Here is a 72,089-nt window from a genome sequence, read left to right on the forward strand (position 1 = left end):
TTTTAAACCAAATTCCCTTGCATTGTTAACATAAGGAAATGGAATTGCATCACCTGTAAAGAGTCTGGTATGCCTAAGTCTGCTGCTGGCAGATGCTATAGCACTAAGAATTGTCTTCAGCACTTAGAGCCTGACCCAAAGCACCTTGAAGTTTATGAAAGGTTATCCATTGATTTGAGTGGCTTTGGGATCAGTCTAAGTAAATTCAATGGAAACCGTTTCTGTTCAGTTGTAAATAAGATTCAATAACCAAAAGGCAACATGTTAAAATAACATACACACACATTAAACTTCATTTGTTAACATCAACAGTGAAATCTCTGTCGTTGTCCAGTCTAAAACTGGAAATTGGTTTGCGTTCGACACAGGGCTCCAAAGTTCCACCAGTGCGTGTTAACTTTCATTGGTTTCATGGTTCCCACCCAAAAACTCAGGAATGCAGATTTCATTAGAAAAACTTTGGGCCCAATCCTGCCAACATTTACACATGAGTAATTTTAGTCATTTGTGTAGTTCCATTTAATTCAACAAGAGTAAAATTATTTGCATGCTGGTTTCCAGGATTATTATTATTATTATTTGTATAATTGCCTGGCTATAGTGCCACACACCAGTGGCCAGATCCTCAGTGGTGTAATCGGTGTAGCCCCAATGGATAGGCGTATTTCAATTTATAACAGCTGAAGTTCTGGCCCAACATTGTTAACTATTTCACCACTGATCAATTGAGAAGAAGCACCTAGCTAATTTGGGATTGTGGCCAGAAGTTTGAGATTGTAGGTGAATCTTGAGTACAGTACTACCACATTTCCTCCACAATCTGAGCCTCTTGAGATCTATTGCGTTATGGGTGGGACACAAATTGTCATTAATTCATGCCCATTGTGCCTTTTACTCTGCACTGTGTTGTGAGATCCATGCAGAATACATCAGCTGTTTTTTTTTCTCCTTTCAGTTTTCTGGTTTATGTGGGTTTGTATCATGAATTTGATGTGATTCAAATATAGTAATTTACAATTAACATAATTCTTGGAAACATTGCTTGTCCTCATTCAATTAAATGCCTCATTCCAGGCTGCATTGTGAGAGCCCTGATATATTTGGAAACACAAAGAATCAGTTTTTTCCTGCAGGGGCATTGCACTACAATAAAAAAAGAGCTGTCAAAGCAGAAAAGGACTCTCATTTTTACCAATTTGTGTCATAAAAGTGTATGGCATTAGTCCATCAAGCCTGGCCTCTTATTTCTTTTATTTTCAGAAAGTGGCATTGGATTGATAGAAAAAGCCTCTAATAAACTTTTCTCCACTGTTCTTGATGCTGTAGCTAAACAGAAATAAGATTTAAACTTCTCACTACTGAAGAACAGTTTTCAGTACTCCAGCTTTTACTGATATTGATAACGAGGACTGTGACTCTGTTTAAAACACAAGAAAGAGGAGGGGAAGGGGACATAAAATAATTAACGACAAGATCGCATTAATATAACTTAGCAATAGCACCACTATTTGACAAATTATTGACAATTTTGCTTTTCTTTGGTGAATCACTTTACTCTTTCTGTGTGTGTGTGTGTGTGTGTGTGTGTGTGTTTGTTTTTATTCAGTGGGTGTTAATCAGCTCTACTAAACAATAAGGTTAGTTAAGATGCTGTTCCTGATCTAATTTTATTTTAATAAGCACTTGGAAAAATGCTGATAGAAAATATATTATTACATATACAATGACAAAAACTTTTAACTTACCCCTCCTTTTCACTAAGGTCTTGTCTATACTAGGATTTTACAGATTCATAATGCCCAGTGAGTGCAGCTCACTTGATGAAAGTTGTAGTGTTGATAAGGGTCAGACTCAGACAGCTTACCACTGGTGGAGGTACACTCACAGGTTCAAAAGTCCTAACGTAGACAAGGCCTGATTATGTATATAAAATAGATACAGCTATCAGCTGGTTTGTTAGGGCAGTGGTTCTCAACCAGGAATACATGTATGCCTCGGGGTATGCAGCGGTCTTCCAGAGGGACATCAGCTCATCTAGATATTTGCCTAGTTTTACAACAAGCTACATAAAAAGCACTAGCGAAGTCAGTACAACTAAAATTTCAAACAGACAATGACTCATTTATACTGCTCTATATACTGTACACTGAAATGTAGGTACAATATTTACATTCCAACTGATTTTTTTATAATTATACGGTAAAATGAAAAAGTTAGCTATTTTTCAGTAGTAGTGTGTTGTGGCACTTTTGTATTATTATGTCTGATTTTGTAAGCAAGTAGTTTTTAAGTGAGGTGTAACTTGGAGTATGCAAGATAAATCAGACTCCTGAAAGGGGTACAGTAGTCTAGAAAGGTTGAGAGCCACTGTTTTGGGGATTTCACAGAGTCATCAACACTAAGGAAACCAGTTGCTTTGGTATCAGTCCATGGAGATTCTTTTTCCTTCATGTAGCAGGCTTGAGGAGTTAGTGAGAGCCGGTGCAGCTGCTGGAAGAAGGAACAGACTTGCATGCTGAGAGCTGCTAATGCTAAGTGAAGGAAGCACTCCACAAACTACTCTGGGAGAAAGTACTATCTCTTCTCCACATGGAAGCCTGGTAGCCTGCAGTCCCCTTCAGTCCCTGCTTGCTTTTAGGGTTGCCAACCCTCCTGGATTGGCCGGGAGCCTACCAGAATTGTCATCCATTTCCTGGTGACTATTGAAAGCAATCCGGGAGATTTTAATAGGCTAAAAAAAGTCCGGTTGGCGGTGCAGCAGGGCTAAAGCAGGGTCCATACCTACCCTGGCTCTGCACGGCTCCCAGAAGCGGCTGGCATGTCCACCTCCTAGGCGTAGGGGCATCCAGGGGGTTTCTGCGCACTGCCCCGAGCACTGACTCCCCAGCACCCATTGGCTGGGAACTGTGGCCAATTGGAGCTGTGGGGGTGGTGTCTGCAGGCAGGGCCAGCTTGCAGAGCCACCTGGCTGCCCCTGAGCCTAGAAGCCGGAGGGACATGCGGGTCACTTCCAGGAGCTGCCCAAGGTAAGCGCTGCCTGGCCGGAGCCCACACTCCTTACTCTCTTGAAGCCCCCTCCTGCACCTCAAACCTCTCATCCCTGGCCCCACCCCAGAGCCCGCACCCACCCAGAGCCCTCATCCCCTCCCACACACCAGCTCCCTGCTCCAGCCCAGTGAGTGAGTAGGGGGAAGCAAGTGACAGAGGGAGCGGGGGGGTGGAGTGAGCAAGGGGTGGGCCTCGGAGAAGGGGCAAGACAGGGAGCGGGGCAAAGATGTTTGGTTTTGTGCAATTAGAAAGTTGGCAACCTTACTTGCTTTACTGATCTTCAGTCCCTCAAATATCCATGTTGTTTTCCTTCCAACACACAGTCAGCAGTCAGACCCTGGCAGATGCCCTTGTGTCCTCAAGCTAGGCATCTTTGTTACCACTAATCCAATGCATGTTATTCCCTTATAGGAAGAATGGGTTCCTGATTAAGTTTTATCCTTCCAGAAAGGAGAAATCTGTACACTATCAGATGTTATTGTTGATTTATCAAAATGGTTTATCAGTTTTAGGAGAGCCAGTTTAGACATCATAAGGTAGGTCAACATAGACCTAAGAGACATGCCAATTTAGCATGTCTGTAAGAGGATTAGTTAGTTGTGATTTACAATATCAAAAGATAAAAGTTCCCAAATGGAGTCATATTTATTCTGACTCACTTGAAAAATTCCCTGGTTCTAGTTATACCAGGAAAAACAGAAGCCAGACTGCTGACCAAATATTCATGGATTAGAAACTTAATTCAAAATAGATATTTTTTGTTTCCTGATTTTGAGTTCATCCACAAAGTCCTTATACTGTTGACTACATTTTTCAAATCTGAAGGCAGGAGTTTGACATTGTGCTTCCGAAACACTGCATTTTGTGATGATTTCTAGAGAATGGAACCAATCGCCAGAGAACCTTTCACTGTGGAGTTGTCTAGCTTTTCCATGTGTTCTTCATGCAAGAGGCCCTGTAGCTAGCTTTCTGAGGATTGCATGGAAGTCTGTCAGAAACTGTGGGACCAAATGACTCTATATTTTGTATGGCCAGTGGGGTTGGATTCTTAAGAAGCTTCTTTTCTGATCAGTGCGTCAGTACCTTTGCTAGCACTTGCTGGAGTAATGGAATGGAGAAAATGTATGCAGAAATGAAGAGTAATCATAGTGGATAATGAATCCATCACTATCCACTGCTGCCTTCGCTGAAACTACTCTGGGTTAAAAATCAGTTTTAGTACACTGAAGTATCTAGCTTCAGATAATCCACTCTGAGAAAATATATAGGGATTAGCTTTGGAAGGCTTCTTCTAATAGGTCTGTCCTTTTTAAGTCATTGGCTATCACATTATCTGTCTGTGAAATGCACTGAATGGTTATACAACTTCCTAAATTAACATAACTTCCAATTTTTTTACAGCCACAGTGTAGAGCCTTTTTTACTTGTTTTCTTCCCAGTTTGGACAGGTAATACACTTCTGTACTGTTACCTGACACTACTCTTATTAGGTGCCCTGACCCATTAATAACCTGCTGAATGCTTTCTAAATCAAAAGCAGCTGTAATATATTTATGCTTAACAGAACAACTGATAAGTTTCATAAAGCACTTATATTACAGTGCTCAAAATAGGCTCCTGTGACTGTTTTTGAGGCATCTTTCTAGCATTTCTGGGGTGAGAAAGTCTAGAAGGAGTAAGAGTCTGTTGGCATTAGGTCCCCTCCTCACCACAAGAGTTCCAGCCAGAAAATAACAGGGAAATTCTTGCTTCCCAGTTGGTTAAAGATTTTTTTCCATATAACAGACATCTCTGGATGTTTCTGGAATACTGATTAACCCTTGGATGGGCGAAGATATCCATGTAGCCTTGCTAAATTCCTTTACATGACAGAAGGAAGAGTCATCACCTCTTGACATACAGTTGTTATAGTTTCTCTCTTGGGCCAGGAAATGTCACAGGTCAGAGATGTGCATTTAGGTTGAATCACAGAAGGCTAAATTGAAGGTTTGATTTGGAATGGATTTCCACATACCAAAAAATGTGAGGTCCTCAACAGATGCTTTGTGGCTGAGATATGAATAATTTGGATGATGCTTCATTCAAGATATTTTTTAAGAAGATTAGCATTTTTTTTTATTTCCAGAGGCCTTGGGACATGAATGAAAGGTCACATAATTATATAAATCAGTGGTTCTCAAACTAGAGGCGCCGCTTGTTCAGGAAAAGCCCCTGGCGGGCCGGGCTGATTTGTTTACCTGCCACATCACAAGTTCGGCCGACTGCAACTCCCACTGGCTGCGGTTCGCTGCTCCAGCCAATGGGGCTGTGGGAAGTGTTGCAGGCCGAGGGATATTCTGGCCGCCTTTCTTGCAGCCCCCATTGGCCTGGAGTGGCAAACCGCGGCCAGTAGGAGCCACAATCGGCTGAACCTGTGGACGCGCAGGTAAACAAACCGGCCTGGCCCACCAGGGGTTTTCCCTGAAAAAGCGGCACCTCTAGTTTGAGAACCACTGATATAAATCCCCTTAGGACAATGTAGAGGCCAAATCCCATAGCCCTCCATTCCTTCTTTGGAGAACCTTAGCAATTTTTGTATAATTTGGTGCATGGTAATACTGAAAAAGTTTTTCTTACATCTATTATTGTCTACAGTCACTTTTAAGTTCACACAGAAGACCTGGACCCTCAGAAGAAAGTTACTATGTTTGATGTGTAGAACTTTAGGGTTAATTATCTTAGAATTGGGACCCTAAAATACAGATCTTATCCAGCTTGTGGAATGTTTCCCTTTTGCACCAGTTCTGAGGCCTGCAACTAAACTTTCCTTGAGAGTAGAAGGTTCTTCAGCTATCAGATAAAGAATAACAAGATCCAGTAGGAGAAAGTTAAAAGTAGAAAAATTCAAACTGAAAATAAGGTGCAAATTATTAACAGTGAGGGTAATTAACCACTGGAATAATTACCATGGTATGTGGTAGATTCTCCATCACTTGGAGTGTTTAAATCAGGACTGGCTATCTATCTGAAATGACAAATTAATGAGCTCCATAAAGGAATTAATGAATGAGGTTCTATGGCCTGTGTTTTGCAAGAGGTCAGACTACATAATACTAATGGTCCTGTCTGGCTTTAAAATCTATGATCGTTTCCTCTGGAGCCAAAGAATCATCCCTGCCTCAGTTTATTTGTGAAAGAGGGATCCCCAGATTGGCAATTCAATTCAGTTTCACCCTACCTTGAGCACAGAGTGATGGATTTAATTGTTGGATGGTCATGTTGAAGAAGCTTGTGTGTCTACAGAGAACTTTATCCACCACAGCAATTTGAAGTATCCAATCTGCCTTGGCCCTAGAAATGCCGCAATTGGGTTGATCTATCAGTAGGACTGACAATCTTGCAAATGTTGTAAAAAATAATAATCCTCCCTGGACTGGGGATTAAATGGGGATATCATTTTTATCTCTTTTCTTCTAGAAGTGTAAGCAACCCATCCACCTCAGAAGGGACCCCATTTGCCTTCCACCATCTATTTGCCAGTGTGCATCGAATTTCAAGTGGCTTCTCTGCCCTTCAGTTTCTTTTTACAATGCTTTGGGTTGTAAAAGGTGGTGGCAGAAGCCTGAAGACTTCACTCACTAAATTCCCCTTCATATTGCACAGAAGAACAGTGTTTCAACTGAAGGGAAAAAATGTTCTTCAAAGGGGAATTTTGACCATTCAAAGACTGCACTGAAAATTTTCCTCCTGTATTCATGAACTGGTGGCATGAGAGATTAAAGCACTCACTCTTCGATCAGTTGCATGATGGGGGACATAGATTCTGGTAGCAGAACTGAGAATTACCTAGCACATGACAGGGAGAAGGCCAGGAAAAATAGCCTTCTAGCTTATGATATTTAAAGTTGACTAGCTTTCCTCTGGCCTTTAAACTAGATGAAGAAATGGACCATCCTGAAAGCAGACAGCCCCCTATGTTTGTGGATATGTGTCTTGTGTTGTAGTGTGCACCCTATGTGGGCCTGAATGGGTTAATGTGGGTCTGGGCCAACTATGTTTTCTGACTGCATCTGGATCAAGAACCAGGCTTAAATTATCATGAAGCCAGATGGGTAGGAGCAGGCTTTTTAGAATATAGATAGGAAATTTGGAGCAGAAGAGCGGCTGCAAAAACTAAAAACTCAACTCCATGATGGAATGAGGTGTGCAAAATAATAGCTAAAGAAAGGAACAAAGTGAAAGAAATAAGTAAGTGAAAAATACAATGAATAATGGACATCTAGTAAAGTATAAAAGAAGTAAGGCTATAGCACAAATAATTATTTAAAAAATCAAGAAAGAGAGTTGGAGAAAGTACTGTGGGAGGCTAAATAAGATACAAAAACATCAGAAATACATGGCCACATTGAAAGAATTTATGAAATTTACAATCAGAGTAGTTACCTCTCAGGTCTCATTGGGACTGACAAAATAGTTAGAAGTTCTGATAACAAGAAAGCAGAAGTTGAAGTAAAAATTTTCTGAGGAGTGGGTAACGATGAAAACCAAAGTGTAGGTTTTCATCAGATTAAAAGATAATTAATTGAAGAGAAGTAAGAACTATGTGGTTGGGGAAAACATGAAGATACTATACAGAACAAAAGGTTTTATATGTGAAAAAGCTATTGATATAGGCAAAAATATGTCCCCGGGTAAAGATAATATATGCAATATAATGTTTAAATATCTTCCTGAAAGCAGTTTGAGGATTCTCTTGGAATTGTATACCATGTGATCTGTTTGGGGGATCATGTGCTGACTGTGTGGGTGCTGAGCCTAACAGCGTGCTAAGCAAGGCTGAGAGCTGAGAGCTTCTTAACAAGGCTTTGATCCTTAAGCCTTTTAGCGTCCATCAATCCTTAACCAAGGTGCAGGGCTACTTAGGAAGACCAGGACTTTAAAAAGCCCACTCCTAAGTGACCAGAGGAGCTAACAAAAAGGGGAGTTTTGCAAGTGAGTTTACAAGGGGAGTGTGTGTGTGTGTGTGTGTGGTGAGGCTACATACACTTAACATTCCTTAACTTTCTTTAAACTTAAAGCCAAAACCACCCCCCCCCCCCGATAAAAACAAAACAACAAAGGAACAAGCTGAAGGAGTAAAAAAAGAATGCAGGTAGAAGACCAGCAACAGAGTGGGGGCTACCCAGCTTATTGCACCCAATGCAGCATGTAGGATTACCTATGAGGTGCATGGAGCTCCTGGCCCTCAGAGATCATGTACAGGCTTTGGAGACCAGTGTGGCTGAACTGGAGAAGCTAAATATGAGAGAGACGTACATAGATGAGACTTTCCGGGACACAGTAGAACGGTCCCACCCCTGGTCTGACAGCCTCTCTGCTGTTGAGAAGGATGAAAGTCTCTGGGAAGGAGAACATCCAAATGGAGCAGAAGGAAATGATCCCATAGTTGGGACCCTTCTTCCAGAGGATGTTGTGGTATCCTCCTGCAGTGAGGATACCTCTCCAGGGGAGGGAACTCCAGTTATTAGGAAGAGACAGGTATTAGTAATGGGGGATTCAATCAATATAAACAGAGATAGCTGGGTTTGTGATGAGCGGGAGAACCACATGGTGACTTGCCAGCCTGGTGCGAAGGTTGCTGATCTCTCGAGACATGTAGATAGACTTATGTGTAGTGCTGGGGAGGAGCCAGTGGTCATGGTACATTTAGTTACCAATGGACATAGGGAAGGATAGGAGAGAGATCCTGGAGGCCAAATTTAGACTGCTAGGTAAGAGATTGAAGTTCAGGTCCTCTATGGTAGCATTCTCTGAGATGCTTCCAATTCCACGTGCAGGACCAGTTAAACATGCAGAACTGCATGGTCTCAATGCATGGATGAGACGATGGTGTAGGGAGAAGGGGTTTCGATTTATTAGGAACTGGGGAAACTTTTGGGAAAGGGGGAGGAGGAATGGGCTTCACCTAAACCAAAATAGAACCAGATTGTTTGCACTTAAAATTAAAAAGGTCATAGAGCAGTTTTTAAACTAAGAGTGGGGGAAAGCCGACAGGTGCAGAGGAGCACGTGGTTCAGACACCCCTTAGGATCTATAAATGGGGATTCCCTATGTCCTAATAAGGAGGAGAGGATGGAAGATGATAAAATGCAGGTAGGATCTGATGAGAAACAGTCAAATGAAAAAAAGTCTCATTCAATTATATCATGTAATGGCAGACAGCTAATAAGTGAAAAGTTTTTAAAGTGCTTATATACCAATGCTACAAGTCTAAATAATAAGATGGGTGAACTAGAGTGTCTCATATTAAATGAGGATATTATATAATAGGTGTGATGGGTTTACTCCCCTTCTGGGATGCCACCTGATGTACTGGGATTTCACCAAACCCGCCTGCTCCACTAGCCTGGGCTCCCTCTCCCTGTTTTCCTGAATCAGTCTCTCGGGCCTCTGGCAGCACACACACAAAGATAGGGCCACTCCCAGCTGCAGACACAGACTGAAGTCAGCTCTGTGTGAGAGGATTCACCCAGCACTCACGTGCACACCCCCTTTGGGGAATAAACCCCAAATAAGAATGTCTTGCTCTGTATAGATAGATCTGCACAGTGCAAGCTCATAAAAATTCACCCTCTCCCTCAATGTGAAGAGAGATATGCACAACTTCTTGCCCCTTCCCTCCCCCCAGTTAGAAATTGCACAAACCGGGTTTAATAATAAACAAAACAAAGCACACATACTAAGCTTAAGATCTTAGAGACTGGTTTCAAGAATGACAGGTTTCAGAGTAGCAGCCGTGTTAGTCTGTATTCGCAAAAAGAAAAGGAGTACTTGTGGCACCTTAGAAACTAACAAATTTATTAGAGTATAAGCTTTCGAGAGCTACAGCTCACTTAGCTCACGAAAGCTTATGCTCTAATAAATTTGTTAGTCTCTAAGGTGCCACAAGTACTCCTTTTCTTTTTGGTTTCAAGAAGTAATTTCTCACCCTAAATGTTATTTTAGGCAAGTTGCAGAGTTTCTGTACCTTAGAGTTCCTGTTATTTCGTCTTACAGACTGGACCCCGTCTCAGTCTGGACTCCCCTCTGCCTTTCCCCTCAGGTTAGTTGCTTTGTCCCTTCAGATACTTTCAGCAGTCTTTCTTCTTGGGTAGGCAATGTAGGAGAATTCAGATTAACCCCCGCCCCCACCTCAAAAGGGATTTACCTACCATGGGAAACCTTTGTTTGATCTCCAGTATCCAAGGTAGTATTTTGTATTAGGTGATCTTATCACCTGACTTAGTAATGTCACAGCTACCTCTAAGGATGCCTCTCAGGAAGGAGAGAGATTAGTACCTTCACAGTCTTATTGTTTCTTCCAAGGCTGTGATGACTGGGTTGCCTGGTGTGTGTCTCCCAAATACCCTTACAGTTGTAATTGTTTCATAGTCAATATTCCTAACGTTAGATACAGAAATGATACATGCATATAAATTGGATAATCACACACAGTAAATCATAGCCTTTCCAATGATATCTTACATGAGCCATCTTGCATAACGTATATCTTAGTTGTGACATATTCATATCATAACCATATTTCTATGAAGAATATGGGGTGTAACATCACAATAGGCATCAAAGAAACTTGGTGGAATGAGGATAATCAATGGGACATGGTAATACCAAGGTACAAAATATATGAGAAGGACAGAACAGGTCATGCTGGTGGGGGAATGGCATTATATATGAAAGAAAGCAAAGAATCAAATGAAGTAGAAATCTTAAATGAATCAAACTGTACCGTAGAACCTCTATGGATAGTAATGCCATGTTCAAATAATAAGAATATAGCAGAAGTGATATATTACTGACCACCTGACCAGGATGGTGATAGTGACTGTGAAATGTTCAGGGAGATTAGAGAGGCTATTAAAATAAAATACTCAGTAATAATGGGAGATTTCAACTATCCCCATATTTACTTGGTACATGTCACCTCAGGATGGGATGAAGAGATAAAGTTTGTTCACACCTAAAATGACTGTTTCTTGGAGCAGCTAGTTCTGGAACCCACAAGAGGAGAGGCAATTCTTGATTTAGTCCGAAGTGGAGCTCAGGATCGGGTACAAGAGGTGAATATAGATGGACCGCTTGGTAAAAGTAACCACAATATAATTAAATTTAACATCCCTGTGGCGGGGAAAAAAAACCACAGAGGCCCAACACTGTAGCATTTAATTTCAGAAAGGGGAACTACACAAAAATGAGGAGGTTAGTTAAACAGAAATTAAAAGGTACAGCACTACAAGCAAGCTGCATGGAAACTTTTTAAAGACATCATAATAGAGGCTCAATTTAAATGTGTTTCCCAAATTAAAAAAACACAGTAAGAGAACCAAAAAAGCCACTGTGGCTAAACAACAAAGTAAAAGAAGCAGTGAAAGGCCAAAAGACATCCTTTAAAAAGTGGAAGTTAAATCCTAATGAGAAAAATAGAAAGGAGAATAAACTCTGGCAAATGAAGTGTAAAAACATAATTAGGAAGGTCAAAAAAGAATTTGAAGAACAACTAGCCAAAAACTCAAAAAGTAATTGCAAAAATTGTTTAGGTACATCTGAAGCAGGAAGTCTGCTAAATAACCAGTGGGGCTACTGGATGATCGAGATGCTAAAGGAATACTCAAGGATGATAAAGCCATTGCAGAGAAACAAAATGCATTTTTGCAATCGGTCTTCACAGTTGAGGATGTGAGGGAGATTCCCAAACCTGAGCCCTTCTTTTTAGGTGACAAATATGAGGAACTGTCTGAGATTGTGTTGTCATTAGAGGAAGTTTTGGAACAAATTGATAAACTAAATAGTAATAAGTCACTAGGACCAGTGATATTCACCCAAGAGTTTTGAAGGAACTCAAATGTGAAATTGCAGAACTACTAACTGTAGTTTGTAACCTATAATTTAAATCAGCTTCTGTACCAAATGACTGGAGGATAGCTAATGTGATGCCAATTTTTAAAAAGGGCTCCAGAGGTGATCCCAGCAATTACAGGCCAGTAAGCTTTACGTCAGTACCAGGCAAACTGGTTGAAACTATTGTAAAGAACAAAATTACCAGATACATAGATGAACATAACTTGTTGGGGAAGAGTCAACATGTTTTTTGTAAAGGGAAATGATGCCTCAACAATCTACTAGAATTCTTTGAGGGGATCAACAAGCATGTGGACAAGAGGGATCCAGTGAATATAGTGTATTTAGATTTTCAGAAAACATTTGACAAGGTCCCTAACTAGAGGCTCTTAAGCAAAGTAGTCTGTCATGGGATAACAGCTAATGTCCTCTTATGGATTGGTAACTGATTAAAAGATAGGAAATAAAGGGTAGGAATAAATGGTCAGTATTCAGAATGGAGAGAGCTAAATACTGATGTCCACCAGGGGTCTGTACTGGGCCCAGTCCTATTAAACATATTCATAAATGAACCAGGGGTAAACAGTGAGGTGGCAAAATTTGCAGATGATACAAAACTACTCGAAATAGTTAAATCCCAGGCAGACTGCGAAGAGCTACAAAAGGATCTCTCAAAACTGGGTGAGTGGGCAACAAAATGGCAGATAAAATTTAATGTTGATAAATGCAAAGTAATGCACATTGGAAAACATAATCCCAACTATACATATAAAATGATGGGGATCTAAATTAACTTTTACCACTCAAGATAGAGATCTTGGAGTCATTGTGGATAGTTCTCTGAAAACATCCACTCTGTGCAGTGGCAGTCAAGAAAGCTGAGAGAATATTGGGAATCATTAAGAAAGGGATAGATAATAAGATATAAAATATCATATTGCCTCTCTATCCATGTTAGGCCCACATCTTGACTATTATAGGGTTCAGAAAAGAACTAGATAAGTTCATGGAGGATAGGTCCATCAATTGCGGGATGTGCAGGGATGGTGTCCCTAGCCTCTGTTTGCCAGAAGCTGGGAATGGGCGACAGGGAATGGATGACTTGATGGTTACCTGTTCTGTTCATTCCCTCTGGGGCACCTGGCATTGGTCACTGTTGGAAGCAGGATACTTTGGTCTGACCCAGTATGGCCATTCTTATGTTCTTACATAAAATACTATATGGGAAAAAAGAGTGATATTGCTATGGCGGAAACATGTGGTAGTAATTCCAATACAAAAACCAGGAAAACTATTCACAAAAATGCCCTCTTGGTCTGCCTGGATAACATTATGGAGAAAATGGGGAATGAATGATTGCTTTCCTATCTGGAAAACAGTGGCATTACAGATAAGTTTCAGAGTAGCAGCCGTGTTAGTCTGTATTCACAAAAAGAAGATACTCTCCTTACAGTGTGTATGATAAAACCCATTGTTTCATGTTCTCTGTGTGTGTATATAAATCTCCCCACTGTATTTTCCACCAAATGCATCCGATGAAGTGAGCTGTAGCTCACGAAAGCTTATGCTCAAATAAATTGGTTAGTCTATAAGGTGCCACAAGTACTCCTTTTCTTATTACAGATAAGGTACACGGTAGTTTTAAGGAGAGGGTAAGATGCACCATCAACTATATTGTTAAACTGGAAACTGAAATACAAAAAAAATGAGAAACAAGGATGGGAGTGGATGAGTCATGACTCTAACTAAAAACTATTTCCCCATGCTAATTTCCCCCTACTGTTACTCACACCTTCTTGTCAACTGTTTGAAATGGGCCATCCTAATTATCACTACAAAAGTTTTTTTTCTCCTGTTGATAATAGTCCATCTTAATCGATTGGTCTTGTTAGAGCTGGTATGGCAACCCCCATTTTTTCATGTTCTCTGTATATATATATCTTCCTACTGTATTTTCCACTGCATACATCTGATGAAGTCAGCTTTAGCCCACAGAAGCTTATGCTCAAATAAATTTGTTAGTCTCTAAGGTGCCACAAGTACTCCCTCTTCTTTCTAAAGATTTCATGATAGTTGTATTTCTAGATATTGAAAAAACATATGATATGCTATAGAGAGAAGGCTTATTACACAAAGTAGGCACAATAGGGATAAGGAGAACAATATATGGATGAATTAGAGAATTTTTGAGTAAATGGACCACACAGGTCAGAAAGTTGGGAAAGTTATGTCCAATATATAATATTAAAAATGGTACACCACAGGAAAGTGTTGCAAGACTGATATTACTTAGTATTATGATAAATGATCATCCAAAACAAATAAATGTTCTAGTAGGTGTTTCTCTATGTGCAAATAATTGTGCTCTATGGGTTAAGAGCAGGAACATCGAGGTGGCTATAAAGAGAATCAACAAAGCACTATGAGAGACTTCTGACTGGAGAAATACATGGGATTTCAAGTTCTGAGTTGCTGAAACCAAAGTACTGATCTTCACAAAAAGGAAAGCTACAAAGGAATTTAAACCCTCTCTATGGAGAACAAATAGATATAGTTAAAAGGTTGAAATTCCTAGGGGTAACATTTGATACTACATTACTTTGGAAAGATCATACAGACTATGTTAAAGATAAATGCCAAGAAAGGATCAACTCGCTTAAAAGTATGTCTGAGGCTAATGGGGGAGGGGCAGTTGGATAAAAAAAACCACTCCTGATGTTATACAGAGCATTAATCATACCAGTTATTGAATATGGATGCTAAGCTTTTGGGTCTGCATCAAAATCAAAACATAAAAAATATGATTTAATACAAGTAGAAGCACTGCAAGTTGCATGTGGTGCATTTATTACAACACTCAGATGCGTGCCACAGATAGCTGTTAGTGAAATGACAGTGACTCTACGAACAAAACTACTGGACCTAACTTTCTGGGCCACATTTAGTGTGAATTGCGATGATGAAAGTACCAAATAAATTGATGGTGATTGTTGGGAATTCAGTAGGCAGACTAAAGCACACAGTATTAGAACTCCACATACCATTTGAGTTAAAATGTGGATGGAGGAGTTGAAAGACAAGGAAAAGCTAAACGAAGTTAAAACTTTTAGTTATGAGAAAATTAGTTATGGAAGGAAAGCTATGTGCCCAAATATAGCTTTAGATTTATTTTATAAGCGTATGTAAGTAAAAAGCAGACAATTGCTATAAAAGACAAAGTGTGACAGTATATAGACGAAAGGTGGAATTGTTTTTGTCAAATATGTACAGATGGGTCCAAAAAACAAAAAATAGACATAGAAATGGTATATTGCATATCAAAATTAGGAATTAATGAATTAAAAAAAATCTGATTTTGTGGCAGTCATGACAGCTGAACTAATAGCAATAATGCTAGCATTAAACTAGATCTGGGATGTATGCCTAGAAGCGGCAGTCATTTTGTTTTATTCAATATGAGGTCTTATGCGTGTTTCTGTGTGTAAAAGCAATTTAATCAATGAAATTATATTTCTCATAACAGAGTTAGTACAAATGGGGATGCATGTAGCATTAGCTTGAAACTCAACACATACCAGGATAACAAGGAACTAAATGGAGGACAAAGCAACTAAAAGCACTGTAAGAAATGGAAGGATTGACACAGAAATACCCTTGAGTAAATAGGAATTCAAAAGCTTAGTAGAGAACAATTTTTTAAAAGGAATGACAAAAAAATTGGATCATAACAAGTGAGGAAGAAGATTTTTTTGAATTGTGGCCTATAGTTGAGGATAACAACATACTTCAGGGCCTGGGTAGGAAAAATGAAGTGATTTTGTTTAGAATACTAACTAGCTATTGTGGTTTAATTGAAAATCTTTTTAGAATCAGTAAATACAAAGATGGATTATGTGCATACTGTAAGGTAGAAGAAACAATTGATCCCCTTTTATGGGTATGAAAGGGCTTTGATAAAGAAGGGGAAATGTTTTTTGATTAATTTAAATGGCTTAAGATGACAAATGTTGCATTATGTTATTCAGTTAAAATATCTGGGAAATGGAGTAGTATTAGAAGGCGTTGTTACGTTACTTGAAAGACATAGGACAGAATGAGAGAATATAAACCATCAGGTATTTAAGAATTATAGATGCTGTCAGCTATAGATTATCAGTCAAGTCTGCTTCACCATGAAAAAAAAAGAGGGTCTGCAGAGAGAGAATCTGCAGTCACTCCCTAGGAATAGTGAGGAGGAAGCCCAAGGGGAAGAATAGGGATCCTAGCCTGATTAGAGAAGAGTAGCAAACATCTGCGGAGTCATTAAGCGGCCATTTGGGTGGAGCAGACCTTAGTGAGCACTCTGAACGAAGGGCAGAATTTGGACTGCCAGCAGGAGAGAACCCTGGGAGACGTTCTGGGGAGGAACAGAGCAAAGGGAACGTAAGAGGAAAAAGCAGCAAGGATTGGGATTGCACAGACCTTGGCTGCTGGTTATAGGGACCCTCAGCTGGAACCTGGTGGAGTGGCAGGGCTGGATTCCCCTACTAGTTACTAGCAAGGTAGCATGAGTCCAGAGAAGGGGACAATGATATTTGGAAATATAGGCACCGACTCCATGGGTACTCTGGGGCTGGAGCACCTATGGGAAAAAATAGTGGGTGCTCAGCACCTGCCGGTGGCCCACCAATCTGCTCCTCCCTGTCTCCCCCAGCGCCTCCTGTCTGCCAGTGATCAGCTGTTCAGCAACATCCAGGAGATGCTGGAGGAAGGAGGGGGAAGAGCGAGGGCAGGAAGAGGAGGAGGGAGGGGCTGGATGCGCTTGGGGGGGGATGGAATGGGGTGGAAAGAGGCAGAGTGGGACAGGAAGAGGTGAGGTTAGGGTCAGGCCTTGGGGGAAGGGATGGAGTGGGGGCGGGGCCTGGGGAGGAGCGGAGGTCGAGCACCTCCAAAGGACACCAGAAAGTCAGAGTCTTTGTTTGGAAAGACCTAAGGCAAGGATGTGAGGACAAGGGACCAAAGACCCTTTTGTAAGGACATTAGACTCTTTTATGTTGGGCTTTTTGTTAACCCCAGTAGGGGTAGGCTAAATTGTGACCTGGTTGAGTTACAGGAAAAGAGATCACTCTAGCAACTGAGCAACCATCGGCAGGGGTGCCAAATTGAAAGACACCAGCGATGTCACACCTGGCCACAAGGAGGACTTCCTGCATTGAGTAAACCCCTTCACTGGTTTTGTCAGATGCTGTGGGTCTCACACGCAGGCCTGCCAAGTGAGAGCTTTAGTCCCTGCACCACTACACCAGAAGGTCAGATGAGGGAACTGCAGCTGATACCCCATCACCAGAGGCTGCATCCATTGACAAAGCTGGGTCAGGTAACTAGCAGCAGACTGCTGATTGGAAACCTCTGAGCATAAAGAAATGACATCAGAAAGGAGCAAGATGAATAAAATATGTACAGAATTCTACAATAACCTCTATTCCTCATATGTCAATGTCCAATGTACACCGTCAAGGCAGCAGCTTACAGAAGAAGTTCCGGATGTTATGTGGGAAGAAACTGAATATGTAGTTCATAACATGAAGAGAGGGAAGAGTCTGGGACTGGATGATGTTTGGCCAGAATATCTCAAAGCAGAGGAAGATACTCTTTTCAAAGCATTGGTGCAATGGTTCACCATCTATATCAATAGCAAGCATGTTCCAGATACATGGAAGAAATCGAAAAGAATACTATTGATGAAGAAAGGCAATCCAGAAGAACAGAGCAACTACCATCTGATCACACTCCTCTCACAAGTGTATAAAGTGCATCATACTCAGTCAGATTAAGAAGGATTTTGATATGCACGAAAGCAGAGTACAAGCTGGTTTCTGCTCAGGGTATTTGACAGTTGATCACATCCACTCTGTTCTGCAGCTCATCAAAAATGCAAGGAATACAAAGCACCATTGTGTATTGCATTTGTCAACTGTAAAAGGCATTTGACTTGGTAGAGATTAACACTGTACTCAACGTGCTCAATAAAATCGGAATATACCTGAGGTACATCGACCTGCTGGAAGAAATTAACTGCAATTGCTTGACAGAGATAACATTACTCAATGTCCCCTGCATTATTACTATATGCAGAGGAGTCAGACAAGGCAACACAATCTCACCAAAGCTGTTTGCAGCATTACTGAAGTCACTGCTCAAGAAATTGAACTGGGAAGAAGGAATCAGAATTGATGGAGAACAGTTAACGTATCTTCTCTTTGCTGACGACTGTGTAATACTGGCAAAGGACACAGCAGAACTGGAGAACAAATTGCAGCAATTGGAAACACTTTTGCATGATATCAGGTTGGAAGTGAACACGTGAAGACAAAGTGGATGCAGAATAAGCATGTGTAGAAGGAATCATCACTGTAAATGGGAAAGAAATCAAGGAGGTTGACAAATATATTTACCTGTGTCAGCAGCTGAGCAGAGACAACTCATTCGAAGGGCAATGCAGTAGGAGGCAAAAGGCGGGGTGGGCAAGTTTCAACAAAATAATAATGTCTGGATGATGGACTGCCCATGAAGAAAAGGAAAGAACTGTTTAACTCCACTATTCTGCCAGCAATGATATATGCAACAGAAAGCCGGTCAACAATGAAAGCGGAGGAAGAAAAATTCGCTGTCACCAGAGAGCAATTAAAATGTGAATGTGTAAGATATCGCTCCGTGATCATATATCAAATGAGGAGATCAGAAGGTATACAGAGGAGAACGATGTAGTGCACTCAATGTACGACGCAAAGTGAAGATGTGCAGGTCATGTAGTCCTCAAGCAAGACAATAGGTGGACAACCTGCCTCAGTGACTGGATCTCCAGAAACCACAAGCAACCATTGGGCAGACCAAAAACATGCTGGGCCTATCCCATGACAAAACTCTTTGGCCAGAAATGGAAAGAATGTGCTCACAACAAAATAGAACGGTGTGGCGTAGACTTCCGTTCGTGGAGGGACGGACAAGCACAAGCGGACAAAGGTGACAGAGATAATAAAGCTTTCTGTTCCAGTCCTGCCCCTTGTCTGACCAACTAGTTGCTAGATCTGCTGCTGACCAGATGCCCTAAGACCAAGTTCCTGCCTCTTGCCTCGTTCCTGCTCCTTGCTCCTGTTACTGTGCCTTGTTCCTGGTTTCTGCTTCCTTGCCCTAAATCCAATGACTAACTCCAGTTTGATGCTTGGCATGACTTCTGTTTCCAATTCCAGCTTAATCCTTGATGTGGCTACCAACACTGACCCTGGCACAGACCTTGGCAGGCTCCTGCCTCTGATTGATCCTTTGCATGACTTTTGATTCTGACTCTGACTCTGGCTTTGACCTTTGGTATGACTTCCATCTGTGACCCTGACACCCCCCCCCTTGCTCTGACTAGTAGGTCAGACTGCCCTGCCAGGTCTCTTTATCATGGTGGGAACAGATGGATAATTCCTGGAAGGAGTTTCCGTCAAATAACCAAGTGGCTGTGAAACTAGCAGGCTGAGACAGAATCAGGTATGAACATAAAAAAGTTCTTTAAGAAAATTCTTCAAGAAAATCTGAAAATGACAAGTCACTGAGGGTATTGACCGAGGCCACATTGCAGGGAGCAGGCGCTCCTCCATGACGCCACATAAGCAACCGTTGAACAATTTGTGACTGTAAAGTTAGCACTTTACAGGGGATCTCAGCCTTCAATGTGAGAGACAGGTAGCCCTTAATTCATGTCCTCTTAAAAGTGTAAGTGGTTACTTATTAGAAAAAATGTTTCACTATTTCATTAAGTATATAGTCTCTTATTGGCCTTTATATGTTGCTCCAGAAGCAAAATAACTTATGATTGAATTTCTAAATGACATGCTTAAATTTCAGATATAAATGGATATTATTTTTCCTGTAGGCAAAGAATGGGGACAGACCCTGATCTAGTGCAAGTTGGTGAAGATCCATTTTATACCAGCTGAGGATCTGATCTATGATGTATATCTGAATAATGTTGCTTGTCTAAGAACTGGCATATTAACACACTGTTTTTTGTACTTGATATTATTACCCTGAGACTGTTTTCCGCAATGGTAAGGGACATCCACAAAAAAATGCAGAATATAAGCTGGATTTGTGGTGTATGGACTATGATTAGGGTTTCCAGAAAAATAGGATTCTCGACTGTGGCAGAATTGCATGTCTCAAACTTCAAATATTAATTATCAGCAAGACAGGCTTCAGACAAAGTTAAAGTTTACTGATGACTGGAGACAGACATTTTGGCAGTCTCAGCCACCAGTCTGCATTTCCTGAGCATAATAACTCAAATAATGGAATAATCATATTTACTGGCAATGGAAATTAAAATGATCTTTTTTTTGGATGATGCAGATTTTCATATTATACAAAACCTTTCCTGTAAAGAAATTATTTTGGATGAGTGTACTTCCTCAAGGTACCAGCACAGTCCATTCAGTCTAATCACTTGAACACCTATTTTAATATGGAACAAGGTTATTAACAAATGAGAGCGGGGGGGGGAAGAGAAGAAACATATACATATGTAAAATGTGAGAGTTTAACTTTTTAAAGAGAGCATATATGTAAAATGTATAAAATATTACTTCATTTGTCATCTCTCCTCCTATTTTAGCTGCATGTTTTGAGAATATTTATAGGGAGCAAAATACCTCATACTAGTCAGGACATCCCTTAGTTGTTGAAATGGACATCAGTGCCTTTTCACAGATGACGTCTCAGGGTTTGATCAACTCCATTTAAATGACCTGTGTTGAACTGATTGAAACCTTAAGGGGTCTCAAACATATTAAAGACTGAAGCCCTTGGCACCAGTACCAAACAAGCAATTTTATATTTTACCTATCTCAGAAGACATGCTTGGCCATCTTACACTTAAACAGCTATTCCTTGATATTACTTCTGTTCATGCAACTATCCTGATTTTAGTGCAGTGGCGGGCAACCTAAGGCCCACGGGCTGCATGTCGCCCACCAGGGTAATCTGATTGCGGGCCACAAGACATTTTGCTGATGTTGACCATCTGCAGGCACGGCCCCCCACAATTCTCAGTGGCCGCAGTTCGCTGTTCCTGGACACTGGGAGCTGCGGGAAGCAGCGACCAGCACGTCCCTGTGGCCTACAATCAAATTACCCTGCTGGGCTGCATGCGGCCCATGGGTTGCAGGTTGCCCACTACTGTTTTAGTGGAATGGATGTTTGTAAATAAAGGCTACATCTAGCTTAGGGGTCAGATAATCTTTAATGTGAGTCCTATCAATCAGGGTATGCTGAGGCTTCTCCTGGAAGATTTTGCATCTCATATTTATAGTCTTGGTCTTCCTGCTACCCAGAGAAGATGGGACAGCATGCTAAGACTCCTACATTTTATATCACACTGTAAAACTACAAGCAAACCCACATTTTAATATGCATAGAATTTAATTTTTCATTCTTTTTGCTAAATATACTTTACAAAGAAAAAAAATAGTCCTGGCTTGTGAGAAGCATGTGGGTGAATCAACCTTTCTTTCACTGAGGCCATGTCTACGCTACTGGCTAAACTGACACTGCTATGATCAATGCAGGGATGTCGATTCAATGAAGACACACTAAGTCGATGGGAGAGTGTTCTCTGTCAACATAGCATGGTGCAGATACCGCTGTAAGTTGATCTAAGTTTCGTTGACTTCAGTTACGTACTTTACATAATTAAACTAGCGTAACTTAGATTGATTTACAGCTTTAGTGTAGACCAGCCCTGAGTCAAATCCTAATCTTCCCCCAACATGGGGTGGAGTCCAGAAAGTGGGCCTTGGTTTGGTTGAACTTTAAGTTAGCAGAGCACAGTTGGAATCCTCATGAGAAGCTCCCTGTGGTCACCCACATCCTTCCCCTGAAAGCATAGTCTGAGATTCCATTCCCAACTCACATATCTGGCAGTGACATTGTCCTGTGCTGTAATTTCCTCCTGATGTCCCTGAAGGGAATTAGTGTGTTTTTATCTGACTGACAGCTGGGCACACAGCAAGCAGGCTCTTCCCATCAAGTGCTAGAGCTGGCTCACAGCTCCGAAATAGATTTGGTAGCTTGCAATGGAGGCCATTAGCTTCAAGAACCCACACATATGTCCTGACTTGCACAGAGTAATGGAAAATCTGCAGCAGAGCTCCCCACAACCACTCCTTCCCACAAGCACTGATTGCAAGAAGCTCAGACTGAGCATCTCTGTCTTCAGGCTATTCTCTCACCTTCTGCAGGCAGCATCACATCAGTGCTGTAGTATTCTCTGTGACCACTACATAGGAAAAAGAAAAGGTCCATGATCCACAGCAAGTCAGTGGCAAGAGTGAACATCTCATTTGCATGAGTTCCCTATCTCTTCTAGGCCTTTGCAGTTCTCACAGAAATAAGGCTGACTGTCTTAAAGATTGGTTAGTCAAACATGGAGCTCCTTCATGAAATAGGGGGCCTGCACTGCCCTAAGGATTTAGGCTGGTTTTGGAATTACACACCTGCATGCAAGGGCTTTTCAAGCAGATGTATTGGTTTGTCATGAATGATCTTGTTGAGGATTGTTTTGGTTATCCTAGAGGTCTGTTACCTGGGAACGGATGACACAAACAGTTGACAAGTAAGCAAATGACAATGTTCCAAATTATATAGTAGTTATAAACAAATGATGATCCACTAAGTAAATGTATACTTTCAACCCTGAAAGCAAAAGATTACTGAGCTGATGTACTGTGACCCTAAATACTGTTGCACTTTCCCTGAAATCTGAAAGTTTGAAGGACTTTATATTCTCCACTGTCTGGAAATTGGGGACTAAGCACCAGGGAGAGCTTCCTTAAAGAAGTATTAGGTCCTGCAAAAGGAAAGTGACAATATTCTTCAGTTTTAAGGGGAATTAATAATATGCCAAGAAACCTGAACTTCCTCTTTGATGACAGCTTCACTGATGCTGAGAAAAGTAGCAGTTGAGGGAGGTCATCATCAAGGACAGAAAACCATCCATGAACATTAACCTAGAGACCTAGTATTTAATACAGTAGTTTGTGGGGAGCCTTTAGAGTGAGCAGAGAAGCAGAGTGATGTGGTCTTGGTGGCTGGTGTTGATGATGATGAAGGCTGCTGCAATCTAAACTAGCTGAATCTTCCCTAATGTTGCTGTGTTCATACCTAAGTATTTGCCCAGAATCCAACCTGGAGGTCATAAAGGAATGGATCACTCTGGCTGAGTCCATGTTTTGTAACAGAGATTACAGATTTCTGGCTATTCATAGATAGAATAAACCATTCTTGTAGGTGTCTTAATAAGGATTGGAGAATCCAGGTTTGGATGTTCAGTTTAGAATGTTTGAATGCTTATCCAAACTTCTCTGAACCATTGAATTTTATCTTCACCCTCACTCTCTCCTCCCTAACTTCTCCTTTTTTCCAATAGCCCCACCAGGTCTGTCTCCTTTCCTGCACCCTAATATTCCCTCTCTCTCACCTCCTTGCCATTGAAAAATAGTGACGTAACTATGTTGGGAATCTCACAAGTCTTCAGTAGCTCTGCAAGAGTGTGCTCACTGCTCATTCATTCTCTTATTGAGCTAAGAGTTCCTGCAGCCAGAAGCTCAAATTGCATTATAATCTGGGATGTGAGGGAGCTCATCGAAATTGTACCATGACATGAGATTAAGGAAATTTATTGAAATTTGAAAAGAAAAATGTTGGGTTTATTTCAGTGAAAAGGATGAGATTTGGGCTTGGACACTTGGTTTAATTTCAAGACAATTTTCAATATCTGTTTATAAGGTATATGAAGCAAATGTGTATTTCTCCTCTTAAATTTGGGTTTTCTCTAATTCTTCCTTTAAAAAAATTTCAACAACTCAATGAATAGTCAGACTGGTTAAATACACTAATAATGCAGATCCAGAGAGTCAAATAATTAAGATCACTGTGGTCAGCAAAATATCCCCCTTGGTTCACTTTCAATTTTCTTATCTTAAGATATTTATAGCCTCTTATGCTTCTAAGAAGTTGTGAGAAAATGTCAGTTTTCACTTTTACAAAATGTGGCAAAACTGAGAATGTTCCTGGAACTATCATTAAAAATTCTCTCTTGTTTCCAAAAAAATGAGTAAAATTCCTTATGATCTTCACCCCGTTATAATAGACTACTTAAGGAGAAATTAAGCAAAACTTTTATCGTTGTCCTTTTCATTGGTTGGTTTTGTGGTGCTGTGCTGTCATCTGAACTTATCTTTGTTGAAATCAGCAGACATCCACTAAATGAAAAGTTATGTGGTTTTGGCTTTTTTGAAAAAAAAACAACCTACAAAAGATAAATAATGCTGGTTTTCCTTGTATGCACAAATACTTTCCACTTTAATTCTAATTAATTTAGTTAAAGGCCCCTTTACTGTTCTTCACAGTTTCTGTTCCACCATCAGAAATCCTCATCTCTTTAATAAAAAGGATTCTTGTCTCTTTGACACCATTCTCATAATTGCCAGTGAGATTTTCTTTTTGAAGAAAGTTCCCATTTGACTGCTTCTTTCCAGTTTCTAATAGCATCCAAGTTAGTGGTGCACCCGAACACTTCAGAAGAACTCAGCGTTGATGTTTGGCCTCCAAAAAGTCGTCTTTGCTTGCTTATTTATTTGTCTATATTCCCATCACCATAATATCTGGGCTCACATTGTCCCAGAAATTAAAGACAGAAATCCCGCTGTTCTGTTTCAGACAACTTCAGCTCCTTTTTTCAGAATTTTTGGGTTAGCTGTTAACTCTTGCTGATCACCCATTTTCAGAACTATGTCAGTAAATGAATGGATTCAAATCTCCAGAGCAGAAAAAAACCTTCTGTTTCACAAGATTTTTTGTTTTGTTTTGTTTTCTTGTTAAGTTGTAAAAAGTTTGTGTGTATGCTGTGGAAATTTTATTTCATATGCTACATGTATGTGGTCTGGAAGGCATGTTATGTATTTTGTGAAAACTAGGTTCCCATTTTATGGAAATGTTTTTGTGTGATCATGTTCTAGAATTAGTCATATGTGCATGTTATTATTCTGTCTTATTTTTCAAATTTGTGGCACTTCTTGGTCATCATGATTTGCTGAAAGTTTGCTGAAATCCTGACACTGCTGAAGAGAGTACATGAGAAGCTACATGAGGTTAGTTGGTTCCTAGGTAGAGTGCTGCTTGGGGGACTCTAGAGCTTTCTGAATTCTCATGACCTGGTGACTTCTGGCCACTCATGAACCACAACTTCTCTTGGGAATTCAGTGATATATGCAGTAGAAGTGCTCTAGAGCTAGCTTGGTAATTCTGAATTCTCATGACCCACTGAACCTTGATCATTCATGCACCATGACCACCCCTGGGAAATTGATAGATTGCTACCCTCACACAATATTGGGTCCAGAGGATCTCTCTTAGTGCTATTTAGCATTACAATACACTCAGTGTTCAGGTATATGCCATTTGCCATTCAAAACAGAATTCTGCAAAATTTATCCCATACAGTATGTTGATTATATAACAACTTATTGGATAAGGTAAAGAGATTTTTCAGATCCGATCACGTGGCTAACAGATGATGAGACTCTAAAGTAGCATTGACCAAAAAATTAGGACAATCTCATGGAAATACTAAAGACAAAAGATATGTGATTCCCAAAATATATGTGATTTGAAAATAGAATGAAAAAGGTGAGGGTCCAGACCTGAATTAACAATCCAAATAAACAATGGCAGAAGAAGGTGAATTTTTATTTGGCCATGGTGAAAAAATGTGTTTATATCTGGAAAAGAGCAATACCGATACAACCATCACCCAGACCAATTTTCACTATTGAAGCAGATAATAAAAAATATGATAGATGGCCTGACAAAAAACATGAGGAAAGGGAAGGGTTTTTTATCAGTTCTACACTGAGTTTACTGATGATAAATATTAGGATTGAGGCAAGTTGCAGTGTTACACTTTCAGTAATCTTTTGTAATAAGTATTAATGCTTTGGGAGTCTGTAAATTTAAGGAGTACTTGTGGCATCTTAGAGACTAACAAATTTATTACAGCATAAGCTTTCGTGAGCTACAGCTCACTTCATCGGATGCATTTGGTGGATTTTTCCACCAAATGCATCCGATGAAGTGAGCTGTAGCTCACAAAAGCTTATGCTCTAATAAATGTTAGTCTCTAAGGTGCCACAAGTCCTCCTTTTCTTTTTGCGAATACAGACTAACACGGCTGCTACTATGAAACCTTTAAATTTAAGAAACTAAAGAAATAACAATGCCTATTTTCACACAAATCCTGTGAAGGAGAAGATTTCCACTGGCTGTATTGAAACCATTTTAAGATCTATACTTTTAAGCAACTATTTATACTGACTGCAAATTGTTTAGAGTTGGCAAATTGGTTGGAGTTCAATCATCTCCATTTCACTGCTTATTTTTACTTCTGTAGTAACTATTGGCCACAAAGTCTTCACAGTGAAACTCTAGTAAGACAAAGGGGCCTTGTTTTGGATCTATTGACCCTGAGATGTAGGCATGAGCCTAATTATTTTCCAACCCTTGCTCCTTTGTTGTAAAACAGTGTTTGATATTACCAATAGTTTATTTATTTAATCTAGTTATTGTGGAATGTGTACGTTTAAACTGCCCTTAATATCCCAAGTGGCTATCCCTTATCCAATCTAACATAATTAGGAATAGGATATTTTCATGTTGCATGATAATCATTCCACTCTGTTTGGCAGTTGAACTTTGAAAGAATTTTGAAAGAAAATTCCTTGTATTATAAAGAGTAGCAAAACTAAAAAAAGGTTGAACTCTTCAGTGATATGGGTCAGCTGATTTATGCTTCTAGGGCTCTAAAATTGCAGTGTAGATGTTCAGGCTTGGCCTGGAGCCCAGGCTTTGACACCACCCCCATTGTGGGTTCTGAGAATCCAGGCTCCAGTCTGAGTTCAAACGTCTACACTGCAGTTTTATAGCCCCGCTCAAGTATTTTACAGACTGAGCCCTGCAAGCCTGAATCAGCTGTCCTGGACCAGCCACGGCTGTGCCATGGGTCTTTTCTTGCACTGTAGACATACCTTCAGTGCATAGTCTGAAAAAGATCCCCAATTAAGAGAGACCTTCTTTTTTGGAATATTGACAAGATTATTGTACATGCATTGCTGTCACTGATGGAAAGAATTCTGAACCTTTGAAAGAAGAAAAATATTTTATGGAATATTTCATGGTAGAAAATAAGGCATACGAACTTTTAAACTTGTTATTCTGCCTTAAGTGTTTTCCATAGAATATTTTTCATCCAGTTTCAAAGATTCAGCGTTCTTTCTGGTAGTGACAGCAATGTATACATAGTAATCTCATCAACATTGCAAGAAACGAGGTCTCGGTTGATTTCTGGAGCCTTAAGAAGATAATAAACACAAATATATGAAACTGGAATACCAGAAAATTAAAGACATTCATCCATAACCTAGGGCCTAATGCTGATATTGTTACTTTTGGGACCTCAGGGTGCTCAGAAGGAAGGACTTAATTCTGGATATTTTAAGTCAATGGGGTTTGCCATTGACTGCTATTGGGAGCAGGAATGGATCCTGATAATGTTGCCAGAAATATTTATTAATATTATATTACAGTAGTATTATATTTTCCTGTCTCCTTTTGTCACACAACACATCATTAAATAGTGTATTTATCCATGAAGCTCAAGGTTCATACAACATCTCACTAAACACAGCTATTTAAACTGCATGTTTTGTAAAACCAGATTTTTTTGTCTATAAAGTATCTTGTATAGTACCTCACGATCTTTGTGCGACATTGGAAAGGTGGGAAATATATACTGTTGTCTAGTTCCATCCAATTTTGAATACCTTTCTGGAAATGTCATTGACCACAGGAACATTAATTTTGGCACTTCCTAACATGTGAGTGCTTGACTTTGGAACCTTAGTAATTTTCTTTTAATGTAGGTGTCTGTGTTTGTGGTATATGTGTGTAATTATACATATGTGGACAAGATCCACAGCTGGTGAAAATTGGCATACCCCCATTAACTTCAATGGAGCTACGACTATTACACCAATTGAGGATGAACTAAGGTTATGTGTACACTTCAAAAGAAATTGTGTTCTTAACTCAGTTTAGCTATCCCCACATTACTTCACTTAGGTTAAAATAGCAGTGAAAACTGGCATCTCGGCTTTTAACTTGGGTTATCAGCTCCAGTAAAGTTTAGGGAGCCGGAGGTTGAACTTCAGCTGCTAACCACAGTTAAAAGCTGAGTTGCCATGTCTTCACTACCATTTTAACCCAAGTTAGTTAATGCAGAGTTAAAAAGAGAAGAGGAGGCAAAAGCTCAAATTACAATATATATATATTATATATATATATATATGTATATATATATATATCTGGCTGGTATTAACAAGATAAAACATAAACATGTATACAAAACTGAACTGCCCCACCATATATCAAGATGGTTAATATTGATTTTCCACTGAATGCAAGGTATTTTCCACTGAATGCATCCCATGAAGTGAGCTGTAGCTCATGAAAGCTTATGCTCAAATAAATTTGTTAGTCTCTAAGGTGCCACAAGTACTCCTCTTTTTTTTTTGTGAATACAGACTAACACGGCTGCTACTCTGAAACCTGAATATTGATTTTGATTGTAGACATGCCTTTCAAGGGCATGGCCAAGTTTAGCCTCATCAGCAGTCAGAATATATATGTGTATATACACATATATATTCTGAATGCTGATGAGGCTAAACTTGGCCATGCCCTTGAAAGGCATGTCTACAATCAAAATCAATATTAACCATCTTGATATATGGTGGGGCAGTTCAGTTTTGTATACCTGTTTTATCTTGTTAATATCTGCCAGAATTCAAGTATTTTGAACCATTTGTCATTCTTTTATGCAATCAATTGAAAATGTTTTTAAAATGTGGTGCTGTTGCCCTAAGTTATTATTGGAGTGGGGGCATGGATCAATGTCCACATCACACTCCCCATCAGTATCCGGCCCAAGCTGGGAAAGCTAATGATCTAACCCATGGACCAAATTTGGATCTTGGTCACGTGCCAAATGAGCCATGTTGCACATACATTAAGAAGAAGATTACTGGAGGAAGAACTCTTCAGATGTTAGCTAAAATGCATAGTAAATAAAGTTCAGTGTCTGTAATTTTCTAATTATACTCCCTGTACTAATATGATGAGAAATGTTTAACCCAATAAAATGCAAGTTCCTTAAGTAACTGTTTAAACAATGTGTTAACAATCCATAGCTACCCAGTGGAAGAACTATATTAGGAATCAGACTTTGTGTTTCAGGCCTAATAAAGTTTCAAAGAATAACCACATTATTAAAGTGATGAGATGTTTAGCCTTTAAAAACTGATTTTATAGCCTTCTCCATCAGATAATCTAAGGGAGTGTTTTTGGATTAGATTCTGGAGGGAGGTTTTTGCAAAAAGAGTTGTGATGGTAGGCAAAGGTTTTGTAAAAAATAAAAAAGGTAATGGGGAAGTATATAAGAGAGAATTGAACATACAAGAGATTGCCTCAGAAATATGAGAATATAGATTATTTTAGATGTGTTGGGACTGTGTTATAATTCAAGTAAGATGAAAGTATGAAATTTATAAAGATTTGGAAATAGATAGCAATCTTTTTTCAATTTTGACAGATTCTTGGGGTACACGTAGTGTATTGCTGCATTTATCAGTAACTATTTGGCAGCTCTCACCATAAAACAAATTTGTTAGACGTTATGCCACATAGTCTCTGGATCCTTATATAGATTTCTGAACAAGATGTATGAATTATATTTCATATGCAACTTTTCAGAGTGAAGCCCAAAACATGCTACTCTATAGCTACAAATAGCTTTGATACCAGGCATTTTCACTAGCTTATGAAGCTACAGTAAAGATGACCTAGTTAAAGTTGTAGGACATTTCTCTTCAAAGCCCTGGTTTAGCTGCCTATGACTTTTCCAAATCCTTGGCTTGAAATTTCTCATGGCGACACTTAGCCCAAAGGGGAATATTATGCAATGTTTAAAGTAAATCAAAAAAAGCTGTTTGAGTTAGATAGTTTATAAAAAGTTATGCTTTTTTTCTTTCAAAATTGTTCTCCACTGTTGTCCACTGGTTTCTTGAAAATAGATGGCTCAGAAAAATGAAAATAATCAGTTTTAACTCATTCAGACTCAAAATTCTAACTGTTGCATGTGGCATGTAGTGTCTCACAGACATTCTAAGACAGTGGTTCTCAGCCAGGGGTGCACGTACCCCAGGGGATATGCAGAGGTCTTCCAGGGGGTATGTTAACTCATCTAGATATTTGCCTAGTTTTACAACAGGCTACAGAAAAAGCACCAGCAAAGTCAGTACAAACTAATATTTCATACAGACACTGACTTGTTTATACTGTTCTATAAACTACACACTGAAATATAAGTATAGTATTTATATTCCAACTGATTTATTTTATAGTTATTTTAAAATATTTTAAAATATTCTTATTTTAAAATAAGAAAGTAGGCAATTTTTCAATAAAAGTGTACTGTGATACTTTTGTACTCATATGTCTGATTTTGTAAGCAAGTAGTTTTTAAGTGAGGTGAAACTTGCAGGTATGCAAAACAAATCAGACTCCTGAAAGGGATTCAGTAGTCTGGAAAGGTTGAGAACCGGTGTTCTAAGAGACACATCCAGAGGGTTCTAGAAACGGGTACTGGAAATGCTGAAAGTCATATTTGCATACATTACAAGAGAATATAATGTATGCAAATTACCTCAGATATACAGTTACCTCAGAATTACGAACACTTTGGGAATGGGGTTTCCAGTTTTCCAAAGAGAACACAGCAATTTTTCTTTCTAGGTGTTCTTGTTTGTTTTGTTTTGTAGTTTCCAAAACTTTATTGCTTACCATTTGTCTTTCTCTGAAGCCTTTACAATTGGACTCATGGTACTAAGGGTATATTGTTTTTATAGGTGGAGGGATAAAAAAGTAGCTCTTACAAAATGTTTTAAAACTGTCCATAACATTTCTAAAATAGGTTGTTATTCTGCTATGTATCTTTCTGATATGTAACTGATGTAGGAGATTATCTGGTTGTCTGTCTGTGTTCCTCCCATAAAAATTAATTCCAGCAGTCATGCCATTTCTTCCAAAGTTCCCTCTGTCTGGAATATTTTACCTCCTAATTTTCTGTCCATCTCTGGCCTGAACGTCATTACAAGCACAGACCTAGAAGAATAGTGACAAATTTCAAGACCTCATTAGACAAGAATATTATTACAAGATTGAAAGCTAAATTCCAAATATGTGAAAGGTTTGGAATATAAGACAGCTGTCCAGTGACAGAGAACTCACTATGCTGTAGGAAAGAAAAGGAATTGTAGAGATTTTGGAACCTCAATAAATGAATCTATCTATCTTCCTAAGAAGGTGGACAGGAAATGATACAGGAGCTATGGATTTCTGCCAGCCTTCAACTGTCAGCTACTGTTCCAAGTAGAGTTTAGCAAAGATTCTGTTTTGTTTTTCAGGGCTAAGGCTGGAGTGAATCAAAAGTATCATTCATATTCATCTTTTTTCCCTCCCCCAAGGACTAAAGACCTGATCCTAAACTTATTGGAATCAATGGGAGTCTTTCATTAACATTTAATTTATCACTTTATAATAGGTGCTGCCAAGAATGTTTTTATCACTTTAAAAACATCAGGCTTGACTAACTGGACCAAGCATCTCTCATTTTGTTGTAGACCAGTGTGTTTAAATAAAGTTTAACTTACATAATTCCTCATATGTATTTTAAGGAAAACTGTATTTTGTTTAGCACAGCAGCCTGAATTTGCACAAAAAATTCTTCTCACTATGAAACTATGAATTGGAATTTTTTTAAAAAAACTTTAATTACAGTTGGCATTTCTAAGCTACTTTTCTTGCTAAAAGTGACATTATGTGTGTCTCCAGGAGCACTGGAGCAAAGTACCAGGAAGACTGTAAATCATTTGTAAATCAATCAACCTGTTTTATTACTAGTTTAATACAAAAACTATAACTTTACTGTGTCAAATATTAAACATCTAATTTAGGTGTGGAATATTAAGTTTATGCTTCTGATTGTTAAACTAATTAGTGAAAACAAAACATGACTGGAGTTACTTCTTCCTCCCTCCCCATCCCCCACTCCATCCAATTTAGAGCCCCCGTGTTTTGGTTTATAATCCTAGGGGTATGAGAGGAATTCAATCTTAAAAGTATCTTGTTTAGTTTGTTTAAAGAGAGAACACTTTCCATTTTTGTCTCTTCATCACTTCCCCAGTTTAAGAAGTTATTCTTTTATAAAATTCAAATAACCTTCTGAGAATAAAACATGTATATTGCATACAATGTCAAATATTTAAAATACACAATTAATTATTTTAAATAAAGTAAGTTATCAGTTTCTAGAGAACAAGTTTTGGTGTTACCCATGCAACCATTGTACACTTCAGAGAAGTAAGAAATGTTAAGTAAGAGTAACTGACAACAGGATATGTCCCCAGAGGTCAAGCAGAAATTCCTTTTATGTTTGGAAGTATAAACCCTTTCAAACGTATCTGTCATGAGAAAGAAGCCTATGCACGGAGAATTAAGTAACTGCAGGAAGTCAATCCAGATTTGTAAATAAATAAAATTCTAAGCTTTCTAATATTTTTGTTAATTTGTAAAAACTGATTTTCAGACCTGGCCAACATTATTGCAGGTGTAGTTTTGCTCCCACCTTCATTGTGGCTCTGATTTGTGATAACATGTAAACACACGATTGGCCTATGAGCACAAATACCATCATCAACACTGCAAAAATGTCTAACTGCACCCATAATTCACTGCAGCAAGAAAACAATATTTCTATAGAGATCAAAACTGTGCCTGGAAAGCCTCCCTGGAGTACCTTCTACATTTGGGTGACTGTATGCAGAGACCACTGTGTCTGCAATTCATTATCAATTAGCATATGCAATATCCTAAAATAGCATAGTAAGATGGTTGCTAGTTCATGAGTTATTGCAAAATATATGCTCGTGGTACAACATTACCCTTCAAATTATGCATTATCAATTAGCATATGCAAATATATGTATGTAAAAAAAAACCAGCTTGTTTAGTGAGGGAGACCTAGTTGCCACTATTACAATACAAGATATTAGAAGCACACATGTGTACACAGAACTACTAAAAATAGAGGATAACAGTGCAACACATTTAGGGTATATTTGTATACCACATACTATTTTTGATATAGAAACATGTTTTTATGCTATTTTTTCCTAATTGTATACATGTGACAATGTCCTAAAACATAGTTGAAGGGCCACTGTTCATGAGTTATCGTAACGTATACGCTCACTGGGTACATTACTCTACAAATGTGGATGAGGGTTAAAAATTAGCCTTTCTTGTTTCTTTAGTGGTAGATATATATATATATATATATATATATAATATAGTGGGAGGAATTATGTATGCCTTTCTCTTAGAAGATATAAAAAAGTAAGTGATTGAACCCAGGGCAAATATTCTCAGTGCCATGCAGCAACCCTATAAGGTTGATTCTGCATTGTTTTTCACATGAGCAGGCTATTCACATCCACGTAAAATAGGTGCAAACCAGCCTACATCATGAAGGCATGTTTTTCCAGGAAGTTATGGACAGATGTGTCTTTGCTCATGTAAAATCTAAAAGTGAGATCTTCAAACCCCTCAAACTTTGGCCCTTTTACAACAGGTAAAAGGATGGGAGCAGTGTAGAGGGGCTCCAGAAACCCCATATCCAGGTGGGAGAGGGTTCCTTTAGTGCCTGCATTGTGGAAGACAACCATAAAGCTGTGTTCCAAGGACCCACTTGCAAGCCCTAGAGCAGGGGTGGCCAAATTTACTGATCTACCGAGCCAAATACGACAATCTTCAGAAGTTGGAGAGTCGGGGCACACATTCTGGAGATTGGGGCTTGAACCTCTCGTGAGGTGCCTGCCGGGGCTTGGGGTTTCAGCCCCACTCCTGCTGAAGCCCCAAACCCCTGCAGGCAGGGCCAGATTTACACCGTACAAGCCCCTAAATCCAGCATCTTCAGCTAGGGTTGCCAGGTGTCTGATCTTTGAGCCCGGTTGAAAAGGTACCCTGTTGGCTCTGGTCAGCACTGCTGATGGGCTATTAAAAGTCTGTTCAGCAGCGCAGCAGGGCTAAGGCAGGCTCGCTGTCTGCCATGGCTCCGTGCGGCTCCCAGAAGTGGCCAGCATGTCTGGCTCCTAGGCACAAGGGTGGCCACGGGGGCTCCGCCCAGTGCCCCCTCTGTAAGCGCTGGCTTTGTAGCTCCCCCTGGCTGGGAATTGACACCAATGGGAGTTGTTGGGGTGGTGCCTGTGGGCCTGGGCAGCACACAGAGCCACCTGGCAGTGCCTCCATCTAGGAACCAGACATACCAGTTGCTTCCCGGGAGCTGCCTGGGGTAAGCGCCAAATGGAGCCCACACTCCTCACCCCTTCCCATGCTCCAAGTCTCTGCTCCAGTCCTGAGCCGCCTCCTGCACTCAAATTCCCTCCCGAGACACACCCACTCCTGCACCCCAGCCTCCTGCCCCAGCCTTGAACCCTCTCCTGCACCCAAACTCCCTCCCAGAATCTGTACCACTTCCCACACCCCAACCGCCTGCTCCAGCCCTGAGCCCCCTCTTGCTTCCCAAATTCTTCATCCCTGGCCCCACCCCAGAGCCCGCACCCTCATCCCAGAATCCATACCCCCTCCCACTCTCTGAACCTCTTGTCTCCAGCCCAGAGACCCTCCTTCACCACAAACTCTTCATCCCTAGCCCCACCTCTTCCATGCCCCACCCACTGCTCGAGCCCTAAGCCCCTCCCACACCTAAATCCCCTCTCAGAGCCTGCAGCCCTTCTTGTACCCAATCCTCTGCCCCAGCCCTGAGCTCCCTCCTGCACCTCAAACTCCTCCTCCCTGGCCCCACCCCAGAGCCTGCATGCCCAGCCGGAGCCCTCACCTGCTCCCACACTCCAACCTCCTGCCCCAGTCCGGTGAAAGTGAGTGAGGGTGGAAGACAGTGAGCAATAGAAGGAGGGAGAAGGGAGTGGCAGGGCAGGGGGCATGGCAAGGGTGTTCAGTTTTCTGCAATCAGAAAGTTGGCAACTTTATCTTCAGTGCCCCCCCACCTACTGCCTACAGCTGACCTTCGTGTTTTCTGTAAAAAATGAAACTTTTACTCACTTTTAACTTATAGGCCCCCCTAGAACACCAGCACCCCTAGGCACATGCCTACTCTGCCTAATTGGAAATCAGGCTCCATGCTGAAGCCCCGAGACCCCCCACCTCACTGGGCAGAAGCCTCTAGCCCACCATCCTGCTGAAATGCAGAGGCCATGAGCTCCCCTCCAGTCTGGTAGGTGGAAAAAGGAGGATGGGGGGCTTGGCGAGCCACACTTTAACTGTAAGTGAGCCGCATTCACATCACAAGCCATGGTTTGGCTACCCCTGCCCTAGAGTATGAATTTGCAGACACAGTAGCAATGGGAGAAGTGTGTTGGAAGCAGGCCCATAGCATGCAGTGTTGTGGAGACTCTGGGCAGCATTGTGGCCCAGGGGATAGCCTACTGAAGCCTCCAGTGCCGTTTAAGTTATGTCAGGGTCTGCTCCAGACCCCAGAAAGGGCTATGATTGGGAGGACACCACAATGGCTTAAAGCCACCTCAGTGCCCCCACCTCATGGGCTGTGATTTCTGTGCTATGCCTCCTAGAAATGCAGCCTAGAATCTCATGCTAATTATTTGGCGTGTGTGTGTGGGAGGGCTGTTATTTTTGGAAAACTTCTGGTATGCTACCCATCCATGATGCTTAAGTTCCCCATTGCTTCTTATGGCTGTATGGCTGCCGGGACATAGGCAGCCAACTTTCAATGCTTTTATCAGATCTGAAGAATTTGTTCAGGCTTCCTTGTTTTTGGAGAGGAGGGGGCAGATTCCCTCTGAGAAAGATGGTAGTGCCTCTGATGGCAGTCAGCGAGGGCTCAGTTTCAGTAATACAAGACAGGGAGGTTGCCCGTTCCACTCTTTCAACAAAACTGACAAGAGGAAGAATTGGAGGAAGGCTCCATCCATGTTCTACTCAGTGCTAGTAGCAGGAATTAGAACCCAGATTCTAGTCTGCTGCACAGAGACTGGAAAATATAGTATTTTGACCATTCTGGAACTATATTTTACAATCATGTGGCGAGTTAGGTAAAGAGGCTTTTATAATTTCTTGTAATAAAAATAGATGGTGATTTTAGAGTTGGGAGGGGCAGCTGCTGCATTTTATATTTTCTGTCCGTTGGAGTCACTGTTTTGAAGCTCATCTCTTTAGCTCGTGGATCCTTTTCTCTCTTTGTGATTTTCTAATGAATCTGTTCCAATAAAATCTATGGAATGAGAATACCTAGCAAGTATATATAGCAGCAGTGCTCTGGAGATATAAAGTGCTATGTAAAAGCTAAGCATAATTATTTTTAATAATTCCTCTGCTGAACCCATGGTGAGGCTTCTTGTTCATATTTTTCCTCCCCATTGCGGAAAATTGTATTTGAAAGCCAATCAGTTATACTATTAAACAGTTTTCTTTGAGTAAAACATGTTTTGCACTGTCGCTGTTTAACTTAATTAAATCATCTCCACAGTTGACTGTAAAATGTAGAGAAGGCTTATGACATAGTTCCGAGAGAACTGCCATGCTGGTGCCTGCAATTGTGCAGGAGTATCATGAACATGTGCAAAAGTAGCACAATAGTAGTGAGAAGCAGCTGTGGCTACGGTGAGTCCCTCACTACAGTGTATGTTTAAATCAAGACTCAATCCTACATGCATGCCTATTAGTAACTGTAATGGACACCCTGATGTAGGAGATTAGGGACGAGCATGGAGCATGCTTTTTGCCAGTGATGTTATATTTTGGTGTGAAGATAAATACAAACTGGAAAGGGACCCAGAACTATGGAGGGCTGCATTAGAAGAAAATGGCTTACAAATCAGCAGATAAAGGATGGAATACACATGATGCTTTATCAAGAGGAACAACGAGAAACCAATACAACTAAATGGTATAGGGCTAAAGTCATGCAACAATTTAAATACTTTGGTTCAGCCATGTTGAGTCATGAAGGGGATGTGAATGTTAGCAGTCACATGAAGAGCACTTGGTGTAAATGAAGGGAGTTGACGGGAATTCTCTGCAATAAGCATATGTCAAGCAAACTAAAGAGCAAAGTGTATAATATTATTATAAGACCCATATGGGTCAGAATGCTGGCCAGTGAGGAAGAGAAAAGATTACTGCATCACATTGCCAAATGATGGTGTCAGGTGGATGTTGGGTAAGGTGAGAGCAGATATGCTGTGTAATAAAACAGTCTGAGCCATTATGCACCCATTGTGGAAAAGCTGAAGGCAATATTGACTGAGATGGCTGGTCACGTGCACTTGACAAGAATGTGTGGAATGAAGAACAAAAGATACCAATCCCAATTGATGGGTAAGGCAAAGATGAAGATGAAGTTGACTGTAAAATATGGATTTGTTTCCAAGGAATACATTTCAGGCAGAAGGCTACCATCTAGAAAAAGGCTCCAAAGTAAAATAGTAGCTTTTTGGAATATATTGAAAGTGAGATAAATTTAAAAACTGTTCAAACCCTGAGTGTTTCTGTGAACAAAAGATCCTCTTGGTTTCTTTTATGAAAAGCACTGTGTGTCTGAGATGTCAGATAGGATTCTTATGAGTGTAGCTAAATGAGGCAAGACTGATGACAATTACATTCTAGTTTTTCTTTCAGCTTTAGGGATCAGTATAGAATACTGCCAACTGCCTATTGAGCCTGGTTCACTTGGTGTCCACTGGCACCATCCAGGCTATAGTTCTGTCAAAAAGTTCACCTGGACTGAGATGTGGCACAAGCCACCTTGAGATCTATATTACAATGTCCAGGTTAGGGAAGAGAAGGATCCAGGAGATGCACTTCTCCAAGGCAGCCTCTGTCAGGTGGAAGTAAAAGATCTCCTGCCCTGTTAGATGGTGGTGGCAACACCACTAATCAATCTCCTGCCAAAGTGTGACTCCATTCTCATGCACAGCGGCAGATGCAAGAGGGCTGCAAAATTTGATCTGCTACTTCGATATCTTTATTGAGATAGAAAGTCTTAGATGGGCATCTCAACTAGGGCTCTGTGAATAATTGATTTTTCAGTTCGCTGGCAATTCCAAAAATTGTTTTGGTGTCAAATGATTCAATTTTGAGCATTTACTGATGATTAATGTTTTTAAATATAATGTTAGGATATTTTGAAATGAAAAGTAATTTCAAACCAAAAAACTGAAATACTGTGTTTCAAAAATGTCTAAATGAAACTTTTCCCTCCCTGTGTTGGTTGTTGTTGTTGTTGTTTGTTTGTTTTACCAAACAAATTCAGTAAAACCAACATGAATTCATGGCATATATTGATGTAGTCAAATATGCTTTTTTTCATGAAAGAAAAAAGGCCAAAAATATTTGCCTTGCTCTAATTTCAACCAAGTCTGTTTCTCTTCACCCATATAGGTATGGATATTTATTGAACTCCAACCCTAATCTGACCAGTTTCTTTGTGAGAGTCTATAGGAAGGTACTTGGTGTGGCTCTGTAGAGTGATTTATAATCTATGTTCCTCCTGTTTAGTTTTGTTTCTTTGTTTTGAATGTGACGTTGTGCCAGGTTGTTTAGATGTATTCACAACTGTATGTACATGTAATATTTGAATTATTTTTGGGGACTTTCTGCTGCACCAGTTAAGTGAAATGGACTTGCATGGGACCAGGAATTGTTCCTTAACCCTGAAGTCACCAAATGGCATTTCTGTTATGAATTTCTTGTAGGCAGTTTTAATGTTAACATACAGATTTTTCTTGTTATATTTTTTGAAGGAACAGAATGCAACTTGATGCAAATATACTATAAAATTTGTGATCTCCAGACTTCAAATTGGCCAGTTTCAATTGGTTATTTAAATTTGCATCTTCTCAGTTACTAGCATATCTATTATCAGTTCGTCTCTGTCAGTTCTTCCCTTCACTGAACAGCTCAGTGTTTGAATTTTAGAATTCAGCCAGTTCCTGCTGCAGAAAAGGCATCAGGGAAGATTCCTGTTAGCACTAAAGACAATCCCCGTGATCAAACACAAAAGTCTGAAGTGATGATAACTGTGACTTGTACCACCCATGACTTATTAGCATTGCTAATTATCCTATTTGATAACGTTACATTGAATTCTACAGTGAATTGGTGTATGTTTACAGTTTTCTTCATATTTTGTTTTCCTTGCCACCCTGCTCCATTTGCCATGGGAGTTCAGACCTCTTGTGCTCTGCTATAAATATTTGACCCCTCGTTCCCTCATTTGTCTGTTTTCTCCTGATGAGCTTTTTCCTTTTCTCATAAAAGTCAGTTGGGTAGATGTGAAGCCATTGACTGATAGCCTGTCATGGGCTGCTACCCCTGCTGAGCTGCACAGCACTGCCCCTCAGCAGGTAACATCCTGGCAGAGCAGCCAACATGACAGGTTCAGTGCAAAGAGGGATTTCCTCATTGTTACTATAAATGAACAGTGGCCTTTTATTGCCAGCTCTTATCAGGGAGGGGATCAGTAAACACGGCTAAATTCTCTGGCACCTGGCCTGGCTGGCATTAATGGTTCAATTTGGAGTCTTCTCATGCACTAGCCTTCAAACATTTTTTTTTCTCCAGATGACAAAAGGATAACATTTCCAAGCTTTGAAGGACTCAAAAGATCTTTCATCCCCTCTGTGTATTCACCTCTGTTACACTCCAAGATTTTTGACCTTTTAAAAGCAAGACCAGTGAAAATAATAGGTCAAATAGCCTAAAGGCCTCCTTTAATATATTTTCTTTATCCTGCTTTGGCTAATGAAACATTCCTAAAATTCCCTTTCCACACCATTTTCCTCACATGCTATGAGAACAGTCTGAAGAAGAATGACTGTGAAGGTTCAAGTGGTTTGTTATTTGCCTGAGATTCCAATAAGTCATCTCAGGATCACAGTCAGTTCCAAATAACTTGATTACATAGAACATATTTTGGAAGGGTTTATTAGTTTTATTATTGCAGACAACACACAGTACATTAGTGAAGACATCTCCCTGAAAAATGGCTTATACATTGTTTAATCCAGTGCACACTATCAAAAAGGCAAGTTTAAAAAGGACACTGGGGTCCTATACTGATGTGATATATTTACCAGTAGAACCTTATGAATTAGCTGTTTAAATGGCCAGCACCCAGTTAGTACTAACGTGGTCCTCTCTAATTCATAACATATGCAGAATGATAAACGGAGATGAAGGGCCTGATCCTATAATCCTTATAAAGCTGCCCTTCTACAAGTAGTTCCCTTCATTTCATTGGGACTGTTTGTGTGAGCAAGGGTTTAGAACACAGGGCTAAAGTTAACCCTACCTGTATATAGCCCCTCTCTTTGAGTAACCCTGATCCATAAGTGTGGCAGAGCCCACTTATTCAACCCTCCTCAGTGGCTGTCGTAACGCTAATGGACCCTCAGCTCTTGTATGCCTTCTTTCCTCCCCACAGAAAGTAAATGTATTTCCTCTTGACTCCCCTCAGCAGATCCCCTGTTCCCAAACACTGTGCCCATGCAGACTTGGGGTGCCCATCTGGGTAGTTCCATCATGTGCTGGGTATCCACGGCCTGTGACTGGTTACCTTGGCATATCAGTCAGGCACCTAGCCTACTGTCTCCTATTTTTATTCTCTCCCCAGCCCCCATTGTTGGGCTGGGTCACTGACCCAGGGTCAGAAGGCAGTTTACATTTTATTTTCTCCAGCTTCTGGGCCACTATCTGTCATTGGGGGTTGCTTATCTCAAGTCCCCAAATGACAACTACATTTACTTGATTATTTAATTGGCCACCTTCATCAGGATAGCTATCACTTCTTTATTTAAATGAACTAAGTTTACCCCCTAATTTGTTGTCTTCTTTTTTCACTTCAAATATTTTATATTTTATTTTATTGCTTTAGTTAAGTGATAGGAATTAATTACTCTTTCATCACACTGAGGGGAAAACAGCAACAGAAAATCTAATTAAAATGCCACCCTACCTGGATTTGGATTATCTTTCAATGAGTACAAAGACTTTAGTTGCCATTATTGGGAATTTACACGTATTAAATTAGCTGCAAGTAGAGGTCTGTAGTCTTCCCTGAATAAAAAAGACACTGAAAATTACAAGTAGAAAATTAATTTGAGAATGACTTTAATGCTATGGCATTCAATCACACTCTGCTCTTTAGTTCATACCAAGATGATCTATATGCAAACAAGACTTCAGAAAAAGTTGATTTAGTACTATATATTACATTGTGCTTGTCAAACAAAAAGAGTTGTTTAAATATTTCCACTAAATGCAAAGTCATTTCTTCATAATGAAGACAAGTGCTGATATGTACCAATCTATTTTACATAGGTTGGGGAAATAATTAAGATTAGAATTGTATGAGATGAGATATGCATGGCAAACATTGAATCTGACTGAAGTGAGCCTTGGTTTGAGGTTCCCTTTTTTTCATGAACTTGGGGGAAGGAAGTATGAATGATGAGAAAGTCAATTAATTTCCTCCTCCTAGCCAGATGGTTGACTCGTGGTGAACCAATGCTTTAAGGCAGTACAGAGAATTCCCTTTCTAGATGCTTGGCTGGCTGGTTCTTGCTTGCATGCTTAAGGCCATACTGATTACCAGATTTGGTCAGGAAGGAATTTTCCCCCAGGTTAGATTGGCAGGGATCTTGGGGAGTTTTTCACTTTCCTCTGTGCTATGGAATGTGGATAGCCTGCTACAATCATCTAGGCATATTTCATCTAATCAATTTCTTCCCATTGTAGGGGTGTTGAGCATTGGTGGCACCTCCATCTCTTCTGTGGCACACAATAAGTCGGCCTCCTGAGGACTGAAATGCTTTAGTCTAACTCAAGTTATTGGTCTCAATATAGGAGTATGATGATGTGCAGAAGTCAGACTAGATGATCTAATGGTCTTTTCTGGCCTTAAACTCTATGAAACCAATTCACCTTTCCTCTCTACTTTTCCTCAGGAATGTGTCTTTGAGGGGAGAGGTGAGGTTTAGCAACCAGCACCCTTTTGCTATCTTCCAATGCCTGTGATAGATTACATGATGTGAAAAGCAACATCAAAGGAAGATACAGGAATTATATGGCGCAGAGGAAAACTTCAAGATTTTGGCTGTACAAGTGGCATTGTTCTGTTTGGACTCAGACAATGGTGCTGTGAAAAATAATGTCATACGTGAGGCTGCCAAAAGAAAACAAAAGTAATAATTGCTGAAAGGGGAGTGAGCAATGATGGTGCACATGTGATAGATAGTGAAGAATACAGCATGGCTAACATGTCTGTATATCTTAGAAGCACAATTAGTACAGGTGGCCCAGCTCCATAAGGAGGTGAAAGCAAGAATTGGAAAGACAGTCTTTTTGAGACTGGCAAATATCTGAAGAATAAAAAAGGAGACTCACAGAAGAACCAAGATAAAGTAATACAATATCATTGTGATACCCAGATTGTCATCTGCTCCTGAAGCCAGGCAAATGCTAGAAACCAACAACAGGAAACTTACTGCATACCATCAGAGATGTTTGTGAGAATCCTTGGTGTCTACTAGTGGGATAAAAGGAACCAACAGTGATGTTTTAGAAAGGACTGGCCAGCAGACTGTAGAGACAATAATTCAAGAAAGTAGGCTGAACATATATAGATGCACAGGCGCCAACTCCGTGGGTGCTCTGGGGATGGAGCATCCACGGGGAAAATGGTGGGTGCTGAGCACTCACTGGCAGCCCCCCTATCAGAACTCCTCCCCCTAGTGCCTTCTGCCCGCCGCCGAGCCCACCAATCAGCACCTTCCCCTCCCTCCCCACACCTCCCGCTGCTTCAATCAGTTGTTTCACAGCATGCTGGTGGCTCTGGGGGAAAGGGAGGAGGAGTGAGGATGCAGCGTGCTCAGGGGAGGGGGAGGAATGGGGCAGAAAGAGGCAGGGCGGGGGCAGGGCAGGGGTGGGAAGAGGCGGAAGGGGATGGGTTCTTGGGGGAAAGGGTGGAGTGGGGGCAGGGCCTGGGGCAGAGTTGGGGGTCGAGCACACCCCAGCACATTGGAAAGTCAGCGCCTGTGTATAGATGTAAAAAAACTGTATTGCTAGATAAGCCCTTGCTTGGCTACCACCTGCTGGAAGATGGAAAAGATGAGGTCAACATATTATATATAAGAAGACCATTTAGGGAGATACTGCTGTCATGGAAACTAACTATAATGGAGCAAGAAATGTGGCAGACAGATGTGGAAAGATGGGACTATCTCATGGCACAACAATATCTAATAATAAAAAAATAAAATGCCTTCTGGGTGGTATTCTTCCCAGAGCCAGAGTAGAGGGAGTACTGGCTGGTTATTCCCTTGTATTTACTCTTCAGGAAGCAAAACTGCCCTCCCATATCACAGTCATCTTCTAAGGAGCCAGGATACTTCAGGGCCCTGATACGGTTTCATGGCCTCTGGCCCGTGACTGTGGAACCCAATTCTAGAGCCCACCAGAATAGCCCCAAACGTCATTGTTATTGGAAAGTAAATCTTTGGCCCAGCTTTCCAACAGTAATCATGTACACTTGAAAATGAACAAATACTACTATAATTAATGAAAAAAACAACTCTGCTAGGGCTCAGATAAGAACCGAGATATCAGGTGCTTCTTCTAAAATTTGACAGGCACTCAGTGATGAACATGGCATAAAAACTAAGACAAAAGGGGTCTGTCCAAATGCACACAGGACAGTAAGAAAAGGAATATCTCAATCTCTTGCTATCATGTGCCGATGTTAGGTGTGGTGGAGGGTAGTCAGAATACTTCCTGGTCCCCCACAAGAGCACTGACTTTGTCATTAAGGCTGAAGAAAACCACAGAGATGATGGATGATGCCCAGGAAGCAGGAGAAGTATACCAGGAAACCAAATGAAGATTAAGATTTATTGGGGCATTGAACACAAACATTTAGGCCCACCAACACTTGGGACTGGGGCACCAGAACCATGGGGGCCAGGGATGCCTTTCCCCATACTCTTTTAAAAGTGGGAGGGCCATGCCTGTCCACTTTTTTAAAATGGGCATAGTAGCCTCAGGCAAGCGCAGAACAGTGGCGGCATAGGTGTAGTTTGGGAGGGGCAGAGGGTTGTTGCCTCTCCCAAGATGGCAAACCTTGGACCAGAGGTTAGTGAAGTAACAGTGCCCACATGTTGTTGCTGCCTCGGGCACAAATCCCAAGGGGCAGGGAGGGAAGCCTGTCACCGGGAGCACAAGGGACCTAGCAGGGGCAGCCTGGCAGCAGCAGAACCCATCAGGGACAGCCTGGCAGTGAGAGCCAGGTGCAGGCACTGAGTGAGCTTGGATGGAGTGTGGTGGCCGCTGAGGCTGGGCCAGTAGCAGCAGGAGTTGCACAGATGAGTCCTCCCTGCCAGGTTCCTTGCTGCATGTGACCTACCTGGGCCTCTGTCAGGGTTCCTTCCCCACTCTGAACTCTAGGGTACAGATGTGGGGACCTGCATGAAAGACCCCCTAAGCTTATTCTTACCAGCTTAGGTTAAAAACTTCCCCAAGGTACAAACTTTGCCTTGTCCTTGAACAGTATGCTGCTACCAACAAGCGTTTTAAACAAAGAACAGGTAAAGAGACCACTTGGAGACGTGTTCCCCCAAAATATCCCCCCAAGCCCTACATACCCCCTTTCCTAGGGAGGCTTGAGAATAATATCCCAACCAATTTGTTACAAAATCATCAAAGACCCAAATCCCTGGATTTTGGAACAATGGAAAAATCTGTCAGGTTCTTAAAAGAAGGATTTTATTTTAAAAAAAGAAAGGTAAAAATCACCTCTGTAAAATCAGGATGGAAAATACTTTACAGGGTATTCAGATTCAAAACACGGAGGATCCCCCTCTGGGCAAAACTTTAAAGTTACATAAAACAGGAATAAACCTCCCTCTTAACACAGGGAACATTCACATAAAACAAAAGATAAACTAATCCACCTTGCGTGGCTTACCTATACTGGTTGCAATATTGGAGACTTGGATTAGGATGGGTTGGAGAAGAAGGATTTCTGTCTGGCCTCTCTCAGTCCCAAGATAGAACAATCAGGTAAACAAAGAGCACAAACAAAAGCCTTCCTTCCTCCAAGATTTGAAAGTATCTTGTTCCCTTATTGGTCCTTTTGCCAGCCAGGTTAGCTGAGCTTCTTAACCCTTTACAGGTAACAGGATGATGCCTCTGGCCAGAAGGGATTTTATAGCACTGTATACAGAAAGGTGGTTACCCTTCCCTTTATATTTATGACAGCCTCTCTGCTGCCTCCCAGGCCAGTGCCTCCTCTCCCTGCAGAGCATGTCTGCAGGCCTTAGAAAGAGGGTAGGAGGCTGGACCAGAGTCCCCTGCCCCTGGGTCCCACCCACAGGGGAACACTCCAGGGGGACGGGGCTATGGCTGCTCTCAGGCACCCAGGCCTCCACCCAGGGCAGATGAAAGGTCTGAGGCTCCCCACAGTAGCCTGGGCAGCTGTTAGCACTGCCCAGCTTCAGCTTCTGACCTGGCCAGGAGGCGGGCTTTGGGGAAAAGAGGACAAACGGGAAGTGGGGCTTTGGGGGAAAAAGAGGAGGAGCAGATGGTGGGGCCTCAGGGGGAAGAGGAGGAGCACGGGTGGTGCCACAGTTCTTGTGCTGGTGGTCCCCCCCACCTCTACCCAGGTTCCAGCACTCCTGCTGGGTTTCCCCAAATTGGCCATGCATTAATCTGCCACTGCAGGAACTCTTGAAGGTACTAATAGTAATTAGGGAGATCCTGGAACACCCCTGGAGTTGAAGTAAAATCTTCCATTGGTGTACTGAATTTATTAAATTTGAGCTTACAAATGAATACCGAGTGGTTAGTTCACACAGTTCCTTTCCTTCTGAACTGCTGGAATACAAGCATAGACTGAACTTTACAAAATTAATACAACTCTGGTTAAAACAGATGACAGGGACTAGAAAGCAAAAAAAAAAAAAAAAAGAAGAAGAAGAAGAAGAAGAGAAAAAAGAAAGACCCCCTAGCTAAAAAAATAATTCAAGTGTCATTTGAATAGAACAAAAATATAGAATATTGAATATTCTGAAATTAACGATGCAGGTAAATCAGCATTGCAGATACAGCCAATGAATAAAATAACTCCATAGCTTATTTGTATGCAGTGTTTTTGGAGCCAGGTTGGTCCCAGGATATTAGAGAGACAAGGCAGATAAGATAATATCTTTTATTGAACCAACTTCTGTTGGTGAGAGAAACACGCTTTCTAACTTACACAGAGTTCTTCTTCAGGTCTGGGAAATGTACTGAGAGTGTCACAGATAAATACAAGGTGGAATGGACTGTTTAGCATAAGTAGTTAAGACATATTTCAAGGGACCATTCAAGAAACGTGGTCACTCAACACGTCTCCTGTCATAAGTGGCAAAGGAGATGGGGAAAAATGCTGAGATGGGGTGATTGAGTTATACATTATTGTAATAACCATCGATCCAGTGTCTTTATTCAGTCCATGATTTTTAGTGTCTGGCAAAATTATGAATGTAAGCTCCCAAGTTCATCTTTTGAAGGCATTGTGAAGGTTTCCTTTGAGGATGAGGAGTGACAGGTCAGATAGGGTGATCCCTTTGTGAAAAGTGTTCCCCCACAGGTGATGTGGCGTTTTTGTCTTTTATCATTTTTCTGAGTTCATTCTAGAGCGTAGTGATTGTCTGGTTTCACCCATATAGTTGTTGCTGGAGCATTTTGCGCACTTGATGAAGTACACCACATGTTGTGATAGGCATGTGTAGGAGTCAGGGATCTTGTCACCTACCATCCTACACTGGGTGGGACAACCCATATGGGGTATCATTAAACAATTACCAACCAAATTTGATGGTGACCACATCCTGAAAGAAATCTTCCCTGAACCTCTCTTCCAGTCTACAAACAACCCCCCAGCCTCTCCAAGCTCATCATCAGAAGCAAGCTCTGCACAGACCAGGACACACCAACTCCAAGTGGAACCAGACCCTGCCTGTTGATGTATCTCCACTGCTATGATGATCCATAGCCCTCACAACACACATTTCAAGAACCTCAGGAACTCATAAAAAACCCAAGCTTTGAGTTTTCATATGAGTATTCACACTGGAAGTGCTACATGTTCATCCAGTCATGGAAGAGAAATAATATCATGTGCTTTATCTGACAACCACAACAAAACAACACAGTTTAAACACTTAAGCCAAATTTTTTTATATTTTAAAAAAAATTCTGGATAACAAATGGAAGATAAAAATAGGCTTCATTTGTTGGCTTAATTTGCTTAATTCTAATAAACATAAACATAAAACAATGCTCAGTTCAAAATGTTGTAATTCACATTGTTTTAACCCACTCAGAAATCATTAGCTAGAGGCAAAAGATAAAAGGAGTTAAGTAGACCTAGAAAGCAGATAATCATCACCGAAGGTTGGACTTTACTTTACTATTAGATTACTCTCAGTATTAAACAGAGCACTTGACCTTGGAGACTCATGTGTGCATGAGTTTTAATATGATACGGAGAAGTTTTTGATGTCAGTAGGTTTATTTTTTCCAGCTTTATTTGGTCTGCACATTTGCTCCACAAATATACATTCTAATAGTTTTGAAAGCTCATGATTACCTCCATCCAGTCAAAATCCAATTAGTCAGAAGAGGATATTGACTGTATTTACAACAGTGAATAGAAACATTCTCATCATCAGTGAAAATTAAGGTTGTTCTTCAGTTAACGAAAAACAAAGCATTTTTCAGACTTGGTTTAAATTTTGACCAAAAACCACAAAACAGAAGAGGGTAATTTTACTGCTTCAGAATTCCACCTGGGACACAGTTCACAGTTCCACCTGGGACAATTCTGTTCCAGAGAAAGAGTTACACTCAATATCTTTTCTCTGAACAGTTGTGTTTGCTGGCAGAAATGGATTTCATATATTTAAATTTATAAATATATCAGTTATTCTATGTAATTACTCAGAAAGCTAAAATTAGTATTTTAGTACAATTCCTAAGTCTGTCTAATATCTTGTATGCTGATAATGGAACATCTGACAATTGCCTCACAAAAATGATAATTCCTTTATGGAGTCAGTGTTGTAAGCCATGTCAGTCCCAGGATATTAGAGAGACAAGGTGGGTGAGGTAATATATGAAGAAGAGCTCTGTGTCTCTCTCACCAACAGAAGTTGGTCCAATAAAGACATTACCTCACCCATCTTGTCTCTCTAGATTCCTTTTTGGACACTCTGGAATGACCACAGTTTAAATAAATAAATAAACCTCAAAGGATCTGAAGAACCTGCACTGAGACAAGGGTTCCCGTTTGGGGTGAGCCAGCAGATTTCACTCTGGCATTGTTGATCTGAATGCTGGCCACACACAGAAAGGTTCAGCTGCTGGCTGTGGTTAAGGAGCATGCAGAACAACTTGGAGGGTGTGAGAGAGTGTATAAAGGTGGCTTTAATCCACAGTGATCCTGTGACTGAGCACTAGGCAATCCCAGTGTAAATTAAAGCAGCTTTCTGATATTAATTAGAAACACCTGAGGGCTACTTCACTTTGTGCTGTCAGTGACCTTAAGGCAACAAGGAATCACTGGGACACAAGGAAGCCCCAGCATATCCCCTTTTCTCTATGTACACCCTGCATCAGGTGGACATAGGGTAGTGGCACAGAATCTTTTACAACACATTGTTACTCCCAGAGGAGCCCCCACACTGGGATGATTCCTCCACGGCTGACTATGCCAGGTCCCTTGGCAATGTGGGAGCAGCATGAAGTGGCTGGAACACAGTTGAGAAATGGTACTTATTTATTTATTTATTTATTTCAGTTTTGGTCACTGTTGGCTCCAAATTCATAATACTTTTTAAAGGATTCACATAATCATTTAGATGTTCAATCAAGCGTTATTTTTTATTTCTACAAGTGTAAACAGGAGGCACATATATTGCAAAATAAATATCCATCATGATCTATGGGCTAGCCGTGCTATGGGTGCTTTATTAATTATTAGTCATGTTTTAATTGTTATTATTTTACAGGTCCAGGGGTATGTTAGTGTTTTGCCACCCTTTATAGAAACAATCAGCAGAGCCAGGGTCAAAGGAGCAGCAGAGGCAGATGGCATATTGACAGTTACATATATAAAGTACTTCTCCTAAGTCTCATTTTTCAGCCGCAACCAAAATAGATTAAGTCTTTCCCTTTCAAGCAAATAGGTCATTTTCTAAATGAGTTTGCTATAATACGGGGGAGATGATTGGGTCTCCCAAGGGACATAAGGAGTTTTCACATTTATAAAGGACTGAGAAGCCAGAAGAATTTTGTTCTTGTCAAAATAGTATGTTTGTGTGTTTTTGTACATGGAGGGTCCTTTTGCCACAAAGAAGTCTGTATTAATTCCTAAACAAAATAATATGTACCATGTGCCCAGATTCTCTCTTCTGCTTGTCACATTTCCAGTTAACCTTGTAGCCAAGTTAGCTGCAAAACACTGGTTTAATGTAACACAGGCAGTGACCCGGTAAGATGACCTATGCAGATCAGATGAAGAATATCAATTTCTAGAGTGATAGATGGGGAGGATTATAATAATAATAATAATAATAATGAAACAAACTAAAATTCTTTACAGATTGCAGCTCTTGTAGCAAAGCTAGTGCCTCTCTAAGTAGCAGGAGCAGATTTTAACCACAGGTGAAAGTGCAAGTGCCCAAATATTGGGGAAAAAAAGTTTATTGAAAGGGCAAACACTGAAGCTATCACAAAGAGCTAGGATTACTTGTTTAAATGGCATTTAAAGTCAGTAGGTAGCTGAGCTTACGCAGACAAACACTGTCTGGAAATGAATATTGGCTTAAGGGCTACAAAGGGCTATAAAGAAGACCAGGAAAATAATGGAAGAAGTTTTCTAATTTTAATTAGCTATTGCAAAAATGTGTAATATATTGTCACAATTTGGGATCAATCACAACTCACCTTTTAAGAAATATGTTTGGTAGAAAGTTGAATGCACTTTGCAAGATGCATGTTAGAAGATGAGCTGAGAGGTTTTGTAGAACCTGAATTTCTCAGAAGAAATTTTTGTAGACTCAGCCAGAATTCCTTAGTGGGGTTCCCTGGCAGTGTACACCAGCATGCCTGTTGTAACATCCACAACTTGAGGGCAGCATAATAATGGCCAGTTCTGTAAATGTTCCTCCCACCTTCTTTCTAGTGCTCAGAGGAAGCAGCAATTCTCTCTGTTGGGAATCTGGCCAGTCACTGCATAGATAGGTGAGAAGGTAGCTTTTTTCATCCTTCCTCCCCCCTCATGTTTTACTCATGCAGTGGTTGGTCAGAATCTTGTCCCATAGTAACCTTCATTGGGCTAACTAGAGCTGGGTGAAAATATCTGAATTTTTGCTGAAAATATTTTGCAAACATAATTTTTCCTTTTCAGCAACTTTATAGGTCATTAAAACTTTCCAAAAATTCTAAATTTAAATGAAAACATTTGATTATTTTTTGTGTGAAAAATGTTCTGTAATTTTCAACCAGCTCTAAAGTTCACCGTTATTATTCCAATGAACAATATCACGAAGAAGGAGACATGCTAAGCAACTGAGGAGCAATTTTAACAACAAGTATGCCATTGACAAGCAAGGTAGATGGGAGATGATATCTTTTACTTCTGTGGGTGGAAGGTACAAGCTTTCAAACTACACGGAGCTCTTCATCTGTTCTGGGGAAGGAAGCAGAGTATCAGAGATAAATACAAGTTGGGATAGATTGCTAAACAGAACAGGTAACATACGTCAAAGGTAGTCACTTGAAATAAAGAGGGCCATTGGGGGCTAGATTGTTATGCATAAAGGTTTTGAAGTGTGTATTACAAATTGTTGTAATAAGCCATAAAATCAGTATCCCTGTTAAGTTCATGGTTTTTGACGTCTAGCAGAGTAATGAATTTAATTTCCCAGGCTTGCCTGTTGAAGGTATTGTGCAGGTTGTCTTTGAGGACAAGTTTTGAAAGATCAGATATGGAGTGATCACTTTGTGAAAAGTGTTCACCCATGGGTGAGATGGGTTTTTTGTCTTTTATCTTTTTTCTGTGTGAGTTCATTTGAGAGCATAATGATTGTCTGGTTTCACCTACAGAGTTGTTATTGGAGAGTTGATGAACTGGATAAGGCACACCACATCTTTTGATAAAAGTGTAGGACCCATGAATCATGAAAGATGTGTTCTGCAAGGTATTGATCATCATATCAGTGGCGATATGTCTACTGGGTTTGCATCTGTTATAGTGGCAAGGTCTGGGGCCACTTTGAGTTAGCGTGTCCTGGTCTGTGGGGAGTTCCCTTTTAATGATGGGCTTGGTAAGGTTGTGGGGTTGTTTGAAGGTCCGAAGTGGAGGTTCAGGAAAGATTTCTTTCAGGATGTGGTCCTTATCAAATAGTCACTTGTAGGGTTCCATTGTTGAATCTCACCACTGTGGTGTCCAGAAAGTTGATGCAGGTGTACTAGGGAGAGTTTGATGGGTGGTGCTTGTTGAAGTTGTAGTGGAAATCTGTGAGGGAGTTTAGGTCTTCCATCCCAAGGATGGACATATCATTGATGTTTCTCAGGCATATCATTGGTTTTGTGGTACATTTTTCCAGAAATTCTTCCTCAAGGTGACCCATGATGAGGTTGGCATACAAAGTCACATGCATAACACATTATTGCCACATTACTATTATTATTTATTATTTGTTTCACAGAACCCAATGGTGAGCAAAGCTCATTAGGCAGTTCAACACCCTGAAGAGGCTTAGAGTCTAATTAGGAAAAAACAAACAAACAAAACAGACAGGGGATGGCATAAAGTAATATAAATGTAGAAGCTGGTGACTGAGGTGATGTTGCATTATACGGTGGGGGAGGTTAGTGTGTTTTTTTCTTCACCTCCACATTATGTTGATTCCATCCTTTTTTCTCCCTCCACCACCTGTTTCCAACCTTCTTCCCTTCTCTCATTGGTATAAAATGTCAAATAAACCTTAGCTACATTCAATCCCTGCCCATTAGTTAACTTCCTACTAAATTAATCCCCATTAGAGGAGATAAGTGAGTGGAATATAAGGAACAATTTGACTCAGTGCATTAATGTTATGTGAATAAATTACAAGTACAATAAAAGAACCCCCCCCCCAAAAATTATGGATGATTTAACATCAGCATGTAGACCAAGAGACAACTGAATCAGATTATTAATGAATAGTTAGCTGTTTGGTATTAATATAGAATGACAGCACAGGTAATTGGCCTACTTTAAATCCCTTTCTAAATGTTAATGAAGTCAATGTGTTTTTAGTGAGCTTAATTTAGAGGATTTGCTAAACAAGTATAAATATCCCCCTTGAGTAACAAATTTGAGTGACTCATCTGTGGAATGACAATGCTAATTTGCTTCATCTACAAAAAGGGAAAAAATAACTAGTACTCTGCTGGGACAAAGACTATCAAATGGGCAGAAACATTTATACCGTGAGAGCAACCACATAGATTTGTAAAATTAAATTCTGGGCAATAACCTGAGGCCCTTTCTCAGGACTGGGTTGTACTGTACTGATCTGCGCATGGAGGAAAGCCCTCTGTGCATGGATTATTCCCTTTATGCATAAGGAAGGGGAAGTGTTGCCTCTTCTGTGGCATCCCTGTCAGGGTTCTGAAAGAGCTCTATGTGGGGTCAGGATCTGTGCTGGGGTAAGTGGCAAGAGTTGGGCGGTCAGTTCCCTCACTGTAGGAGATTGGAAATGAAAGGTTGTACAAGCTGGGGATTTATTACCATTATCATTTGAAGGGGAATCTTTGGGTAGCTGTTGCCAAGGTAATTCCTGACAGGTCCATTTGAATAAAGGAAAGTGAGGTGCTGGGGACCCAGAGCTAACTCAAAGGCACAGACTCCACACAGATGATCTTTGCCTTCTGTGGATTATAGGGTATCCATGAGGTTTGGAGTCAGAGCTGCATCTGGGTCCAAACATAAAAGTCTATGGAGGAAACTCTGCCAAGAGAATCTCAGATTTTTTTTCTCCCCTATAAAATTTTGAGTCAGACAAACTCCCATTGAATTTGTGTCCATAAAGAGCAAACAAAAACTGAGCAAGGAACTCAGGAATTGATTCATTATCATTAGAATGGAATCTAAAATGCCCTCATTCCCTTACATTGAAATAAAAAATGGATTAGAGATTACTATTCTGTTACCGTTTTATTTATTTATAAAAGTGTCAGTTTTTCAGACCAATACATCCCTGTAATCTGAAGGGAGATTAGAAGCTTTTGGAGACATTTCATCTTACTGCAAGGGTAGGAGTCAGACATGTTTAGCAAGCATCTTAGAGAGCCATATCTCTGATACTCTGTCATGGCTAAAGGCTGGTTCTAAATTGTGTCTATAAAGGAATTCCCCCTTTTTAAAATAAGGTTTAATATTAAAATAAAATAGCACTCTCAAGCCCTTTCAGGATTCAAATTGGTTTCTCCCAAAACAAAGGTTACACATAATGCAACTGATCAGTGCAGAATATTTAAATACAAAGAATATGTCAAAATAATAGTGAGGGTGTAATACAAACCATCAAAGACAAGGAAAACTAGAGTAAAGGTTGCCACTTCAGTAACTAATCCTTATGTGCTAAAATATTCCAGAAAAATCAATTGCATGAATTTTGTTTGGAGATGTTTCAAGAAAACATGCTTTTTGCATGCAATTTCATGTCGCATGCAACAACCAGTATGCTTGGTCTCAGCTAATGTATGATCCAGTAGCTTTCTCAGAACTTTGCAAAAGTCAAGCATTTTTAGCAAATAATGCAATGAAAAAAGACCAAATCCTGGACCTGGTTTCTGCAGAACTAAATAAGCCTCTTATTGCTGTGTATGTCATCTTGGCACCTGAATGCCCCAAGAAATGTCAGGACCTGACAAGTATAGGAAGAGGAGGCTCTCACCCTGAACCCATACCATGGTTGGAAGCTGACCCACAGAGCTCCTTTGGGAGCGGTGATTAAGCAAAAATGTTTTCTCCCTGTATTGAGCTGCTTTCCACAGATGCTGAGCCTACTCACATTAGGGCAGCCACAATTATAATGAGAGACATTAGGCATATTTGCTGACAGCAGAGAATTTTTTTTTAAGTTTGAGCAAAAATTATTGTCACTTCTGAGAATGTAGAAGAGTGAAAAAAAATGCTTTTCTCACTATAAAAGCAATGTTGCAACCTTGCTTTTGAATACTCTCAAGCCCCTCATTGGGTGGTAGATTCAAAATGATCAGAGCACTGGGGACTCAGGATTTGGGGACTGGAGTCTATCCTTGGCTCTGCCACTGACCTTCTGTGTGACTTTGGTAAGTTACTTCACCTCTTTCTGCCTCTGCTTCCCCACCCACCCTTCATCTTTCTTCACTATCTGTATGAGGGACTCTTCACAGTAACGACTCTTGGTATAGGATTTAACACAATGGGGCCCCAATCTCCAACGGAGCCTCTATGTGCTTCTGCAATACAAACAAATAAAATAATAATGGTAGAAACTTGGAGTGCAAAGAATCATTATAAGTAGCATAGCAACACAACGCTGCCATGTTCATAGGTATTTCAATGGACTGTTTTGGAGGTAACACAGATATTCAGTTATATACTTCAGCCCTGAAACTCCACTAACCCAGAGTTGTTCTTGGACATACTGGATAGTGGAGGTATCAGGAAGTCAGTTACAGTACCCTGGCCCTCAGCCGCTAGCTCCATGGCTTTGCATAACTTTACGCTGTACAAAGTGATATTAGCGAACACAACCTAGTCCCTTTTGTCTATGTAGCAAAATTCTTGAAATTTTTACTGTATGAATGACAATCAAAGAGATTATTTGATAGGACTCTGCAAAATAGGTACAAACAATAGAGAGGTGGTTAAACAGTTACGGGAAACTGCTTTACTCAAGAATTTTGAGTTTCAAAACAACCCAAATTCATCTGAAAGAAGAAATCCACCTAATCTATACCCTCCATTTGAAGCAAGAATATGTAACAGGGAGAAACTGGAATTATGGGCAATAATTTAATGTATCTGCAAGAAATGAATGGCAAATTCCACAAAAGAGTAAATTCAATTTTTTTGTTAATCGTTTAGAGGTTTCTTCAAAGAAAGAAGTGATATTATTAATTATCCTGTACTATGAGTGAGACAAAATAAAACATAGTGTTTTAAACATGCAATGGGGGGGGTTACCCACAAAAGCTTATGCTCAAATAAATCTGTTAGTCTTTAAGGTGCCACCGGACTCCTTGTTTGTTTTGTGGATACAGACTAACATGGTTACCCCCTGATACTTAAACATGCAATGTATTTCAAAAAGAGATGAATATTAAAATCAGAGACTATAATCCCAATGAGGCAATCAAAGGTAGAACTCAAATGAAGGCAGAATTTGGTCTTGAGAGTTATAAAAAAGTTGTCATTCTGTCCTACCTGAAAGGAAAATGCAGTAGACTTTCTTTAAGACTGACTTTATCAGTCAATAAGGGTAAGAATCTTTGTCCCATAGTGTTTTGTTTACTGTATTTTAATCTGTATTTTTGTAACAATATGTGTTTAAGAATAGACCTAGCTAAGGAATTATATATATATATGTAATTGCATAAATTTCTGTTTTAACTTCTATATTTTCATAGTTACTCTGTTGTATATTTTAACATTTAGATAAAATAACTCAAAAATATAAGATAATATTTGAGGTACTGAAATGTAAAGTCTAATTATTGCACATTTGTTGGTGCACCTACCAAAAATAAATGTGTTGATCCCAAGATAGATGAGACACAGACGATTAGAAAGTTCACTTTACCAGTCTCCTAAAATACTGGAGTTACAGAAGTCTAATTTCTCCATGTCTGGGGAAGTGAGAGCAGTGAATGAAGGCAAAAGCCTTGAGAAAAGATTTGGCTAAGACAGTATATGGTAACAGTTTATTTCCCTCTACTATTATTTGGAGAGGGGGAAGGGCACAAACCAAAAACCCATCAACCCTTCCTTTCCTCTGAGACAATGAACGTCTCCTTACTACCTAGTCCCTCTTACTAGTGTAATAGTAGGTTCCTAGAGAAGTGCTGGGATGAAGCAAAGTAACTCATCTTCTAGAAACCCCCTGCACAATTATTTGGATAACAAGATGTAGCTGTGTGTGTGTGTATGTATATGTGTGTATATGTATATGATTAATGCTGTAATGCAAACAGAAAAATAACAGGCCTAAGGCATATAAGGTAAGGATCTTAGCAGAACTCAGGCTTAGGCTTGACATGATTAGATAACAGGCAAGTGATCTTAAGTCATAAAATGCTTGCACTGCCACATATAAGATGTGCTAGGTGCTGATGAATGTGAAGTAAGAAAACCACAAACACAGGTTACTGATAGTCCAGGATATTTCCTGGTAACATGTATAACTGAAACTCACAAGATTTGATCCCAGTTATACTATGGCAACCAATTGACATAAATGCTAATGAGTTTGATGTAAATGGTTAATTAACCAGTAGGAAATGGGGAACCTCAACCAAAGTTGAGTGTGGAAGTTCAGATAAGGAAAAACCTTCACTAATATGTGTAAGATTTAAGAGGCATTGGCATAACACATTATAAAAGATTTTGCTCAGACTGGGTGTTGTGGAAGAAGCCAGGATGACAATCACCTGTGATGGTGATTATGATGGCAATGATGATGCAAAGGATAATGACTGACACTTTCTGGTTTCCCTGCAAGGTATGGAGTGAGTAATGCAATTGCTGGACATTTGCATTATCTCTGTCTCCATGGTGCTTATTATTCGGTGTGTTGTGTTAATAAAATTGTTGATGAGAATAACAGCTATAAAAGCAATATGTAAGAGGTTCCTGTGCGCTCACTGAGGTTCACACAATAAAGATAATTCTAACGCCGTAGCTGACCTGGATGAACCTTGCTAGATAGTCGTATTTGAAGATATAAATTATAATCTATATCTCAACTATAGATCTGACTACAAAATAATAGTTACAATAGTAGAAATAAAAAAACATGGAAGAGATATAAATATTCCTGCATCTAGGAGTAAACCAATCTCAGTGTGAGGGGTTTAGGAACACACTTGCTCATGGGACCCAGGGTCTATAATTGCCCACCCAGGGTTTCTTATATTTTCCTCTGAACATCTGGCCAATGTCAAACAGAGGATATTGGGCTAGATGGACTCCATCTGTCTGATCTGGTATGTCTCTAGCTATGGTCCTTTCTTGCAAACTGAGTTTGGCCTCAACAGGAAACTCTTAGCTCCAGAATGCATGCTCTTCTGCTGTGATTTTTCAACTGCTTAATCTGTTTGTTGATGGGAATTTATTAGAAATCTGTGGCATGGCTGAAGCAGGCATGGACTGTGATAGATCTTTAATGTCTTGCAGTTCCAGATACTGGGATGTTCTTTGCCACTATCAGCAGCCATACTATGTATGCCACACATCAGCAGAGGTAGCTGGTTTCAGGCAAATATATCTGATATGATGAAATAGCTGGAAAAATTACAAGCTTTGTGAAAGAGTGAGACCACTTGTTAGCACATCTCTTATTTTTCTATCCCCTTTACTAGTGCTAAAGGCCAGTTTCAGAATGAGGAGGGAAACTGCAAATTAACAATAAAATCTATTGTATGTGATTAAATCCAAGAGGAATTAAATCTCTGGAGATCAGGGAATCACCATTAGCTTCCCTGCTGAACCCAGTTACAGAGCTTATTATTGAAAACATTCCTCTCACACTCACTGGGGATTTAAGATTTCACCATAACACACAGAGCTGACCTGGTCCTGTTCTAGGAAGTATTATATTCTTATTGCATTTCTCCCTTGAGACGGGTAATAAGTTCACATCCTGAAAGAGCACCTAAATCTTTGTGTTTTTAACCTTTTGCCGTGGCTACCTATGGAGTGGGTGAGAATTTTAATCAAAAGATGCACCATGTACAGCCTCTCAGCACCATGTCATATGTTTAATCCATCAAAGTGAGGCAAATACATTACCCATTTGGCATGAGAGGATCTCTGCAAGACTGGAATAATAAGAAACTTAACCACAGCATGACTGTTCCTGTGTGGCCTCAGATGGCTACTTAAGTACCAAGGGGAGGCTTTTATACATTTTAAAGAAATTAATGCTGCAGCCCTTCTAGATTTATATGCTGAGCGACCTCTCAGATCAATAAATTTACATCTGAATGAGACAAGCTTCACCAATGAGGCAGTCCCTCTAGCCTAGTAAATCTATATGAATGTAATTTAAAAAATAAACAGGTCCCAACATACAACCACATATGTGTTCCTTGGGAAAACCAGTGAGTTTAGGGAAGGTGTTTTGCAAGGCACCGAACAAAACCTTCCATCTGGCAAAAATAATACATGTAAAGGGCTGTAAAAAGATTATTGTTTAAACTTTTGCTTGACTGCCAGAACCACTGAGATGTGGAGTAAAATCTTGCTTTCAGGGTTGGATGACAGGAGTGGCTGCAGTCATGCTTCAGTACATGGTCCATTTTAGAACAATGAGGAACAATGATGGAGATGGTGATCATTATCCTTGCACCTCCCAGCTATGTACCCATGTAAGGGCCAGACATAATCTGGCCTCACGTAAATTATTCATTACAAATAGTATGCCCAGCTCCAGTGATGAGTGGACATCAAAAAGATTTGCAGCTCAGTGCAGATAACTGAACACTGTGATCTCTCTCTCTGATCTGTCCTATGTATATCTCCTTTCCACCTTAAAATAATGAGATAATATAGAGAAATACTGCCATAGGAGTACCCCTGAAACTTTTCATTTATATACCATTATTTTAATAAATTTTCCAGTATTTTATGCTGTGTCCATCCCAATATGAGGCCAGATGCTACACACCTTCTGCAGAGTACAAGTGAACAGGCTTTGCCTGGGGATCTATCAGGGATGCAGGAAAGGATTAGTCACACCAAATGTGGTGGTGCAGCTACTCCATTGCCATTACTACATGTGTGTGGGGTAGGGGGTGAGGGGTGGCTTTTCTCTCAAGAGTCCATTTAATGGTAAACCTACTGACCCACTTCCACCACATTCCACCACCACACTATCTTTCCTCCGGAGCCTGTCCTCTTCTGCACAAGAGAACTATAATAGTTTAACTACATTTAGGAACTTCTATGCCTAGAGGACAAGGGGTGGGGGGAAACATTTATCATATAGCTATTAAGAGGGCATTTTTATTGTCCTAGAAGTGAACTAAAAATACTGAGGCCTCTAGTTCATTATAATGTCTTATTTTTTAGACTTGAAATCAGACGAAGGTTTTTAACCATCAGAGGAGTGAAGTTTTGGAATAGCCTTCCAAGGGAAGCAGTGGGGGCAAAAGACAGAGCAGCCGTGCTATCAGCAGTATTAAGCCAGCTATGATCATAAATCATCAGCTCATACCTAGGACTTATCTGAACTCCAAATGTTTAAGTAGATCAAACTGTTTAGCTATATGTGATCAGGTTTATTTCTGTTTATTTTTTAAGGCTTGTGGATCTCCTCTGTGCTAATCCCTGATGCTTCTGTTTGCTTGTAACCTTTAAGTTGAACCTCCAAGAAAGCTGTTTTGGGTGCTTAATTTTTCAATTGTTTCTTTTAAGATCTAGCAAAAAGCCTAAGTTCCAGATGTATTTTTCCCTTTTTGATTTTAATAAAATTTACCTTTTTTTAAGAACAGGATTGGATTTTTGGTGTCCCAAGAGGTTTGTGCATGTTGTTTGATTAGCTGATAGCCATAGCTAATTTCCTTTGTTTTCTTTCTCAGCTCTTCCCTGGATGGGAGGTGAGAGGGCTTGAGGGTACCCCACAGGGAGGAATTCCCAAATGCCCTTTCCTGGGTTCAAAAGGATTTTTTGCATTTGGGTGGTGGCAGCATTTACCAAGCCGAGGTCAGAGAGAAGTTGTAATCTTGGGAGTTTAATACAAGCCTCGAGTGGCCAGTGTTAATTTTTAAAATCCTTGTGGGTCCCCACTTCTGCACTCAGAGTGATAGAGTGGGGATTCAGCCTTTACAGTCCTAATGAGAACTCTGGGAGATATAATCTTTCTTTGACATATTTCTTGTTTGTATACTAGTATGTGTTTAGTAGAGCTGCAGGCTAATGGAATTGCCAGGCAGGATGTAATGGACTTAGAATATCTTAGCAAGTGAATCTCAGTTTGTTTATTATATAGGTAATGATTCTGCCCCTGAATAAGAGATCACAAGAGCTGGATGTCATAGCTTTTATAAATGGGCCTTATTTCAAAAAGCAAAGCAACCCATTATCATTGGCAGAAAAACTGAAGATGTGTAATGAGTGTACGTTCAACACCGATATTCATTCATTGGCACTCCTTCACTGAAGATTTTGTTTCTGGATACCTGAGGAAAATGCCTTCTCCTCTCAATATTTAGAGTTTGAGGAGCTCATTGCTTACCATTCTTCTAGGAACTGATTGGATATTCTAGAAAAGAATTCTACGTCACTGTTAGTTGGTCTCAAAATGGTCTGCCAGTGCCTCAAAAGGCCAAGAATCTTTGAAAACTGGTGGATTCTATCTAGTCTTCTGCTTAGAACTGAGACATAAGAGTAGGAATCCAGAGTGGCAGAATTACAGGTTGGTAATCCTCCCTTTCATGCAGACACCAACAGACTGGTATAATTTCTCTCAGCAACTTAATTAATTTTTACCAAAGCAAATAAAACAAAGAAATTTACTTATCTTTAAATTATTTGAACTCAGAACTTGTCATAACAAACCAATGAGATATTCAGAGTTCTTCTGAAATAGTCATATCCACTTAACCACACTGTATGAAGATAAGAAAGGGTCAAGCATTGATTTTGCCATAAGACTTGGGCAGGTGATGTGAGTAGTGCACTTTATAAGGCAACATTTGGCTTGCATTGGTAATTGATTATCAGTGTGGGCCACCACTTCCTGAATATTTGGAAATACTTTGCACAGCGAATGTTATTTCACCATACAGGACACAGGCAAAAAAGGAGAGAGATTATTTTGAAAAGTGCATTGCATTGTCAGATCCAAAGTGTTTGTCATATCAAAAGGACAAACTATAGAAAGAACACTACCACCATACAAATATATAAATAGAGTAGGAAGGAATAGATTTTTATCAGTAAATGTCAGTAAACATCAATTTCACCATGCACACTCAAAATGAAAAAAAAAATTCCATTGATAATAAAAAAATACATATAGGAAAAGTAGAAAAATGCTGCTTTGTATATTTTGACATGTGATGTTGATCATTTGTATTTTAACATTTGTAAAGCTTTAACTTGCTGAATCTCAATGACTACTGTCACTAAACAATTATTATCTGATACCCCCCACCATTGTCTGGCCCTACATAATTTCCTGCAACGGTGAAAATTTAAATAAAATAAAAATAGAAAAAATGCTTAAATATAAGCATCAATATTGTCCAACAAAATTATAAAAAATATGAAATTCTGCCAAGCTAGATATAAAGATGTAACATCTATAAAACAGCCATGTTAAAAACAAAGTAGCCATATAAATTGTCAAGTCAAACAAGAAAAATGACAGCTAACTTGGCTCCCTTTCCACAACTCAGAGCTCCCAGGGGTGAGTTTATGAACTTCAGATGCATGAGGAGACCAAGTAGCTTTAAGTAAGTCTTATTAACTTAAGCATTTAAACAGGTAGCAAACTGGGACTGCTTCTTTCCATAAAAAACCAGCTTGTTTTACAATTACCTCCTCTTTCCTTCCCCCATTCCATGTCTGTCAGTTTCATTCACTTATTATCTCTTGTAAAGCCGAACTGTGAGCTGTCTGTAAAGGCCCTGTCTTTTTGACTACATGTTCATAAAATGCCTAGCATAGTGGGGCTTGATTCTTGATTGATATTATACTAGAAATAATACATCATCATAATGGCTGTTTAGATAGCTAACATGAATCCCAATGCTGCAACCTAACTGTTCTCTTTAATTTGTATTTGAAGAGCCACTCTTCTCACCCAGCTGTGACAGACTGTACCCCTATAGTCACAACTTTTACAAAACTATGATAAATTTTATACAGTGTATGCCTTGTGAGGTATCATTTGAAAACTCACAATTTGCTGATAATTATTGTCCAGATAAGGTATCTGTCCAGGCAAGATTCTGTGTAAAGCTATAAGATTCTACTTTATGATGTTACTAAAGCATATTCCAAATGTGGGAAAGCAGCTGAGATCAGTTCCCCAGAGATAAAAGGCTAGCCAGCAGCTCAGCGAGGTGTCAGCATAATCAAATGAACTATCACCTGGTTAAGCAGCAATCTTTGACAGGAAGAAGGGTATGAGTGAGAAATTTACATCTTGGCAGACAGAACTGCTGTTGGCTGAACCCCAGCTGGAGATGATTTTCAAAGAAGAGAAATACTACAAGAAGGAAGAACAGAGGACACAAATCATCTCTCTCTCTCCTGATCTCTACTTACAGCATCAACAACGTATAAAAGACAAATGGAGCATCATTGAACTGGGGGAGTGGTCTTGACTGAGAGATCCAGCCAGAGTAATGTAAGCATATGGTGAATGAAACCGATTTGCATTAAATTCACTTAGCTTGGTAAATTAGGTATTGGTTTGCATTTTACCTTTTATTTCTTTATAACCAATTCTGACTTTTATGCCTCATTACTTGTATTCACTTAAAATCTATCTTTTTGTAGTTAATAAACTTGTTTTATCTAAACCAGTGTGTGCTTGGATTGAAGTGTTTGGGAAACCTTATTTGAAATAAGGATTTGTGCTTATCATTCTCTATTAATAAAATGACAGACTTTCTATGAGCTTCTATTGTTCAGAAGGATGCTGGGCAGTACAAGACGCACATTGCTGTGGACAAGTCTGGGACTGAGAATTTGCTGGTGTCACTCTGCTATATAATTCAGGACTGGTTAGAGCACTCATATCATTCAGCTAGGAGTGGTTTTGCATGCTAGAGGCTGTGTGTGAGTATGCCAGGAGTGGCTGCTCTCACAGCAAAGCAGTGTAAAAGGCACCCCAGATGGGAGAATTGTGGGGACACAGCTGTTCAACAGTACAGTTTGTACCTAGGGGAATGTCACACCTGGACAAAGGCCAGAGGAATTCATTGAAGATTAGAGGGATTAAATTCTTCTCCCAAGGTTATGAGGCATACAGAAAGCAGGTCCGTCACTGGTATTGTAGCCCATGTTAGTGATATCAAAATCAGGCCTATTATACTTTGTTGAACAAAAAAAGTTTAAATACTTTCTCAGAATGCAAAGTATTTTGGATGCTGGTAATGTTTAAAATGTGATCCATTACATAATAAAAGGTAAGCATTCAGAGAAAACAGAGACATTCTAAGAAATCCCCTTGTGAAAGGGGGTTGAGTGAGAGTAGAGCTACAGTGCTCTACTTTGCAGTGGCCGGTAGAGATGGCTCAGCATTGAGTAAAGCACATAGGTTAGATTCACAAAACAACTTAGGCACCCAACTGACATTTGAGACCCCTACATCCCAGAATCAGGCCATAGTGGGATTCAGCAAACCCTCTTCAATTGCTACTGAATCTGGTAGATGCTTAAACACACTCAGCACCTGAATTTTTGCAGTAAAACTTCCCTTCATACCTATGTCTCTGCCTCTGCACATGTACACTGCAGTACCACTCTAGGTGCCTAAGCCCCTGAGTGGTGCTTGAACTGGGAAAAGATAAGCGCTCCTCCATCTAGCTAATCTCTGGGGCCCAATCTGGTAAGAGATCACCTAAGCGAACAAACACAAAATGGGTGGGAGAAAGAGGTGCTCCCTCATAACTTTTAGCCCTGTGGTTAGGGAACTCAGGTGAGATGTGAGCGACCCCCAATTCAAGTCCTCATCCACCTGAGGGGAGAAGGGGTATGAACAGGGATCTGCTACCTCTTACATGCGTGCCCTAGCCAATACCTCACTCTTGCATGTTGAAGGGGTTCCAATATGGATAAATAATTTTAAAAGTCATGGGGGTGGGGAGTGGGTAGAGAAGGACTCTGTAGCCATGTGGTTAGATGACCCCATCTAGGCAATGGGAGACCCAGGATTCAGTGCCCCTGCTCCAGTGACTTTTTAAAATTATTTATCCAGGGGAACAACTTCAATAGGAGAGATTAAAGGAGCCCAATTCCTTCTCCATACATAGACCGGAATATCCCATAGCCCAGTGACTAGGGCACACACCTGAGTGGTGGCAAATCCCAGTTGAAATACCTTCTCCCTGTCAAGTGGTAGTGGGACTTGAACCAGGGATCTTCTGCTTTCTAGGTGAGCACCATTGCTACTGGGCTAATAATTATGAGGGAGGTGATGCCGCTTGCAAAAATGTCATAGGTGCCAAATGAGAGTTTGCAGCTGAGAATCCCAAGCTAAGAGTGATACCTCCCTGCAGCCCATATTTAGGTGCCAACCTCCCTGAGGGGACTGGGGTTTAGGACATCCCCCACCTCATCTTGGCTAGCTTATGTATGGACCCACATAGCATGTTGGCTTTTGTGAATTCTAGTCAAGGTACCTGTTTCTTCTCATTCATTGTATAAGGAGCTAACTCAGGATTTATGAATCCCAGTATCTAAAAGTTAGGCATGCTGATGCGAAATGCCACTATGCCTAAATTCCTTTCTGAATCTAGCCCATACTGCCAACACCTAAAGTGTTAACAGATCTGCACAGCAGCATGTGCTGCCTTTGAGTTTCAGGAGAAATTCTGGATGAGTTGCCTTCTTATGCAAGTGCTTAATTTTACTATCATGAGTATTTTCACTGAAACTGGCCCTAAATTTGTATACAATTCTTCTATTTAAAGCTACTGAGATTCCAATTTATCTCTTAAAATCCACTCCTGTAAGAAGAGTGTATAGTGTTTAGTAGGCAGCTAAGAAATGGAAACATGGACAATGTATACATCAGCATGTGCTACTACTATGTTGAAAAATTCCTAAGGGTTCATTAACATTCATTATAACCATGTGTAAATATGTTGCAGTTTAAACCTACGAGCAGCACAATATCCCCATCAGATTTGTGAAATGATCATCCAGAGAACACCAGAATGACAAAGACTTCCCTTCATGAAAAAAGGGCTATTGAAATTCTACCCCTTTCTTGGTGTTCCCAAGAAATGTCTCCAGAGCACCTCTGGATGGGAAACACTACGTAACATTGAAATGTAGATACTATAGATGAAGGAACCTAAGTCTAGTTTTGTTCCTGGTGGTAGTATTAATTTAAACTTTAAAAATGTTTCCAATTCAACTTGTATTTGGTTTTCCATCCTAATGTGACCTCTTCTTTCCATGTAAATACTGGAAAAGGGGTTGATTGTCAGCTATATTGTTTTTATTTCATGCAGTCTCTCAAGGAAAATCATTCTAAGAATGATAACATTGTAGATTTGATCTTAATTCTTCTGTCACTTTGCTTCATGTAAAAAAATCAGTTGGCTTTAAATCATATCTTGTGCCACTGACTGGTTAAGAAATAAATAGATCATAATCATCCCATTGATTTCAGCTATGGGGCATCACACTCCCAGTGGAATCTGGCAAAATATTTGATGTCCCAAGTTGTGACAGTATCATCCAGATGTAGATTGCTCCTCAGTAGATGCAGTAGTGGTTCCTGTGCCACCCACCAAACCCTGCTGCTGAGTTAGGGTATGTGACCAGATCAAAAGGGACATCTTTATGCCCCATTGAGCCCGAGCTTCTTTTCTGGTCCCTTAGCTCAGTCTTCCTGCTGCTCTGCGTTATGCCTGGATACCAGCATAGCTATCTCTAATGGAGATTTGCAAACGTGAGCTGTATACCACCTTTCCACACATACACCCTATTTATGCTCATCAACCATAACCTAGAATTTGATCCACATATGGAAATTCAAATTGGATGGTTAGTTGCAGAGATCCATCCTTAACTTTACATAGTTAGAAAGGCTCTACATATGAGTAGTTACTCCCTGACACAAGCCTCCAAAGAGGTGGTTGTTGCACAGCTGTGACAGCAGGCAATGAATGGGTAAGCTTCCCTTATACTTGCAATTGGGTTGCACCTCACCTCTGTGCTGGGGAGGGTAACACACTGGCACCACAGTTTGCCACTTATAAAATTTGACACATCTCCCATTGCTCCCTTTCTCACCCTCCTGAGATGTCCTGATAATTAGGGCAGGTGATTATGCAAGAATCAAATATGTAACCAGTTTCAGGACTAGCACTTTTTTAGATTAGCACCCAAAAGTCTGACCTCACTGAAAGCAGATTTAAGGAAAAGAACCTAATTATCTTCATTACACAGAAACTGAATCAGACAAACTGGCAACCAAGTTAATGTACTAATTTGGTAGATTCAACAGAATCTACCTTTTTTGCGGCTTGGCTTTTGTTATCCTGTTCTTAAACCACTACATACAATGGATTTCCTAAGTGGGATAATGACATGATAGAACTGCCCTGGGCGAATTGTCAGCTTGTGCACCCTGAGATGGAGAAAAGTAAATTCTCAGTATCAAAGGGATTCCTAGTAAATCCTTCAAGCCAATAATCTTACATGTTATATATACATATAAAGTGTATGTTTGCCCAATGGCTTTTGATTAATGAACTATAATAAAGAGATATAACTAAGATGCTATTAATTCTGATTCCCAATGCATTTACAGTGACTTACACATCCCAAAAGGAAACATAGCACTTTATGATTTCCAACAGTTCATTTAATATGGGGGTCTAAATGGGAAGAAACAATAGGAAATTATGAATATATGGAATATAAAGAGGTAGTGAAACAAGTTATCCCACCCCAGTTCTTCAGGAATGGTTGAGAGTTAGGAGTATTTCTGGGGTCTATTTTTTCTAGTAACAGCACTGCACACTAAGTGTGCATTCTGCCTCTTAAATATAATTACCAAGATGTGAAAAATGACAGTATTTAGTGAACTGATAAAATATCATCTGTTAAGATCACTTTTGGCAGGGATCCCAGGTTTTCATTTTTAAAATAATAATAATAATTAATAATGTCGAGTTAGTCTTAGTACCAGACCAAACAAAAAAATCCCCAATGAAAATTTTAATAAAGACTAACTGTAGAACAGTTGCATAAATGTAAACCACAGAAGTTTTTTGTCTTTGTCAACGGCTTTCTGTTCCTCACTTTAAACATGAGACTAGAAAAACTGTCATACTTAAGACAAGTTTGTTAAGCTGGGTTTAAGATTTGGTTTGTATATAGTGAGGGGTATTAATTAGAGGAAAAACTGTACAATGAAAGACAAGAGTTTCGCAAAGACATAGTAGCTGTTTTAGCAAAAAGATATGAAAAACTTCTGAGACATCTCTATCAGCAGTGAGGAAGTCTTCTCCTTTCAGCACTTTAAAATATTACAGGGTAAATGTTGGTACAGTGCATGATGATCTACTAGCACAAAAATTTAGCTATGAATGTTGTGATTGATTTGGTCACAGGGACCCCCTTGGGACTGTCACCTGACGTGCTTCTGAGTCCATTTTCCCTGCCAGCTTGGGGCTTCCAGAACGCTGTCTTGTTGAGCCAGACATCTAGCCTGCTTCCACACAGACCTCAGGTCTGGTCTGCAACCCCGAAGCTGCAGACTTAACTGAAAACAGCTCAGCAGATTACCCGTTTTCAGCACCCAGACACCAAATTCCCAGTGGGAACAAACCCCAAATAAATCTGTTTTACTCTGTATAAACCTCATACAGGGTAAATTCATAAATTCTCTGCCCTCTATAAACTGATAGAGAGAGATGCACAGCTGTTTGCTCCCTCAGGTATTAATCACTTACTCTGGGTTTATTAATAAACAAAAGTGATGTTATTAAGTATAAAAAGTAGGATTTAAGTGGTTTCAAGTAACAACAGACAGAACAAAGTAAGTCACCAAGCAAAATAAAGCAAAAACATGCAAATCTAAGCCTAATACATTAAGAAACTGATACAGGTAATAACTCACCCTCAGAGATGTTCCAATAAGCTTCTTTCACAGAGTAGACTCCTTCCTAGTCTGGGCGCAATCCTTTCACCGGTACAGTCCTTATTAGTTCTAACAGATATCTCAAGGGGTAAGTGGTTTTTTTTCTGATGACTGGCAGCCTCCTTTGTCCTGCTCCACTCCCTTTTATAGCTTTGGCACAAGGCAGGAATCTTTTGTCTGTGCTTGTCCCCACCCCTGCCTCATCAATAGAAAAATACAGGGATTAAGATGAATTCCAGTATCATGTGACATGGTCACATGACACTGTAAGACCCCTCGTCTCCATTCTTCCTGGGTTGGCTCACACATACACAGGAAGGTTTGCAAGTAAATAAACCATTTACAACCAATTGTCCTAGACAATGGGAGCCATCAAGATTCTAAACCACCATTAATGGCCTACACATTGCATAATTACAATAGGACCTCAGAGTGATACTTTATATTTCTAGCTTCAGATACAAGAATGATACATACATACAAATAGGAGGAATATATTCTGTAGATTATGACCTTTGTTATGATACCTTACAAGAGACCTTTTTCATAAAGCATATTCCAGTTACATCATATTTAAACTCATAGGCATATTTCCATAAAACAATTGGAGTGCAACATCACAAATGTCTCCTGTCTCTCCCCTCTTGGAATTAACCACATGTGAAATCCTGTGGTTATTTGGGTCTCTGTCTAGGAAGTTCAGACTGTCTAATGTATAGTGTTTCCCCATTTAGGATATGATTTTGTCAGGAGTCAAGGAGCAATTTTGGCACCTGCATGATTATAGTGACTGTTTAATGTGACTTAAAAAAAAGTAAGAAGAGCGATGAATCAATATCAAGCCCAAGCTTCATTGAAGCATATTAAAAACTTTAAGAAAAAAGCAAAATGAACAAATCCAGGAACGCTTGCACATCCATAACTTACTTCATCCTCAGTGGAGGTTTAGGTGGACACTCAGTCTATGCAGGAGGAAACTCAAAAACTATCAAGAATGGGTGGGGAATTATATACATCTAATTACTGTTGTCTGAAGAATTTCAAATATTGTTCATCCTTTTGGGGTGAAATAAGAAGAATTAATACTAAAAAAATAAACTGGAGATCTGGGGAATGTTAAATGAAGAATTATCCTGGATTTACATTGGTGCAGCTGAAAGCGCAGTTTGGCCTATATTATTTTGTAGAATTAATTTTACTTATTGACAATAAAATAAGAATTTTACTGATGGTTAGTGTTTGTGTTGATTAAAACAAACATGTTAGGGTGAGTTTGATACCCTTTGTCTCGGGGTATAATGTGTAAATTTCCCAAAATAGTTCTATCAATGCATCTAACCCTGGATCTCTAAGGGTGTGTCTACACAGCAAAGAAAACTCTGTGGCTGGCCCAGATCAGCTGACTTGGGCTTGTGGGGCTCAGACTGTGGGGCTGTTTCATTGCTGTGTAGACTTCTGAGCCTGGAAGTCTACACAGCCCCACAGCCCAAGCCCCAGAAGCTTGAGTCGCCTAGTGCAGGCCAGCTGTGAGTATCTATCCGATGAAGTGAGCTGTAGCTCACGAAAGCTTATGCTCAAATAAATTTGTTAGTCTCTAAGGTGCCACAAGTACTCCTTTTCTTTTTTGCTAATATAGACTAACATGGCTGCTACTCTGAAATCTAAACCCAGTTTCATTCTTGTGTTGTGTCTTTCTGGAGGGAAAAAGAAGCCGCTGATTATTTCAACTTTGATACAACTTCTCTGGAAATTACTTATTTGTATTGATAATTCAGTTGCATTTCCTCCTGTTATGGAATGGGGGAAGGATGAGTTTTCATTGTCTTAAGTTATCTTCTGGAAAACAGTGGATTTACCACACCATGCTATAGAAGCGGTGCACTTTTGAAACAATTTGTTTAGATTATTTTTTTTCCAGGAAAATCCGAAGCCACAGTGACTGGAAGGCACTGCAGGAGATCCAGCCTCTTCCTCATGGGGAAATGGGTTAGTTACTACTTCCTAGGAAAGTCTGTATCCACTATGGTAAAGCAATTCTATCTTAAATATGTTAGTACTCCAAAATGCATGTCGCTGTCCTCATTTATTACACCAGACAAACTATCCCAACTAATTCTAGGTGTGCATGTTCTCGGAGAAAGACGGGGAAGAACAGTACTGTTGTTCATATGGAAAAAACAGAGCCTCCTAAGTTCTGCACACATTCCCTTCATGCACTTTAAATACATAGCCCCCCCCCACACATAAAGTTAAATCACTAAATGGAAAAAAATAAAACAGGGAGTTCTTCTGTCCCTTGCTAGCCTTCTAAACAACCAAATACCATTTTCTTCCCCACATGGTAGTAATTCAGACTCTAGTAAAAGCTCCTCAGCTGATGAAAATTAGTATAGCTCCATAGATGTCAAAGGGGCTATGCAGATTTCCTCCAGCTGAGGAGCTAGCTTTCTATGGCTAACTACACTCAGCTGCTCCTGATTACTTTAGCTCATTGCTCCCAGCTGGGATTCTGAAGACCCCTCTGTGCATCGCACCCTTCAGAACCATTCCTTTCCCAGCCCCAAATATCAAACAACCAAACAAAAGCGAACAACCCAGCTGATACACAGTTGTGTGGCACTCTGGATTCTCCTTTTCTGGCTCAATTCCAGAGTGAGGTCCCACAAGACTGTAAGCCTCCTCCAAGGAGTGTTGAACAGTGTGTTCACCCTGTCACATTAGGCCTTTAATTTAATGTTGTAAATTTCTCATTAAATTTCCCCTTAAAAATCAAAGGCTATTCATAGTCATGCTATAGAATCCCAGGGCTTCCCTCTGTGGCCAGTGAAACTACAAGTAAGTGACAGGTCCATTTAGTTTTGAGGGAAGTCAGTCTTATTTGAGGTTGTGGAGAGTACTGCTGCCCAACCTGCCATTGACTGTACTAGGGTTGCTACAAACTTCTTCCCAGCCTGCTGCCTGCAGCTGAGCCAGAGTCCGTAGGAACTCTTCAGGGGCTGTGCCGAGCTGCAATCAGTTGTGTCTGAAGCCAAAACACAGCCCTAAGAGAGACAGGTCTAGAAGTCTTTTCCCAGGATCTCTGTGCATTTTAGAAGAACTCTTTTTGCTGCTTTCATGGCTACTGGGGGCACTGTGTTTACAGAAGAAACATACCGTACACATTTCTTTTTTATCACTGCTTTTCACAATTATGTGATTTCTACTGTATGTTCCTATACTATTATTATAAAGGCCTGCTTGGTATTGGACAAAACTTTTTATGAATAGTAAGAAAACATCATATTATGTTTCTGTGAACTGTAATTTTTATATTTATAAATTAAAACTTTTTTCTAATTTAAAACACAAAAAAAACAAGTTAAAAAATTAACCATTGAGGAAGCCATGATGCAAATGGGTTGTGCCTCATGTTCATGGAGCAAACTTGGCCTTAAAAAGTGATATCCCCTCTCATTGTGTTTGCCTTTATCCCCCCATAGCCTTCCTGGCCTCCATCCTGCAAACACTTTTGCATATGCTTAGCTTTATTTTCATGAGTAGTCCCAATGAAGTCACTATTTATTAATAGCTAGAGTCAAACTTTAGAACACATTAGAAAATGGCCTTAAGGGAACAATTCTGCATTGGCTTTGGGATAGTGCATATGATCTAATATGAGTGATCTTTTCAATCTCAGACATCTCTGAGCCTATTAATTGTCCACAGAACTTCCTAACGGAGGAATTATTTGTGTGTATAGCTCACACAAAT

At 40.1% G+C, this 72,089-nt stretch overlaps 1 long non-coding RNA gene across 1 annotated transcript; it reads right to left on the reverse strand.

The window, feature by feature from the left end:
* Positions 1–12,617: 12,617 nt before the first annotated feature.
* LOC122457688 lies at positions 12,618–32,939 on the reverse strand. Its single transcript, XR_006277361.1, has 3 exons — positions 32,930–32,939; positions 27,023–27,026; positions 12,618–12,893 (listed from the first exon to the last, which is right to left on the reverse strand). It is a non-coding gene; the product is annotated as an uncharacterized LOC122457688 (long non-coding RNA).
* Positions 32,940–72,089: the final 39,150 nt, after the last annotated feature.

This window comes from Dermochelys coriacea, chromosome 1 (assembly GCF_009764565.3).
Source record: "Dermochelys coriacea isolate rDerCor1 chromosome 1, rDerCor1.pri.v4, whole genome shotgun sequence".
NCBI lineage: Eukaryota > Metazoa > Chordata > Testudines > Dermochelyidae > Dermochelys > Dermochelys coriacea.